The sequence below is a fragment of the Gorilla gorilla genome, chromosome 4 (assembly GCF_029281585.2).
Source record: "Gorilla gorilla gorilla isolate KB3781 chromosome 4, NHGRI_mGorGor1-v2.1_pri, whole genome shotgun sequence".
Taxonomy (NCBI): Eukaryota; Metazoa; Chordata; class Mammalia; order Primates; family Hominidae; genus Gorilla; species Gorilla gorilla.
This window is the reverse complement of record NC_073228.2, coordinates 35131933-35189362: the sequence shown is the minus strand read 5'-3', so window position 1 is coordinate 35189362 and position 57430 is coordinate 35131933. Positions and strand designations below refer to the sequence as shown.

Below are 57430 nucleotides of genomic sequence, written 5' to 3'. Positions count from 1 at the left end.
ACTGGAAAGCACTTAAACATCCTTGAAAGGACCAGCCTCTGTGAATAACACCTGTAATCTCAGAACTTTGGAGGCCAGAGTAGGGGAACTGCTTGAGCAGGAGTTCAAGACCAGCTAGACAATGTAACAAGACCCCATGTCTACAAAAAAAAATTTTTTTTCTAATTAGCTGGGCAGGGCTGGGTATGGAGGCTTACACCTGTAATCCCAGAATTGTGGGAGACCAAGGCAGGCGGATTGCTAGAGCTCAGGAGTTTGAGACCAGCCTAAGCAACATAATGAAACCCCATCTCTACCAAAAATACAAAAAATTAGCCAGGCGTGGTGGCACACACCTCTGGTCCCAGCTGCTCGGGAGGCTGATGTAGGAGGATCACTTGAGCCTGAGAGGCAGAGGTTGCAGCGAGCCGAGATTGCGCCACAGCACTCCATCCTGGGTGACAGACTGAGACCTCATCTCAAAAAAATACAAATTAGCTGGGTAGTGCTCACTACAGCAGCACATATACTAAAATTGGAACAATACAGAGAAGGTTAGCATGGCCCCTGAACAAGGATGACATGCAAATTCATGAAGTGTTCCATATTTTTACATATAAAAGCAAGCTGAATCCTGATCACCTTGAGTACATGTCATCAGGACCTCCTGAGGCTGTGTCCCGTGCCTATGCATGTCCTTAATCTTGGCAAAATAAACTTTCTAAATTGGAAAAAAAAAAAATTAGCTGAGTGTAGTGATGCACACCTGTAGTCCCAGCTACTCAGGAGACGGAGGTGGGAGGATCACTTTTGTCCAGGAGTTCCAGGCTACAGTGAGGTAGCATTGCACCACTGTACTCCTGCCTGGGTCAAAGAGCACGACACTGTCGCTCAAAAATAAATTTTAAAAATTACTGAGAAAATACAATGCACTGTGTTGGGTAAGCCATTGTGTATGGGTACCCACTGTGTATGGGTAAACACAATAACTACAAGAAGAATAATAGCAAAGGATTGAAAAATAACCCTGAGTAAAGATTCCCAGGAGCCAAGATTCAACCAACTGAATAAATCAAGGGAGGCAGTGCTAATGAGATGAAAACCTTGTGTTCTTTAGGAACTTTTACATTTTGGCCAACAATATCAAATATAACAAACACTTAATGTTTTGTTAACATAAAAACACCGTAAGCTCCTCCCTGCTGAGCAGCTGAAGTGTCAGTAACTCCCACTTTGGGGTACTGCTGAGGTGAAATTATTCATCTCATATTGTACTGCTTGAAGAAAATTCCTAAGTATCACTAAAACGTTTTTCAAGAGTTGCTGAAATACTAATAAGCAATTTTTTCAATTCAGAGGCTCCCAGCTGAGGAAAAAGAGCTCTTACAAAAGAATGAAATCTGTAACCCTTGTATGATTGGGTCTGGAGATGACTCAGGAGGCTCATTTCTGAGGGCTCACTTTATGTACAAGTGACCTGAGGTTCAGAATTTGACTAACATTTAGAGTCATCTGGTCATTTTAGGTAGGACATAGCCAAAACATTCTGATCATTTAGGTGGAAAAACCTTTATATATTTGTCATACAAGATGAACAATCCGGCTGGGCGTGGTGGCTCATACCTGTAATCCCAGCACTTTGGGAGGCCAAGGCGAGTGGATCACCTGAGGTTGTGAGTTTGAGACCAGCCTGGCCAATATGGTGAAACCCCGTCTCTACTAAAAATACAAAAAAATTAGCTGGGCATGGTGGCAGGTGCCTGTAATCCCAGCTACTTGGGAGGCTGAAGCAGGAGAAATCGCTTGAATTTGGGAGGCAGAGGTTTCAGTGAGCTGAGATCATGCCATTGCACTCCAAGCTGGGCAACAAGAGCAAAACTCCATCTCAAAAAAAAGAAAAAAAAAAAGATGAACGATCCATTATTATTGAGAGAAAGGTGCAAAGTGAATCTCATTATAAAGTGAATTGGTTAATGCTATGGTTTGCATGTATTCCCTTAAATTTCATGTATTTGAAACTTAATCCCCAAATTCACAAGTCGATTAGGGCCTTTGGGAGGTAATCAAGATTAAATAAGGTGGTCAGGGTGGGCCTCCCATTATCAGACTGGTGAAAGGAGCCATGACCTTCAATCTGATACTAAATCTTGACCATGATTTAGGTAATGGCAATGAACTCTGGACCAATAAAGCCCTCAGACAACTGGAGGGAGGGGGAGATAAGACAAATAAGAACCTATTATTTCTAAATAAGTGAGACATTATGTAAATGGGAACATATAAACAGAGCCGTATGGTCTGGAGTCAAGTAACATACATATTAGCAGGGCATATGATCATTTATAAAACAATTTTATATAAAGTATTCCCCATAGAAACCCAATGGAGGAGGCAGAGTAGATATAATTTTTCTAAATGAGTACATTGCGATTCAGAAAGGCTGATGACATGCCAGGGTTGCACAGAGCTAGGATACTGATCCAGTCTTGTGACTCCAAAATTTAGTGGAGTTTGTTGTTCCTTTATTTTTTTCCCCCACTAAGTTATGCCACCTTTTTCCTAGGTCAGGGGTTCCTAGCCTTTATTGTATCATAAGCCAACCTCTATAAGAAGTTGGCTATAGCTACAGACACTTCCTCCCTCCCTCCTACTCTAGCAGTTTGGCGCATACAGCAGAATTTTGCAGCCAAGTTCGAGGGCCTCCGAGACTCCAGTTAAGAACCTCTGAATCAAGGATACCAGTCCTAGCTGAGGTATCTCAGACATATTTAGTATAAACTGGCAATGAGCTTGTTCTGTCTGGTTATCTTCTGTCTCTGGCCATTTTCTATTCTGATTCATCCACAAGCCCACAGAGAAGTCAGTAACACACAGGTTCAGAAAAGCCAGTGGTGGAGAAATGTTTCCGGGAGAAAAAACAGTGGCACTAGGGTTGCGCCTCTAGGGAGGTGCCATTCGACATGTTCTGGGAACAACATGTTGGACAAGCTGGCAAGAAGAAAAGACTGATGCGTGGCCAGGCGCGGTTGCTCACGCCTGTAATCACAGCACTTTGGGAGGCCGAGGCGAGTGGATCACCTGAGGTCAGGAGTTCAAGACCAGCCTGGCCAACATGGTGAAACCCTGTCTCTACTAAAAATACAAAAAAATTAGCTGGGCGTGGTGGCGGGTGCCTGTTGTCCCAGCTACTTGGGAGGCTGAGACAGTAGAATTGCTTGAACTCGGGAGGAGGAGGTTTCAGTGAGCCAAGATCATGCCATTGCACTCCAGCCTGGGCAACAAGAGCAAAACTCCATCTCAAAAAAAAAAAACAGATGAACAATCCAGTATTATTGAGAGAAAGGTGTAAAGTGAATCCCATTATCCGCCAGTTGGGGGTGACATGAATGCCATAGCTATTCTTTGTCATATCTGCATTTGCACATTGCCACGTTGAATGGTTATGCTTTAAAATTGGAGAGTTGGAACCAAAAACAGGTCACTGTACTTGATAAAGTAACTCATGTATGTAATCAACAACTAAAGATGACTGTTTCCTCTTCAAATATGCCCCCAGTATTTATCCAATAAACAAAACTAGTTATTTTCTATAGTGGTACTATAGAGTCATTCCATTTGCTTCTAGAGTTTCCAGTGAACCAATGCCTAATTTCAGTGAGCTCTCTATGATATAGTTAAGGGTACTATGGTCATGTTCTGGTGTTATATCTGCATCATTATATAGAGTAGTTCAGTCTCCATAATCTATATCAAACCAAAGACTTTGATTACAGAGGGAGTCTGGACCACTGCTGAAATTAGTCCCAGTTTTTCTTTTCTCTCTCTCTTTTTTTTTTTTTTTTTTTTTTTGGGACAGAGTCTCAATCTGTTGCCCAGGCTGGAGTTAAGTGGAACAAACATGGCTCACTGCAGGCTCTCCCTCCAGGGCTTAAGTGATCCTCCCACCGCAGCCTCCCAAGTAGCTGGGACTACAGGCATGCATCACCATGCCTGGCTAATTTTTGTATTTTTAGTAGAGACAGGGTTTCACCATTTTGCCCAGGCTGGTCTTGAACTCCTGGGCTCAAGCAATCTGCCTGCCTTGGCCTCCCAAAGTGTTGGGATTACAGACATGAGCCAGAGCACCCAGCCCCATTGACGGATTTTTCTCTAGGCATAGAGAAAAATTACCAGTGATAAAATCAGTAGTAGTTATAGGCCATTCCTTTGCTTCTGTTGCTTCTTCCCAGTGCTATTTGTTGATCTGACCTACCTACCAAGGGAAGGATACTAAATCCTTTCATGAACGCAGTTTCCTGAATTACTCACTCAAGCATGTGTAGGAGCAGGTTCTAATATTAGTTGTGATTCTTCCCATTCATCTAGATAACTACATATCTAGCAATGCATTGGTTAATGCTATGGTTTGCATGTATTCCCTTAAATTTCATGTAGTTGAAACTTAATCCCCAAATTCACAAGTTGATTAGAGATACGGCCTTTGGGAGATAATCAGGATTAAATAAGGTGGTCAGGGTGGGCCTCCCATTATCAGACTGGTGAAAGGAGCCATGACTTTCAATCTGATACTAAATCTTGACCATGATTTAGGTAATGGCAATGGACTCTGGGCCAATGAAACCCTCAGACAACTGGAGGGAGGGGGAGAAAAGACAAGTAAGAACCTATTATTTCTAAACAAGTGAGACATTATGTAAATGGGAACACATAAACAGAGCCGTATGGTCTGGAGTCAAGTAACATACATATTAGCAGGGCATATGATCATTTATAAAATAATTTTATATAAAGTATTCCTCATAGAAACCCAATTGAGGAGGCAGAGTAGATATAATTTTTCTAAATGAGTACATTGCGATTCAGAAAGGCTGATGACATGCCAGGGTTGCACAGAGCTAGGATACTGATCCAGTCTTGTGACTCCAAAATTTAGTGGAGTTTGTTGCTCCTTTATTTTTTCTCCCACTAAGTTATGCCATCTTTTTCCTAGGTCAGGGGTTCCTAGCCTTTATTGTATCATAAGCCAACCTCTATAAGAAGTTGGCTATAGCTACAGACACTTCCTCTCTCCCTCTGACCCTAGCAGTTTGGCGCATACAGCAGAATTTTGCAGCCAACTTCAAGGGCCTCTGAGACTCCAGTTAAGAACCTCTGAACCAAGGATACCAGTCCTAGCTGAGGTATCTCAGACATATTTAGTATAAACTGGCAATGAGCTTGTTCTGTCTGGTTATCTTCTGTCTCTGGCCATTTTCTATTCTGATTCATCCACAAGCCCACAGATAAGTCAGTAACACACAGGTTCAGAAAAGCTAGTGGTGGAGAATGCTCGCTTTGGCGGCACATATACAGAAAAGTTAGTGGTGGAGAAACGTTTCTTGGAGAAAAAAAAGTGGCATTTAGGCTGTACCTCTAAAGAGATGCCATTCTGACATGTTCTGGGAACAACATGTTGGCAAGCTGGCAAGAAGAAAAGACTGATGCGTGGCCAGGTGCAGTTGCTCATGCCTGTAATCCTAGCACTTTGGGAGGCTGAAGTGGGCTGATCACCTGAGGTCAGGAGTTTGAGACTAGCCTGGCCAACATGACAAAACCCTGTCTCTATTAAAAACACAAAAATTAGCCGGGTATAGTGGCGGACATCTGCAGTCCCAGCTACTCAGGAGGCTGAGGCAGGAGAATCCCTTGAACCCGGGAGGCGGACGTTGCAGTGAGCTGAGATCGCACCATTGCATTCCAGCCTGGGTGACAAGAGCAAAACTCTCAAAAAAAAAAAAAAAAAAAAAAAGAACCTAAAGCATGCCATAAATCTGTGAACTATGAACTTTAGGGTGCCATGTACAAAAATGGCATTTTAAGATTATTCTGGGAGCAGTGTGGAAGATGAGTTGTAAGGGGGAAGGATTAGAAACAGGAAAGTTATTCGATAGAAGTAGAGGCAGAAATGAGAACATTCATGGAGGAAGAACTGACAGGCTAAGATGTAGGATACCTAGAGGAAAGGGGTAAGGGATCTCTCAAGATTTTCAGCCTTGGAAGAACGAATGTGTTCAATAACTATTTATTGTGTACACTCTGTTGATGATAGAAGTGTGGAGGTGCAGGGTGTCAAGGCCAAAGCCAAGTTCTGAGTCAACCAGTCAAGTTGCAAGGAGCTACTTTAAGATTTAGAGAGTTTATTACTTATGTAGACAGCAAAAAGAATAAATGTGCCAGCTTCCTGTGATCTTTGTCCTACATACCACGAAGTGTATGACACCAAATCAAAGACCCACATGACTGCAGTGTGAGTTGTGGGATACCCCGTTGCCGAAGTGCTAATCCTAGAAGCTCTATTCTGAGGAAGCCGGGACAGAAAGCCTCCACGTCACCAGAACCCCCAAGATATGAGAAACTGTCTCATGACAGCTTCCCAGGAGAGAAAAGGAGGCGAACAGAAGATCTCCTCACAATGGCTATGTACACAGGCCTCCCAGCCTCCCACATCCAGGAAGACCATGAGGCGTTCTGCCAAGACTCTGCCTAAGTGGATACATGCAAGGTCACCATGATGCGGTGGTGGAGCTGTTCCCCAACACAGGGGAGAGCTGGTTTTGAGGAACAAGAAATAAACATGGTTTTAAATACATAGACTGTAAAGTTACAGTCAGACATTCACATGGAATTGACCGGGGCTTTTGTTTTCATCAACTTTGTCTTGGCTGTTACACAGCAGTGGATAACCAGAGCACAGCTGTTGATTGATCACCCAACACCCACTTCCCTTCTCTATCCCTGCAGCAGACTGCCACCTCGGTCCAAATGACAGCCAAGTACTCAGAGAAGGTGACCCACCCCAACTCAGGAGTAACCAACATGCGAATCCCATTCTCTTTGCAGTTGGAGGTGGACGTGCAAGTTAACTCTAGCCAATGAGATGTGAGGGGGAGATCTGCAGGGTGCCTCCAGGAAAGGCTTCCTGGCTCTTAAAAAGACAGAGACAATGTCATGACTGGGTGCAATGCCTGCAGCATTGCAGCCATCTTCTGACCACGAGGGACTCAATGCTGAGGACAAAGCCAACAGGCCAAGAAAGGTGGTGTAGAAAGAAGGAAGGAGCCCTTGATGACAATGTTGAGACAACGTTGAGTCAACCAACCCCGCAGCTGCCCTAGCTGGGACTACTGGATATGTGAGATGAAATTTTTCTTTATCCATTTATTTATTTATTTATTTTGAGACATGGTTTTACTCTGTCACCCAGGTTGGAGAGCAGCGATCATAGCTCACTTCAGCCTTGAAGTCCTCGGCTCAAGTGATCCTCCCACCTCAGCCTCCCAAGTGACTGGGGCTACAGGAATGCTCCACCACACCTGGCCCTTATTTTTTTCAGTTGAGTTTTCTGCTCATTGCTACCAAAAGCAGCATCCTAACTGATACTTATGTAAAGTCCTGTACATTACCAGGAACATAGGAAGTTGAAATAAATGTCAGCTATTACATGATGATGATGAAGAAGATAGAAGAAGAAGAGGAAGAAGAAGAGGAAGAAGAAGAAGAGGAAGAGGAAGAGGAAGAAGAAGAGGAGGAAGAGGAAGAAGAAGAGGAGGAAGAGGAAGAAGAAGAAGAAGAGGAAGAAGAAGAAGAAGAAGAGGAAGAAGAAGAAGAAGAGGAAGAGGAAGAAGAAGAGGAGGAAGAGGAAGAAGAAGAGGAGGAAGAGGAAGAAGAAGAAGAAGAGGAAGAAGAAGAAGAAGAGGAAGAAGAAGAAGAAGAAGAGGAAGAGGAAGAAGAAGAGGAGGAAGAGGAAGAAGAAGAGGAGGAAGAGGAAGAAGAAGAAGAAGAGGAAGAAGAAGAAAAGCGGGTGGATTCTTGAAGGGCAAAATGCTAAGGTGAAAATAGCGGAGATCCTGGACCTTGGAGAACACTCACCTTTAGGGGAGACTGGACAGAGGATGAAATGACAAATAATCAGTAAAGGAAAGGGAAATGAAGTTTAATGCAAGCAAAGGGAATGAGAATAATACACAAGGAATACTAGTTCCATCACGTGCAATGCCACAGAGAGGACTCTTTCCCTTCCTCCCTTTGGGGGAGACCTCAAGGGGAACCAAATTTGATTCACAAAGGCTCACCTTTATGTACCAGTGGATGTCTTTTTTTTTTTTTTTTTTTTTTTGAGATGGAGTCTCGCTCTGTCACCCAGGCTGGAGTGCGGTGGAGCGATCTCGGCTCACTGCAACTTCCGCCTCCTGGGTTGAAGCGATTCTCCTGCCTCAGCCTCCCGAGTAGCTTGGATTACAGGTGCATGCCACCACTCCCGGCTACATTTTGTATTTTTAGTAGAGACCAGGTTTCACCATGTTGGCCAGGGTGGTCTTGAACTCCTGACCTCAAGTGATCTGCCCTCCTCGGCCTCCCAAAATGCTGGGATTACAGGCATGAGCCACCACACCCGGCACCAGTTGATGTCTTTTAAGGTGTCTTTCTAGGCCAGTGATTCTCAAAGTGCAGTTCCCAGACCACCAGCCTCAACAATACCTGAGAACTTGCTAGAAATGTGAATTTGTGAATTTTCAAGCTCCACCTTAAACCTGTTGAATCAGAAACTCTGGGAGTGGAGCTTGAGAATCTGGGGTTTTTTTAGTTACTTAATATATATATGGAGAGAGAGAGTGAGAGTGAGGCTGGTGGCCAGGCGCGGTGGCTCATGCCTGTAATCCCAGCACTTTGGGAGGGCAAGGCGGGCGGATCACGAGGTCAGGAGATCGAGACCATCCTGGCTAACACAGTGAAACCCCGTCTCTACTAAAAATACAAAAAATTAGCCGGGCGTGGTGGTGGGCATCTGTAGTCCCAGCTACTGGGGAGGCTGAGGCAGGAGAATGGCATGAACCCGGGAGGCGGAGCTTGCAGTGAGCGGAGATGGCGCCACTGCACTCCAGCCTGGGTGACAGAGTGAGACTCAATCTCAAAAAAAAGGAAAAAAGAAAAAAGAGAGTGAGGCTGGAATGCAGCTCACTGCAGACTCAACCTCCTGGTGCCAGACTAAATTTCTGTTCTTGTTGCTGAAACAAGGTCTCCCTCTGTTGCCCAGGCTGGAGTGCAGTGGTGCGATTTCAGCTCACTACAGACTCGACCTCCCAGGCTCAAGCAACTCTCCCACCACGGTGGTGGCATGGGACTACAGATGCACATCACCACACCGGCTGATTTTTGTATTTTTTTTAGACACAGGATCTCGCCATGTTGCCCAGGCTGGTCTCAAACTGTTGAGCTCAAGTTATCCACCCACCTCAGTCTCCCAAATTGCTGAGATTACAGGCGTGAGCCACCATGCCTGGCCTATTTTTTCTTTAGGACTCTGGGAACGGTTATATTTAGCGTGTGTGTGTGTGTGTGTGTGTATGTGTGTGTGTGTTTGGAGACAGAGTCTCGCTCTGTTGCCCGGGCTGGAGTGCAGTGGTACAGTCAAAGCTCACTGCAACCTCCACCTCCTGGGTTCAAGCAATTCTCATGTCTCGGCCTCCCGAGTAGCTAGGATTACAAGCGCCCACTACCATGCCCAGCTAATTTTTGTGTTTTTAGTAGAGACGGGGTTTCACCATTTGGACAGGCTGGTCTTGAATTCCTGGCCTCATGTGATCCACCCACTTGAGCCTCCCAAAGAGCTGGGATTCTAGGCATGAGCCACCATGCCCAACCTAGCATCGGGTTTTTAATTTTACTTTTTCTCCTCTGTTATAAATTCCTCTGGCTGACCCCAGACATACAGCACATCTCTCATGCACGCTGGGCTTGTGTTCACGATGCGCATTGACACATTAGACTAACATCTCTGGTGTGTCTCCTGTGTCCCAGGCATTGTTCTGAGTATTTAGGAAACAGCAACGAACAGAAGAGATGAAACTCCTGCACTCATGGAGCTCACTTTCTAATGGTAAGTGAAAGAGTAGGATGAAGGGAACTGTGCCCTTCCTTACATCACCCCACACTTAAAATAGAACCTAAAACCACACGCGGGGTTCTTCAAATACCAGGCACGCTGCTGCCCCAGGGCCTTCTCTCTCTCCTAGAGCTTTGCATGGTCTAACCCTCTCCCCACTTCATTCTGGACACTGAGCAAATGTTATCTCATCAGAGAGGGCTTTCCTGAATGCCTTAGCTAGACCAGCACACACATGTATCTATCATGCCATGCCCCTAACTGGCTTTGTTTTCTTTATGGCCCTTTTCCCTAGACTAATATGTTGTCTATTTCCTCTACTAGAATGTAGGCACCACGGAGGCAGGAATTTGGGTTTATTTTCTCACTGCTGTCTCCCCAATCTAGGGACAACGCCTGGCACCCAGTAGGCACTCAAGAAGTATTTACTGAATGAATCAGTCACCCCTTCACTGATGTCAGTTTGGCAACAGTAGTACTGACAGAGGGGATCATGGCTGGAGTTCCAGGCGGGGAACCACAGAGGCATACTTGAGGGGTAGGGGAAACGAAAAATTACCTGGAGGAGCAGCTGTCCTAAATATAGCAGCAGCAGATGACCCGTGACCAGGGAGGTCACTGTCCAACCACACCAGATTCTGCAAGTTGGCAGGGTCTTCATTGTATATATGAAATACATACAATTGTATATATGAAGTGTATATGAAATATATACAATTGTATATATGAAGTGTATATGAAATATATGCAATTGTATATATGAAATATATGCAATTGTATATATGAAATATATGCAATTGTATATGTGAAATATATGCAATTGTATATGTGAAATATATGCAATTGTATATGTGAAATATATGCAATTGTATATGTGAAATATGTGCAATTGTATATGTGAAATATATGCAATTGTATATGTGAAATATATGCAATTGTATATATGATGAAATATATGCTATTGTATATATGATGAAATATATGCAATTTCATATATATTTGTATATGTATATGTATTTGTATATGTATATGTATTTGTATATGTATATGTATTTGTATATGTATATGTGTATATATACATATGTATATGTATATATATTTATATATAATATATATATATAAAAGAGACAACTATGGAATAGAATTTCAGCATCTATGTTTTATTTTTATTTTTATTTTTATTTTTTTTTGAGACAGAGTTTCATTCTTTTGGCCAGGCTGGAGTGAAGTGGCACGATGTCAGCTCACTGCAACCTCCGCCCCCAGTTCAAGTGATTCTCCTGCCCCAGACTCCTGAGTAGCTGGGATTATAGGTGCCAACCACCACACCTGGCTAATTTTTGTATTTTTAGTAGAGACAGGGTTTTGCAATGTTGGCCAGGTTGGTCTTGAACTCCTGACCTCAGGTGATCCACCCGCCTCAGGTGATCCACCCGCCTCAGCCTTCCAAAGTGTTGAGATTACAGGCATGAGCTCCCACACCCAGCCTTGTTTTAACCTTCTTTTAGTCTCTGCCTTGCCATAAGGCCAGGAGTGGTGGCTTCTAGTACTCTCTCCTTTTCCCTGTCATAGAGACTACTGATTCCTAAAAGTGGACAGCAGTGCCCTGCTGAACCCAGTTACTGGTTGTCCTCCAGACAGGGGCCAGATGAAAAATCAATGTGTGCCATTGTTAGAATATGTTTTAAACAAATCTGACTTGAGGCATATTAAACAGTTGGACATAAAGGGGTAGTGTCTCATTATGAGCCATTAGGAATAGGCAAGAAAAAGCGAAACAGAAACTGCTCCACCTACCAGGTAGTGCTCCTGTTCATAGAACAAAGTGCTGCTCACAGAATAGTACAAAGTCATGCAACAACTGCATCCAGTACATAAATGCAGAAGCTTTTTAAATTTACACCTTGTATAATTTGTTAAGATTACATTGCTGGGCTGGGCAACATGGCTCGTGCCTATAATCTCAGCACTTTGGGAGGCTGAGGTGGGTGGATCACTTGAGTCCAAGAATTCAAGACAGCCTGGCCAACATGGTGAAACCATGTCTCTACCAAAAAATTACAAAAATTAGCTGGGTGTGGTGGCAGGCGCCTGTAGTCCCAGCTACTTGGGAGGCTGAGGCAGGAGAATCACTTGAACCCGGGAGGCAGAGGTTGCTGTGAGCCGAGATCGCACCACTGCACTCCAGCCTGGGCGACTCTGTCTCAAACAAACAAACAAACAAACAAAAAGATTACATTACTGGCATACATTTCTTTTCTTTTTAGAGATTGGGTCTCACGATGTTGCCCTGGGCTGGACTCAAACTTGTGGTCTCAAAGCAGTCCTCCCACCTCAGCCTCCAAGTAGTCGGAACCAGGCCTAGCTTTGCTGGCAACTAATGATAGTTTGTACTTCCTAAATCATTAGTAAATTTCAATTTCTATTTTTAAAAATAATTATCCAAAAAGGAAACACAGCACAAATTGCCTTCAGCCTTGTACAAATAAAGAGATAATCAGTGAGTAGTTTATAAAGTGAGAATGATAAGTTTCTGAGCTTTTTTTTAAAAAAAGGAAGTCATTTCTGTTAAAGAAGAATTGATTTAGTTGGGCACTTTAAGGACTTAGTTTCTGTGCTTTATACAGGTGACACTAACTCTGCGTTCCATTTCAAGGGTTGTGCATCTGGTGGTACCAGTAACATCAAAGGGTGATTAATAATCCAATATTATTAATGAATACATGGATATTGGTATTAGAGGTCAAATACTATCTTTGTCTGTGAATTTTTTTATGTAGAGAAGGGTGATGTAAAATTACAAACTGAGTGGTTTTTTTTTTCATATGAACATTCCCCTATCCTCAAGAGTAGGACAATAGTAAATTCACAGAACAATTGTAAATTAACATAGGGGCTGGCCAATCTGAAACCAGTATATTAAGTGTTCAAGGGGAATCAGGCTGGGCTCAGTGGCTCACGCCTGTAATCCCAGCACTTTGGGAGGCCGAGGCAGGTGGATCCCGAGGTCAGGAGATCGAGACCATCCTGGCCAACATGGTGAAACCCCGTCTCTACTAAAAATACAAAAATTAGCTGGGTGTGGTGGCGTGTGCCTGTAGTCCTAGCTACACGGGAGGCTGAGGCAGAAGAATCACTTGAACCCAGGAGGCAGAGGTTGCAGTGAGCCGAGATTGCGCTATTGCACTCCAGCCTGAGTGACAAGAGTGAGACTCTGACTCAAAAAAAAGAAAAAAAAAGTGTTCAAGGAGAATGAAGAGACTGAGGGAGTTGGGCAGATTTTATTTTTTCAAAGCTGGCCACAGCACTATTTGCCATCCTATGTTAACTTGCTAAAAAGCCCAATAGTTCTCACATTGTGTGCCCACAGAACACTGACTGACATTGCTTTTTAAGGGAATTAGCATTAATGTAGCACTTCCTATTTATTACTGTCTTTAAGCTGCCTAGACTATGATTATTATAACAACCACCACTAGCATTGAGCATTTACTGTGTCAACTGCTTACTGTGTCTCGTTTAGTTGTGTCATAACACTAAGATGTCATTACACTCATTCTGTTGGTGAGGAAATAGAGAAATACAGTAACTTGCCAAGGTCACAGAAATGGTGAAGCTGGGCTTTTCCTCACATACCACACTGCTTTGTCCCAATATTACAATGGTGATCTGTCTCCAATTCACAGGAAAATAATTTAAAATAGCCAATAGAATGCTCTTAAGTTGGAAACGTTCTTCTATCCATTTTTTTGACCTTTCGCATTTCTTTTTTTTTTTTTGACTCTGAGAGAGTATTTATCTATGCACCCTGGAAGCCAGCCTCTAAATTTAAATATCCAGCATGGGACCTTGGCCCTCCTGGCCGTGGGTGGGTGTAGGAATGGGTCCTGGAGCCCTTCCCTGAGAGTGGAACCCAGAGCCTGGAAGTGGGATGCCCCTGAGCCAGCAGCTGCCAATAGCCACAAAAGGGGAGAAGGAGATGGGAGCCAGGCACTCATCCCAATCCCAGAGACTCCAAGGGGAAGGGAAGATGCTTTGGGCCTCACAGCCAGGCTGAGGGTTGGCCAAGCTGGAGGTGCACATATGTGGAAGAAATGGAGGCCCAGTGCCATGGGCAGAGACTATACCCTAGGTGCCCGCCCCAGTGCCAGCCAACCCAAGACAGGAGAAAGGGGTTGGCAGTTTTGCGTCTGAGAGATACAAGTGGTGCCTGGCCCTCCTGTGAGGTGAGGCAGTATGGGGGAAGGCACAAGCACTGCAGTCTAAGGGCCTATGGAAGGGGGAGTCTCTGAGCCTTTTGCATGGGTGCATGCCCATCCGCCCCCCAGCTCTTCACAGGCTGATGTGGAAGGCATCCTGCAGCCACTGGTCACAGGCACTGTGCGTCCGGGGCACAGTGAGGAGTGGCGGGTCGGGGGGCAGGCTGGCATTGGGAGGCTCATCATCATCAGACAGGCCAGCATCAGGTGGGTAGGAGCTGTCTAAATGCAGGGAGGATAGCACGTCCTGGATGAGCTCATGACCTTTCACATTTCTAGAGAGCAAGTGCCAGCAGATGACAGAACGAATGAACAAGTAGCAGATATACATTCATGGAAAAGGTCAGAGCAGCTGGTTTTGCTTGATTCACTCATTTGATTGTGGGTGTGGATGTGCTGTGTGTGCTTTGGGGCAGGCAATGTGGCAGCTGCTCCTAGTTGTGAATATATTGCATGCCCATGACACTGTTTCCATGTTTGCTGAGTTGTTCTTTGTTTCTATGATGAAATTAAATATACCTTTTCATGGGACTACACAAAGATCATCAATCATTCTGTGGCAGCAGCTTTTCATGAATCCCCTAAAACTGTGCAAAGCTGCGTTCTGTGTATGTGTATGCATGTGTTGTTCTGGTGAGGGAGTTCTGAAGTCAATGCTATAGTTAGATTACCAAAGACGTCTGTGATTCCAGAAGGATTAAAAACCACTGACCATCTATCATTCTACCTATCTGCCATCTCTCCATCATGTTTATAACATCATCTATGCATGCATTTATCTATTTATCCACTAAGAGACGTATTTCTTTCCAGATGGTAGCATTTGAGATGATTTGTTTGTAATTTTCTGTCCTGCTTTACTCCTTCATAATGACCATTGTATTAGTCCGTTTTCACACTGCTATAAAGAGCTGCCCGAGAGTGGGTAATTAATAAACGAAAGAGGTTTAATTGACTCACAGTTCAGCATGGCTGGGGAGGCCTCAGGAAAGTTACAATTATGCCAGAAGTCAAAGGGAAAGCAAGGCATCTTTTTCACAAGGCAGCAGGAAGGAGAGGTGCTGAGCCAAGCAGGAAGAGCCCTTTACAAAACCATCAGATCTTGTGAAAACTCACTCACTATCGCGAGAACAGCATGGGGGAACCACTCCCATTATTTAGTTACCTCCACCTGCTCTCTCCCTTGACAAGCAGAGATTACGGGGATTACAATTCAAGATGAGATGTGGGTGGGGACACAAAGCCTACCCATATCAACCATGTATCATTCTTAGAAAAATAATGAAGTGATTAAGAGAAAAGGACAGCTGATCCGGGTGCCCCACCACGTGTCCAACTTATCTTTATACCTCCATTGATGGGAAACTCAACCAGCTCTCTAGGTGGCCTAGTCTGTCTGTTTACCTCAAAGTATTAACATTTCTTCCACATGCTGAATTCATGGCTAGGCAATGAACAAATCAATGAAGAAGGCTGGGCACGGTGGCTCACGCCTGTAATCTCAGCACTTTGGGAGGCCAAGGGGCAGATCACTTGAGGCCAGGAGTTCGAGACTAGCCTGACCAACATGGTGAAACCCCATCTCTATTAAAAATACAAAAAATAGCTGGGCGTGGTGGTACATGCCTGTAATCTCAGCTACTCAGGAGGCTGAGGTAGGAGAATCACTTGAGCCCAGGAGGCGGAGGTTGCAGTGAGCCAAAATCAGGCCACTGCACTCCAGCCTGGGTGATAGAGCTAGAGTCTCAGAAAATAAATAAATAACAAACAAATCGATGAAGCTCCAGGGGGCAGATAGAACAGAAGTGAGTCTTGGGGTGGGAGACAGGGAGAGGCATCTGTGGCTGGATCCCTAGAAGCCATCTGAGAACACCTGCCTGCTTTGCCATCCCAGATCAGGGACAGGGTGCCAAGGACAGCAAACAGGGCTCAGCACAGCCTGGGCATGCAAATGGCTTGTCTGTGGTTCACGGAACAAGCTCAGGAAGCTGGCAGGGAGGAAGGGGATATAGTGAGGCAGAAAGGAGAAGAACAAAGTTCAAATACACAAGGGAAGGGAGTAGGTGGGGCTCACCTAATGTCAGCAGCCCTTGGGTGCAGGAACTCTGTGGAGAATGTGACCCCGAGAAGGGAGTGGTGGCAATGCCAACATGCCTTGGTTAAGAGAAAAGGCCCTTTGGCTATAATGCTGTGTCCTAGTTCCCAAGGCAGCCCCCAACTGGATTTCCCTCAAAATGCAGGTGTGTATATGGGTATGTAGAGAAGGTAGAGTAATCACATGCACCATATTTTAAATGTCGACCTATTTTTACCTCAAAAATTTCATCTGGTCCTCATGGAACCTTTAATGCAGACAAAGTTAAGACTCAGAAAGGAGATGTGCCTGGAATAAGGACATACAGCTCAATAAGGCAGCAGAGGCATCAGCAAAAGGACCCATTTTGTGTGTGCATTTATTCCAAATTGCCCCCTTTAAAATAGGCTTTTTAAATGTATCATTTCCCCTTCACTCTTTGATTTGCTTTTTTAGAGTCTTCCTGTATTTTATGTATTGGAATTGATCTACAATAAAATACAGGTAGACTGCAACTCCAAGGTCAATAACGGTTGGAGATCCTTCGGTTATTCATGATGCTATGGCATTTCAAGACCGCCTGGGAACTGATGAGAAAACAGATGTAAAACCTATGAGCAAGTCCAAACTTAGCCCATGGGTCACCCCAGCAGACCACAAATAACTTAAAAACCACACACGCGTGCACACACACACACACACACACACACGCACTCCCAGCTTGCCTTTAGTAAGGAGTCACAAATTACCATCCTGAACTTTTTATTGGAAAAAAGTGTCCCCGGACAGTTGAAGAGTCATCTCTGAATAGAAAGACAAGTCTATCACTGGCATACTGAGTATTTTTATGGTTACAGTGACAGTGAGGAAGAAAAAACTACAAGAGGGGTTGGAGATGAGCGAGAACAAAACTTAGGACAGTAAACAAAGGGGACTTCACACAGGTGAGAAGAAACTTGGGAGGCTCCCATGAAGAGCAGTGTGTTTTGTTCCAACAGGCTGGTCGAGAAGGGCTAACTCAAGGTGTGCAGATCCCACCGCCTCTGTTCTGACACCACCTGGTGTACCGCACCACAATTCTAACAATGACCAGCAGAGTTAGATCAGATGCCACCGGCGAAGGGACATAGTCCCCAACAGGGCTGCCCTCACTTCAGACACCAGCCCCATGTGGGTCACAAGGCCACCGGCGCTTGTGACCAACTGGCTACAATCCCAGGAGGGTACCATGATCTTCCTCAGGTTCAATGATTCACTAAAAATCACAGAACTCAGGACTATACTTATGATTAGTTTTATTATAAAGGATACAAATCAGCTCCACAAGCCAAGGAAGACACAGGGAAAGGTCTGGAAGGGTCTCGAGCACAGTGCTCCCATGCCCCCTCTTCGTGGAATTAGGGCACACTGCCCTGCCGGCATAGCCACAGCTTCACCACCCAGGAAGCTATGCTGAGCTTTTGTGTCCAGAGTTTTTATTAGGGTTTCATGAGGTACTGATTAAAGCACTGGCCAGATGATTAAACTCAGCCTCCAGTCCCCCGCCCCATAGGTCAAGCTGACTCAAAGCCTCAACCCTCTAATCACATGGTCAGTCTGTCTGGTGAACAGCCCCAGATCTGAGTCATCCCACCTTTTAGCATAAGCTCAGGTGTGATCCCATGGCCTCATGAATAACAAAGACACTCCTATTACCCTGGAAATGTCAAGGACTGAAAGTCTCCCTCCCAGGAAGCAGGGACAAAGGCCAGTTCAATTCTTTAGACAACCTCCAATCCACACCTCCTGGAACTCCTACCCCAGTCAAAACAAGGATAAAATCCACTGAACATGGAGGGCCTATTGCTGGCCTGAACTATTTTTGTTTCTTTTTTTTTAAAGCTTTTTATTATAGACATTTTCAAACACATACAACAGTAAAATGAATAATATAATGAACCCTCACACCTCCATCCCTAGTAACTGATTATCCGTGTGTAGCTTACTCTTTGATCGATACTCTCCCGCTTTCCCCTAGCCCCCACAGTTAGACTGTCCCGCAGCAAAGCCCAGACAGACATCCTATCGGTCTGAGAATTCCTTATCAAAAGCTTCCCGAAGAGGAACTCTATCTAGGGCAGGACTAAGTGTGCTGGCTATAGGTCTGCAGAAATCTCAACCCTTGGGAGCCCTTGGGTGGGGCCTGGGCAGGTCCCTGGGCAGTAGCCGTCTGTAGTGGGCGGCTCATCTGCTGACAACAGTGTGACGAACAAATAGCATTTTGTACCCGCACTACAATGCAGGAGAACGCCAAATACCGCTTTATTGCATTCAAACCTTCTAAGGCACGTCAGCCAGCCCTGGCCTTGTCTACAGCCATGATTATCTCCTTAAAGAGTTAACTCTAAAAAAATATTAAGCTCAAGAAATAACAGTTCAAATACTCCTAACTAATTAAAATCAATAGTGAGAGGCAGAATATGGTAAAAGATAACATATTAGTATTATTGATCGCAGATTGATTTCAGAGTACTTAAAACAGGAATAATCAGCTACCACATCTTGAAAAATACAAAGACTTGATCCTAACCTTTTATTTATCATGCCACACTGACTGAGACAGTCCCCAGTACCTGGGTCTAGGAGAGTTATTTTATGTTTGTGTTTCTGGGAATTTCTGATACTTCCCAGTGTATCAGAGTGTTCCCCTCACACATGCTAGCAGGCATCTCCCCCCTAATGGAATAGCAAGAGTGGTGAACAGAGCGATCCTCTACTTTCTCATCATATTCTGCAAAATGAGAAGTCAGATGGATACAAAGGTTCCTCCAACTCTAGGACTCCAGGGTTGTGTGGCGGCCCTGCAAGGCTAGGTTATGTAAGGTCTCACCACTGCAAACAGAATGGTTCAAGACAGCAAGGATGCACTCCTCAATTTACAACTCCAAAGCACCTTGCACAGAGCTTGGCTTTGGTTACCTACTTGACTCTCTTTTAAACAGAGGGTCTCATGCTTCCCTATCCTGAGCTGCACATTTGCCAGGGAAGTGGCCTCACTGTTGCCCTCATTTCTGCAGAAGAGAGCCAGAGCAGGAGCCATGGATTTATCTCTGGCATTCTACTCCTCCAAGCCCAGCTGTTTCCCAAGTATTAATTGGTTTCAGACAAGGCTTTCGTTTCAGAAAATCAATGAAGATGCTTTTGATCATCTTCAAAAGCAGAGAAGAATCACCAAAGAACTTTTCTTCCAAGTAGTAAAGGAAGAAAACTTCTAAGGACCACATATCACCTATTGCAGGGATGTCTTTCCTACAAAGATTATTGCTCTCCCGAGGAACTGAAAATCCTTGTTAGGAGATGACACCGATCAGGTATGTACCTGCATGTCAGGTGTGTAGCTGTCAGGAATATCAAGTGTTCTGAGCCTGCCTAGAGTGCCCTAGAGTTCCAGCACGAGGCCTGAGATGCATTACATTCTCAAATATCCATATGAAAAGGTCTGGGGTCTCTACTTCCCCAATGGTGACTTCTTTTCATATTATAGGAAGCCTGATGGGAGCTCTCCTCTAAGCAAAGCCCAGAGTTGGACTCATTTCACTGTAAGAGGCTAAATTCCTCATACTCACATCCTGACAACATTAGGCTATAAGGAGCTTGGGGAAAATCCAGCCATCCATTCACTCCCGCCCCTTAGTGGACTGGGTTATTTTCACCGCACAGAAACACTGCAGGGAAAATAGCCACTTGTGTGACCCTCTTTAGCTCTTTCCCTCCCTCCCTGATCAATGTGAGCTTATATAATTGGCTTAAATGAGGAAGTCAGTAGAAGGGGCTAGGGCCAGCCCCAGGCTCTGACTCACGCAAGGGCCAGTGCTGGGTCTGCAGCCTGCGGCCAGGGATGAACAGGAATGTTCCTGTTCCCCATGAGGTTTGCTAAAAGACCCTTTTGGTGGTAGGTTGACACCCCAGCAAGTGGCCTAGTGTGGTCCCTGAGGCAGCCGCATAGCCTGTCTGCATGATAGCAGGCTTCAGGGATCCAGCTTAGCTGGCGGCTTGACTGTGCTAGCCTCAGTGGTACCTGCACTGTCATTCCATATGTCACAATCCAGGGAAGAGAGGCTATCACCGAGGAGAGTTGTCAGTAAGAAGGCAGGACACTCTAACACGAGCAAACCCACCAGGCTTCTGTTGACCCAGGGCAGCATCCCCCTCGCCTGGCAGAGTTCCTTGCCCCGCAGCCAAGGCTATGGGAAGCAAGGCCTCCAGCAAAGCTCATGGCTGCCACCAAAGCATCTCTGCCAAGATGCTTCTTATGATACTTAGGAAGGATTTCCACTCAAACTGGATCAGGGTCACCGTGACCCTGAATCACAAATCCAACACAGGCTGATTCCAATCATGGTTTGAAGGCTTAGCTGAAAAGTTTCCTGTTTGAAAACCATCAATGTGGGGGCGATGGGTGTGCAGGGTAGGAAGGGAATGCACTATTTTCCAGTGGAGGAAGAGGGCATGCCTCTTTAGGAAACTGTTCTGGGTAGAGACTCCTGTGGGTGTTTCCTCAAGCACAGATAATAACCAGGAGATCAAGCCCCAACATGCGGGTAATGGAGTTTATGTAACATTGAAATTCAATGACTTTGGAATTTTAAAAACATCTATAGTAAGTAATCAAAACACCAAGATCTGAAGGCTACCCCAGAGAGCAAAGGGGCGGCCTTCAGATCCAAGTGGCCCAAGACAGAACCTACAGTAGCTATGGATTTTCTTTAAGAGGAATCGGGCACTCATGACTTCACTTCCCAGAGCTCTGCCCAGCTGCCCAGCAGCCTGGAGATTTCCAGAACAATGGGGAGTAGGTCACCCTGCCCTGATAGGCACCAGGGGGTGGAAACGCCTCCTCGCCCACAACACAATCACTCTCACCCCTTTCCTGGCTAAATCCCACCTCCCACCCTCCCGCCAGCTCCCCTCCCATGCTCCCAATCCTTGGGACCTCTTGGGGAATTATCCAAGGAGAGTTCTGCCTGCTGTATTTTCACTAGGGTCTTGGGACTTCTGCAGGCAGTCAGCCCAAGTGTCTACAGCCTGCCTACTTGGGGGAGCAGATGGAGAGTGTGGCACCAGCAGAAAATACCCAGAAAGCTGGGTACAAAGCCTCAGTAAAGTCCACCCTGAACTTATACATCAGGTGGACCTTGTCGGCAACAGCGAAGAAGATGACAAAGCCGTGGTCGCAGTTGAGAAGCACGCCCACCCGCGTGGCCTTGGTGGAGGGCAGGGTTTTCTCCACGTTATTGTGCCAGGCGGAGATCTTGGTGTTGAACCACTCCACGCACCAGGAGGCGCTGTTGCGGCCGAGCCTGCTCTCTGGGCCCTGTCGGTTCATGCTTCCGTAGCAGATGCCTACCCCACAGAAGTTGTTCTTCTGCAGCTCCACCTCCCAGTAGTGGATCCCCTTCTTGTAGCAGTGCAGGCCCAGCACCTGAGAGCAGTATGTGAACCTCTGGGGATGCGGCCGGTAGTTCTGAGGCATCTCAGCCACAGAAGCTACTGTATAGCACTCTGACAGAGCCACTTTGTTGTGGGCGGTGTTGTAGTCCAGGATGACTTTAATGTAATCTGAGAAAACATCACCCCAAGGAATTAATTACAAGGGGCCCAAAGTGCTCTTTTAGACCTTTGCCAAAGTGGTACTATTTATTCACTAGTTTTATCCATCCATGCACTCATCTACCCATTGGTCCATCCATCCACTCATCTATCCATCTGTCTGTCTATTCATCCATCTACCTGTCTATCCATGTATCCATCAATCCATCCATGTATCCATCCATCCATCTATCCATCTACCCATGTATCCATATACCCATCTATCTACCTATCTATCCATTCTTCCATTCATCCATCTATCCACTTATTTATCCATCCTTCTGCCTTTCCATTTATCCATTCATTCATTCATTAATCTATCCACTCATCTATCCATCTGTCCATTTATCCATCCACCCATCTATCCACCCATCCGTTATTCATCAGCTCATCTATCCATCCATTCATCCATCCATTCTGTCCAGCCAGCCAGCCATCTATCATCTATCAGTCATCCATATGTCTGTCCATTCATCCATCCAAAACCATTTACCAGGCACCTGACTGACACCAGATTCTGGCACAAGATGCACAACCATGAACCAGAGAGACAAGGTGCCTGGCCTCATGGAGTTCACACTCCAACAAGCAAGGCAAGTCCATCAGTAACAACACCATGAGACTCACACTCTGCCAAAAGGGTAGGCACACACTGTAGGGACACAGAGACAAGGCAACTGATGCTACAGTTGGGGAACATTTCACTGGCAGGCTGGAATTGGAGCCAAGTAACAGAAGATGAGAACTAGACAGAGGAGAACAGAGAGAGAAAAGCTGTTCCAGACAGAGGGAACAGTGAGAGTGAAGCCACGGAGTGCCAAGAGGGTTGGCATGTGCTGGGATCGGGGAAGCTGGGTGGCTGGGAACACAGATGCAGCGGGAGAAGGGAAACATGTTGGGGCTAGAAAGGGAAGGGCTCAGGAGGCTAGACTTTAACTGGTGGGCAGCAGGGAGCCAAGCGAGGTCTGTAAGCACAGACATGGCCTGACTATATTCTTGGTTTGACACTAGCATGCCCTCCCCACCTTTCCTGCCATTTACAAGCAGTTCCAGGACATCTGAGGATTAAGCTCCCCTTAGTGTTGTCCCCATACTCAATCTCCTCTGCCTCCGCCCTCATAAGCGATCCTGGACCCATGGGAGACAGCTTACAGGGCAGCAAGGCAGACAGGGACAAACCCTAGCTTGGGAACTTGGGAACCAAGAGACTTGGGCTTTCACCCTAGTCTCTTTTGTCCCTACTCACTTGCTAGGTGGCTCAGGGCATGACACTTTTCACTGGAGCCCGAGTTTCCCCCCAGGCAAAATGAATAAGCTGGGGGTGGAAAAGGCCCTAAGTTGATAGAATTTTACTTTCCCTGTTTATGCGGCTGCCACAGAGTGCACAGCAGCTCCTGAAAGACGTGGCTCAGTACCGCCGCTAGCAGCTTGGGCAAGAGTTAGCTGCAGCCCAGGGCTGGTCTGGGCCTCTCTTGGGGGGCAGGGACAGCGGAGGGCTACAAGAAGGCCAGCCCTGAAAAAGCAAGGGACCACAGATCCCCACCAAGCCTGCTGCAGCTGCTTATGATAAAGGAAGGGCTATATTTTTCAGTGATTGGCTTTGGCCTCCACATGGAAGTGGGTACCACTGGCAGGTGCTGCCTGGAGTGTTGCACGTGGGTGCAGAGGAAACAAGAAGACAGAAAGTGGGAGGGCCCTAGGCCTGGCCTTGACAACGGAACTCCACCCACTTCCAGGTTGGACGAGCTTGCAAAGGAGGGGTGGGTGGAAACCCAGGGGGTTATAGCAGCTCAAGCGGCAAGGGGAGAGAGTGTCAGAAGGAGGAGGAATGCCACTGACAGGTGAAGCTAAATAAAAGCTGAAAGGCGTCCCTTGGATTTTGTGACACGGAGTACACTGATGACCTCAGAGCTGCCTGGGTCAAGGGCAGGACAGAGGTCAGAATGCAGTGGCACGAGGATTAGACTTTAGGCTCCCACCTCGGCCCCACATTGCAACCCTGGGCAGCCAAACACCAAGATTCTGAATGAGCCAGTCTGGGGGACAGCCTGGGCATCGGGGATTTTAAAAAGCTCCCCAGGATTCCAACACGCAGCCACAGTTGAGAGCCACCAATGCAGAAAATCTGCAGAGCTGCTTTTCCCCAACTGTCCTCAAAAGGATCATGGAGGAAATGAGCTAAACATACAGCTTTCCGTGCTTGCCTGAGTCTGATCTTGTAGGGCTAGAACAGGGCCCAGGAATTTGTTTTTTGGGGTTTTTTGTTTGTTTGTTTGTTTTTTAAGACAGAGTCTCGCTCTGTTGCCCCGACTGGAGTGCAGTGGCACAATCTCGGCTCACTGCAACCTCCACCTCCCAAGTTCAAGTGATTCTTGTGCCTCAGCCTCCCAAGTAGCTGGGATTATAGGCATGTGCCACCAAGCCTGGCTAATTTTTTGTATTTTTAGTAGAGATGGGGTTTTGCCATGTTGGCCAGGCTGGTCTTGAACTCCTGACCTCAGGTGATCCACCTGCCTTGGGCTCCCAAAGTGCTGGGATTACAGGCATGAGCCACCGCACCCAGCTAGTAATTTGTATTTTTAACAAGCATTCGGGTGAAAGGGAGGCAGGAAACAGAGCTGCAGCTGAGACAGTTTTGCTGGGTTTGTTTTTGTGATTTGGAGAGATGTAAACGTGCTACAGATAGGCAAGCCTAGGTAGAGATGCTGAGGGTGAAGAGATGGGAATGGAAAGGCCTAAGAGAGGGCAGAAGATTCCAGAGAGCGTGTGGGGAGCAGACTCCAGAGCCCAGGGCCAGGGGGTTTTGGGAAAGGGGCCAGGAGGCGAGGAAGGGGGCACAGTAGATGCAGATGCGATGGCAATAACAGAGCAGGGGGAGCCCCTTCTACAGTGTCTGTCTTTTCCGTGAAGCAGAAGGTGGGCGGGACAGGGAGAAGGATGGAGCTATGGCCAGTGGGAAGTCTTGGGAATGGTGGCTCTGGAGAGTGGTGGGGAGAAGACAGGAGATGCAGGGCAGGCGTGCCGGCAACTGGACGCCCGGTGAAGGCCGGTGACCGCAATCGCCCTGCCTTTTCTGCAGAGGACATGCAGGCGCCGACCCACAGAGAAAGGTGAGCTCAATTGGGCCAGGCTAGACGGCAAGAGGGAGAGTCAAAGGACCGATTGTGAAATCTGAGCTGGTTAGGAAAAGTAAAGAAAGGCACTGATGACTGGGAGAAAATAAGGGAGCAACAAAGTAGAGGACAAGTGAAGGGGAGTGGCTGATTAGCCGGCCAGCTGGCCTCACAGAAAGCTGCACAGAGCGGCGCAGGAGAGACAGAACCAGCGGAACCGCGCACCAGCCCCGAAGCTACTCACACTCCAGGAGCTCGGGTCTGGACTTGGCCAGGAAGGTCTCCAGCACCTTGGCCTTGAGAGATGTTGAGTTCGGATGTGAGCTGGTGGCTTTGGCTGCAGCTGGGAGAGGAAACAGAGAGTGATTTGCAGAACAAACTCAGAGTGGACACCCCAAAGCTCCTTGCCCATGATAACTTACCCTCCAAGGCAGCTTGTTTTAAATCCACTAACTGTTCCGGGGCTCCAAATGTGGGAAGCTTGCTGGGTAAGGCAGGGACAGGGGCTAGGGGTAAGGAAAGGGAAACATGATACAGAGCAACGGGATGGCCTCTACTCCCTTCTACACTGATTAAGAGCCACTTCTACAAACACACGGCTGAACAGCAGGGCAACACAGGGGACAACAGACAAGGCTAAAGTCACCTTATTCATCTCACTTATGCTTGTCCTCCCCTCCAGCCTCAGGCCTGCTGCCATTACAGAATGGAATCATATAGAACCCATCACAGAACCCTGATGAGAGAGGTCGACTCTCACTACCAGCATTTAGTTCTGTGCTCGGGCAGTCTCAAGAAACGAACAGTTGCAGAAATGCATAACTTACGAGGTTTCTTGGATTTCTTTTCCTCTTCTGCAAAAGAAAGTTTTCAGAATTAATTTCTTTTAAGGCACAACACAATGACATTTTCAAAATAATAATATTCATGTGCATGAATTTGACCCAGACAAATAAAAGGATGTTTTAATTTGAAAAACAGAAGGAGTCAGCAGGCAAAATGAATCTATAGTGATAGAAACCAGCATGAGTGGTCGTGGGGGCGGGGACTGACTAATAAGGAGCATGAAGGAATTTTCTGGAGAAAGGGAAATTCTTTATCTTGATTTGAACAATGGTAACACATGTATGCATTTGTCAAAATAGATCTAACTGCACATTTAAGATTTACTGCAGGGAAAAAAGAGATTTACTGCAGGTAAATTATATTTCCATAAAGGAAAAAACACAAAAACCAAAGAGGGAATCAGAAAAAAAAAAAAAAAAATGCTTGCCAAGGGCTGGGCTCACGGTGGCTCATGCCTGGAATCCCAGCACTTTGGGAGGCCGAGGTGCAGGAATCACTTGATCTCAAGTGTTAGAAACTAGCATGGGCAACATGGGGAAACCCCATCTCTACAAAATTACAAAAAAAAAAAAAAAAAAGAAAAAACTAGCCAGGCCTAGTGGCACACACCTGTAGTCCCAGCTACTTGGGAGCTGAGGCAGAAGAATTGCTTGAGCCCAGGAGGATGAGGCTGCAGTGAGCTGTGTTCTTGCCACTGCACTCCAGCCTCAGCAACAAAATGAGACCCTGTCTCAAAAAAAAAAAAAAAAAAAAAAAAAAATGCTTGCCAAGTCTTTTAAAAATATCTGGAGTGTCTACCTACAGGAACTGAGTTTGGCTAAAATAGTCGTTCTCAAAGTCTGGTGCCCAAGCCAGCTGCAGTGACATCACCAGAGAACCCCTAAGAAATGCAAATTATTGGTCAGGCACTGTAGCTTACAGCAATTTGGGAGGCTGAGGTAGGAGGATTGCTTGAGGCCAGGAGTTCAAGATCAGCCTGGACAACATATCAATATCCTGTCTCTACAAAAAAAAAAAAAAATTGTTTTAATTAGCCTGGCTTGGTGGCACATGCCTACAGTCCTAACTACTCAAGAGGCTAAGGCAGGAGGATCACTTGAGCCCAGGAGTTCGAGGCTGCAATGAGTTCTGTTCGCACCACTGCACTCCAGCCTAGGCAAAAGAGCGAGACTCTGTCTCTTAAAAAATAGTAAATGCAAATTCTTGGGCCCCAAGCCAGAGCCACTGAATCATAAAGGCTGGGGGTGAGACCCAGCAATCTGTGGTGTACAAGCCCTCCAGATGAGTCCAAAGTCCACTCAAGTGGGCTAGAAGATCCCAGCTTCCTTCTTTGCCACCTTCCACAACACTGGAACAAAAAGGGGCGTTTTTGAAATCATATCCCTGCCCACCTGCAGGACACCTGACATTACAGATAAGCCCCGCTCTCTCCTATTACCCTCTCCCTCCCCCAGACCCCCGTCACACCACAAAGCCCCCTTGCTACCGCTTCTCCTACTTCGAAGTCACATCACTCACAGTCGCTCACTCTCCCATTTCCTCCCCTTCTGCCACTTTCCCACCCACTCCCTGTGGACCAGCATCTTGGGAGGCCCAGGCTGTGACATCAGTCTAGGGCACAGGCACCTCCCTCATCACCTACCCTTAGACATCTCTCTGCACTGGGACTAGTCCATACCCCCTCCCCTATTTCCCCATTTCAGCCTAGAGGAGCCTTGATTCGTTCCCAAACTTTATTCTCCAGGGTGTCATTCTGCTGTGACAGGAGGACCTCACCTCACTGGGGAACACACCTGCCTGCTGGCCGGCATCCCCACCTCATTCATACTAAGGGAGGAGCTTTCAGAGGAAGCTGACTGGGGAAGGACACAGGTCAACAGTATTTTCCCACTTCCTCTTTCTCTTCTCTTTTCACACAAAGTACCCTTCGAGGTTTTCCGGCCCAGCTAAGGGCTCCCTCCTCCATCTGCACCAGGCATCCCAGCCCTGACTCTGTTCCATTCGGGGACCGATACCACACTCTGCCTGCTACAGGTGACCTGAACACTAAGCACAAGCAACAACAACAAAGAGCAAGCCCTGGCTCTCTCATCCCCCCAACACCAGCAGTGTGCAGCCAGCCCTCCTGGGTTCACACCGACTTTTCAGGGAAGCAATGACAGCTAACATTTCAGTGGTATATGGACATGTCAGTGGTATATGAACATGTCAGCAGTATATGGGCATGTCAGCAGTATATGGACATCTCAGCGATATATGAACACGTCAGCGGTATATGGACACGTCAGCGGTATATGGACACATCAGCGGTATATGGACACGTCAGCGGTATATGGACACGTCAGCGGTATATGGACATCTCAGTGGTATATGGACATCTCAGCGGTATATGGACATCTCAGCGGTATATGGACATCTCAGCGGTATATGGGCATGTCAGCGGTATATGGGCATGTCAGCGGTATATGGACATCTCAGCGGTATATGGACATCTCAGCGGTATAGGGACATCTCAGCGGTATAGGGACATCTCAGCGGTATAGGGACATCTCAGCGGTATATGGACATCTCAGGGGTATATGGACATCTCAGGGGTATATGGACATCTCAGTGGTATATGGCTCATAAAGAGCTCTCACAATCAGTGTCCCCTCATCACTCAGAATCATCCCGTGGCCTCGATATCACTATTGTCCACATTTGCAGAACAGGACCAGTCTTCTCCTCAACCCCCATGTCAATGGCAGGTGTCTGCCCAATGAGGGGGATAGTACCCCTAGGAGGGCAAAAATGGATCCTTGGGGGAGGGGGAGTAAAAAAGATTACTCTTTTTATGTGTAAAAGCACAAACATAAACAGTTATGCAGAAGATGGGTGGTATTAAAATTTCATGGGTTGTAATTAGGAAAAAAATGTTCTCAAATGGTTCTGGGGATGAGCAGGAGGAGGGTAACAGTGAGAAACCAAAAAAAAAAAAAAGGTTGAAAAACATGGTAATAGCAGAAGCCCATTACAACCCAGAGACTGAACACTGCTGAGATGCCAAGGAGGTTTAGCCTCCACCCTTCCCGGACCGCCATCAGTCTCCTCACCCAAGACTCTGCCCAAGGACTTGGGTATAGTAAATATTTCTCAAAACAAGCCAGCCTCAGGCATCTTGCTGTTCCAGGCAGCCCAAACGTGCAATGCTGATGGACAGGGGAGCTTCTGCCACAGCCCTACAGCCCCCCGTGGTGGGGACTGCCGCCAACTTCTTTCCCACTGAGGTCCAGGCCCCACAGTGACTCGGGATGGGCCGGAAGTGACTTGGCCAGAGCCTGGGGAGGCCACAGCCATGCTGTTGCCATGGAGACAGGGGTGGGGCTACTTACTGGAGACCTTCTTCACAGGGCGTGTGGATTTGTGTGTGGACGCTGGGTCATGCTCTCCAGGGTCACCTGTGTCAGAGAAGAAGGGCTCAGTGTGTGCGGCTCCTCTCACTGACCCTAGCAGCCAGCTTTGCCATGGGTCGGTGGGCAGGCAGAGGGTTTACACAGACAGCCATTTCCTCCGACCTTCCCCATCCCATCGTTTACAAGAGCTACAAACAAGGTGATCTAAGAACCAGTTTGGTGTATTCCCTTTTTTCTCTGACTTTTTAAAATGTAGCGAGGGCCAAGTCTTTTTTCCACCAGCACCCAGCTCTGTGGCCTCTGAGACTTCTCTGAGCTTTGGTTTCTTCGAGCACACAATGGGGATGACTTCACCTTGCTCATGGTTGATGTGACTCCTGAATGAGATCAAGGTCATGTAGCGGAGGCTGCGTCAACACTTGTTCCTTTCCCACTATTCTTTCTCTCCCCTCCTCCCACATACCAGCCACCTATAGCTTTGCCCCCACGCAGCACTTCCACAATGGGGCTGCACCGCCACCGATTTCAGAAGCCCTTCTGCAAGGACACTCGGCAGGCCAAGCTGAGATTCAAGCCCAATCTTGGACTACACAACAGAGATTTACTATGGGCCAGGCTCTGTGCTAGGCACTAGGGAAATAGCGTTGAAGAAAAATCAGACAGGCCAGGCACAGTGGCTCAAGCCTGTAATCCCAATGATTTGGGAGGCCAAGGCAGGAGCATCGCTTGAAGCCAGGAGTTCAAGATCAGTCTGGACAACTTAGCGAGACCCTGGCTCTACAAAAAAAATTTTTTAGGCTGGGCCCGGTGGCTCACGCCTGTAATCCCAGCATTTTGGGAGGCTGAGGCAGGCAGATTACTTGAGGTCGAGAGTTCGAGACTAGCCTGACCAAAGTAGTGAAACCATGTCTCTATTAAAAATACAAAAATTAGCCAGGTGTGGTGGCACATGCCTGTAATCCCAGCTACTCAGGAGGCTGAGGCAGGAGAAATGCTTGAACCTGGGTGGCAGAGGTTGCAGTGAGCAGAGATTGGGCCATTGCACTCCAGCCTGGGTGACAGAGCGAGACTCCGTCTCAAAAAAAAAAAAATTTTTTTTTAATTAGCCGGGCATGATGGTGTGTATCTATAGTCCTAGCTAGTCAGGAGGCTGAGGCAGAGGGATCGCTTAATCCCAAGAGTTTGAGGTTACAGTGAACTATAATCACGCCATTGCATTCCGGCCTGGGCGACAGAGCAAGATCCTGAATAAATAAATAAATAAGCCACAGCCCCTGACCTCATAGAGATCACAACCTAATGAGGGAGATATACAGGGATCCCGAGGAAGAATGCGATACTATCCATGCAAGAGTCCCAAGAGGATGACAAGGACCCTGGGCCCAGTCTGAGGAGTGGGAGCAGTGGCAGGGGAGGCTGGCTATAAATGTAATGTTTTGCTGATCTTTGAAGGGTGAGAGGAGTTAATTAGTGAAGACAGTGGAGTTCAAGCCTTCTGGAGAGTGGGGAAGAGCAAACACAAAGGCACTGTAGCAGGAAGTTTTGCATATTTGAGGAACTGAATGCAGAGAGATGCACCAGAGGAGAGTGGGGGGCACCTTGGGGCTGGAGAGAGACCAACAGGGCTTGACCTGGCATCTAGACCAGGGTCAAGGGTTTGGTCTGCATCAGGGAGTAATGGGAAGCCTAGTGAGAGGGCAAAGCAGAATAGGTCCCAGGACATGAGCTCTGCATCATGAAAATCCCTCTCTGGCTGCAGTGGCAGATGCAGAGGGTTTAGGAAGCTGCTACAGTCATGGGGCGACAGGTGATGGCAATGGAGAACAGGCAAGCAGTGCTAGGATCAGCAGACTGAGTCAGGAGATTGAAAGAAGTGAAATTTGGCAATGGATTGGATATGGGGTGATGAAAAGGGGGTGTCAAAGAGGAATTCTAGATTTCTCCCCCAAACGAGCCATTCCCTCACCAAACACAATAACAAGCCCTAGCTTATTCAAAACCCATCCAAGTTGGCCTCAAGATCACAGGCCAAAAGAGCCTATCTGTCCAGAAAGTCCAAGCATTAACATCAAGTCCCCAAAAATGCTTTAGGAAAGATCCTAAAATGTCAGGATGAAGCAGACTCGCCACCGGCCTCCAGACAGAGGGCGGATGTTTCAGGAGCCCTGAAACTCAGGCCCCAGTGCTCGGGATCACGCCCCAATCTCCCATCCCAAAACATTGAGGGGACCCATCGGGTTGCAGGGTTCCACAGGGGGCAGCATAGGGGGCTGCTAAGGTCACCTGAACTGGGGGTGAGCTCCTGGAGCCGCCCGATGCACTGCTTCAGCTCGTTTTTGAGGTCTATGGTGCTCTGGCGGATGCCTTTTATCAGCTTGTGGTTCAGTTCCACCTCGGGGATGTAGACTGGCTTTGTTGAGATTCCTCGCAGTTTTGATGCTTTCTGGAACATGCCAGGGGGTTAGTGCAGGCAGCTCTGGTGAAACAGGGACCTGGGCTCAGTCCTCACCAACCCCAGGAGGCTCTCCCCTATGCCCATGAGTGCTAAGTCCAATTGGCCTTCTCAAGTTACAGGCCAGAGGTCACCAGGAGTTTAAATGACACTTGAAGACACAGTAATCTGGAGCTGGAAGGGACCCCAGAGGTCACTCATCTTACAGATGGGGAAACTGAGGTCTACACATGGCAGGAACTCCACCAGCTAGGGGCACAGACACAGCTGGGACTGAGATCTTCCGATCCCCCAGGACAATGTTCTTTCCACTTTTCCAGCTAAGGGTGGAAAAGCACAGGAAACTCAGGACCACCCCAATCCTAGGGGAACAGCTCTAATCACACATTCTGGTAACAGACAGGGACATCTCAAGGGATGTGGACTGCAGCCAGGGAATATCTTATGGGAAGGGAGGGTCTTCCTGCAAGTCCCAAACTTTGAGAAAAATAGGGTTATACAGTATCAAGAAGCCTAGATATGCACTCAGATCCTTCGAGAGCTCGGGGAAGCTGCTCCAACAGACAGGAATGAACACTTGGGATGAAACTTAACGCCATCCAGACTAGGCATGCATCAGGCCTCAGTGCACAGAGACAAGGTTCCCATTCACTCCTGCACTGTCTCCCCACCCCCTGATCTGAACAAGGAATCTGGGTCTTTCAGGTATAGCTGCAGGTCACTCAATCAATGGGCCACACCACTATATGCCAAGCACTCTGCTATGTGCTGGTCAGATTGGCAGGAGGATGAATGGGGGTAATAAGAGATGGGCTTACAGTCAAAACAGCCATGAAAAAATGCACGTCTGAAACAACATCACCCAATGTTACTGTAGAAACAGTGTGGCATGCTTGGGAACACCGATACGGCATGGCAATGGGATCCAAGGCCCCGGAAGGATACGACTCACTAGGCAAGAATGCCCAGCATGGCATCCCACCCACACCCACTGTGTCTGGGGAACAGTGAGTGCATAGGGCATGAGCCAGGGATGGATGATAAGAGATGAGACTGCTGGCACAGGCAGGGCCCAGTCACCTAGGACCCTGCAGGCCATGCTAAGGGACATGAGGCCAGAAACAGCAGGGGGCCCATGCTTTAGACAGATACTTTGATACAGTCTGGATGTTTGTCCCCTCCAAATCTCATGTTGGAATGTGATTCCCAATGTTGGAGGTGGCGCAGAGTGGGAGGTGTTCGTGTCATGGGGGTGGATTCCCCATGCACCGCTTGGTGCCCTCCCCATGGTAACAGGCGAGTTCTTGCACAAACTGGTTGTTTAACGGAGGCTGGCACTTACTCCTCTGTCTCTTGCTCCCTCTCTAACCCTGTGACATGCCTGCTCCCAGCTTCACCTTCTGCCATGAGTAAAAGCTTCCTTCCTCACCAGAGGCCTCACTAAAAGCCAAACAGATGCTGGTGCCATGCTTGTACAACCTGTAGAACTGTGAGCCAAATAAACCTCTTTTCTTTATAAATTACTCAGTCTGGTTGGGCGCAGTGGCTCACACCTGTAATCTCAGCACTTTGGGAGGCCGAGGTGGGTGGATCACCTGAGGTCAGGAGTTCGAGACCAGCCTGGCCAACATGGTGAAATCCCATCTCTACTAAAAATACAAAATTAGCTGGGCATGGTGGCGTGCGCCTGTAATCCCAGCTACTCGGGAGGCTGAGGCAGGAGAATCGCTTGAACCTGGGGGCAGAGGTTTCAGTGAGCAAGATCACACCACTGCACTCCAGCCTGAGCAACAAGAGTGAAACTCCATCTCAAAATAAATACATTAAATAAATAAATAACTCAGTCTTAGGTACTCCTTTATAGCAATGCAAAAGGGACTACTAACACACACTTCCAGGAGCTGCTGGAGGAAGGATGGGAGGAAGAGGTGGAGTGTGAGTGGTAGGCAACATTCTAAGATGGCCCTCAAGCCCCCGACCCCGACTGATGTACATACCCTATACTATGCCCTCCCCTTCAGTATCGGTAGGACGGTGAATGAAATAGGATATCACTCCTGTGATTAGGTTATGTCATGTGGCAAAGGGGGTGGAATATTGCTGGTGTAATTAGCATCTCAAATCAATTGATTTTGAGTTCATCAAAAGGGCAGTTATCTGGGGTAGGCCTGACTTAATCAGGTAAAAGACCTTAAAAGAGGGATTGCATCTTTCTAGAGGAGAAATTCTCATGCTGGCCTTGAAGAAGTCAGCTATCAATCTGAGAGACAACCAGCAGGAAATTGCGGGGGGCCTCAGTCCTACAACCATAAGGAACTAAATTCTGCCAACAACCACATGAGCTTGGAAGACAACCCTGAGCTCCAAAGGAAACAGCCTGGCCATCCCTCGCAGACTGTAGCCTGGTGAGACCCTATGCAGGCCACCCATAAAGCCATGTCCAGATTCCTGAGCCAGAGAAACTCTGAGAGAATAAATATGTGTTTTTTGAAGCCCCTACATTTGTGGTAAGTTGTTGCCCAGCTCAGAAAACTAATACAGCATGTGTCTCAGGGATGCTTCCAGTGACCTCTTCCAGTCTCCAGCTCCTTGAGGGCCCTATCATCAACAGCATGACATCAGGCAAAAAAAAAAAAAAACCATTCGACAATGCCTCGTGGCGACCTACCTCCAGAAACTCGAACTCATCCCTCTTGGTCAGGCTCTGTTCAATCTCCTCCTTCAGGGTCTGGATCTCACTCTTCTTCTTGAGGAGAATCTGATAAATGGTGTCAAACTTGCTGTTGACCCTCTTCTCCTCTTCCTTTATCTTCCTTGTCCAGGTGGTCTCTGAGGCGTCCAAGAGAGCCTTCATTTCCGTGTATTCTTGTTGTAGCTGCTCCACCTTTCTGTTTGCAGTCATCTGAGAGGGCCAAGGTAAGAGGACGCCCGTCACAGGGGCAAAAATGCTAAGGCTGCAGCCCCAAGCGTGGGTGAGATGTGGAGTTCCAGGAACTCTTACCTGTACTTTGTGGCAGAACAAACCACTGTGGGAAGCAACTTGGCAATATCTAATAAATTTGGAGGTGCTCATAGGCTATGACTCGGCAACTCCAGTCCTAGGAATATGTGCTACAAAAAATTGCAGCCACCTGCCCCTGAGACAGGCATAAGAATGTTCACAGGCAGCATTGTCTGAAGTAGCAAAAACCTGGAATCAACCTGAACATCCATCAGAAGAAGACTTGATGCAAAGACTGGGAGCTATTCATAGGATGGAATATTAAACAGTTATGAAAATTAATAAACTGGAGCTATGCCTGGATAAATCTCCATGAGAGAAAAACAACTTGCAGAAGAAGATCCACCATATGATGCTCTTTCAATAAAGCTTAGAAACAAACAGAATGGCTAAATGCATAAAGAAACGCATGGGAATGAATAAATAAATTCAGGAGAGTGGTTACTTCTGGAAGAGAGGAAGAGGGATAGAATAAGGGAGAAACAGATGGGAGGGGCTGCATCGATGATATTTTATTTCTTAAGCTAAAGGTGGTTCATGGGCAATTTTTAAAAATAAAAGTCAGCAAGAGATCAAGACCATTCTGGCCAACATGGTGAAACCCCATTTCCACTAAAAATACAAAAATTAGCTGGTTGTGGCAGCACGCACCTGTAGTCCCAGCTACTCAGGAGGCTGAGGGAGGAGAATCGCTTGAACCCAGGAGGCAGAGGTTACAGTGAGCTGAGATCGTGCCACTGCACTCCAGCCTGGGAGACACAGCGAGACGCTATCTCAAAAAAAATAAAATAAAAAATAAAATAAAATAAAACAAAACAAAAAATCAGGATGCAGCTCTGGAAAATTTCTAGAGAATATCATGCTCTAGGATTGTACTTTCCAATAACATAGCCACTTGCTACATGTGGCTACTGAGCACTTGAAATGTGGTTAGTCCAAACTGAGACTTGCCATGAGTGTAAAATACATACTGGCTTTCAAGGGTTTCACACCAAAAAAAGGAATGTAAAATATCTTAAAACTTTTAAATTGATGATATGTTGAAAGAATAATATTTAAGATATACCAAATTAAATAAACTATAATATTAAAATTAATCTCAGTCAAGTGCAGTGATTCATGCTCATAATCCCAGCACCTTGGGAGACCGAGGCAGGAGGATCGCTTGAGGCCAGGAGTTCAAGACCAGCCTGGGCAACATAGAGAGACTGTTTCTCTACAAAAAAAAAAAAAAAAAAAAAAAATTAGATGGACTGTATTCCTGGAGAGTGGGGGTGGTGAAGGGGAGTAGGCTCAGTCAGGAAGATTACTTGAGCCCAGGAGTTCAAAGCTGCAGTGAGCTGATTGTTCCACTGCACTCCAGCCTGGGTGATAGAGTGAGACCTGTCCTAAAAAAGATAGATAAATAAAATACAATAAATCTCATGTACTATTCAAATTAACTTAAAATGACATCTGCACTCCTACTGTATTTCTGCTGGACAGCACTGCTTTAGTAGCTGCAATTTTGTTTCACATCTTGGGTAGCCTCAATAGCTGCTATGGTTTGAATGTCTCCTCCAAAGCTCATGCTGAGATTTAATTGCCACTGAGGTGATTAGATCACGAGGGCTCTGCCCTCATGAATGGATTCATATTCTTATCACAGGGGTTTGACCTCCTTTTTCCTGTCCCGCTCTCCTGCCTTCCATCCTTCCGCTATGGATGATCCTCACCAGATGCCGGAAGCATGCTCTTGGACCTCTCAGCCTCCAGAACTTTGAGCCAAATAAACTTCTCTTCTTTGCAAATACCTAGTCTGTGGTATTCCGTTATAGCAGCAGAAAACAGACTAAGACAATAGCTCAGAATCAAACATAACAAAGAGAAAAACACACAAGAAGGACAGTAGACTGGAAAAGAGGAATTCAAGTATTTCTTCGCCAATATTTTTTTTTTTTGAGATGAAGTTTCACTCTTGTCACCCAGGCTGAAGTGCAATGACATGACCTCGGCTCACTGCAACCTCTGCCTCCCGGGTTCAAGTAATTGTCCTACCTCAGCCTCCTGAGTAGCTGGAACTATAGGCATGCACCACCACGCCCGGCTAATTTTTTGTATTTTTAGTAGAGATGGGGTTTCGTCATGTTGGCCAGGCTGGTCTTGAACTCCTGACCTCAGGTGATCCATGCGCCTCGGCCTCCCAAAGTGCTGGGATTACAGGCGTGAGCCATTGCGCCCAGGCTTCTTTGCCAATCTTTCACTGTGCAACTTCTAATGTGACTACAAGTGTCCCCCAGTGTTCATTTTCCCTTTTTTCCTTTTGGTAAGAGAACATCCCTGGAGTTTCATCTGGGCGTGTGGCTACTCAGACTACATTTCCCAGCCTCCCCTGCAGCTAGACTAGGCGATGTGACAAAACTCCTTCCAGTGACCCATGCCCAGGAGTGATATGTGCAACACTGTGTCACTTGTGTAAAGGAAAATTGCTTGTTGTCCTCCACCTCCTCTTTGTCCCTTTGTCACAGGCTAGAACAAAGATGTAATGGTAACCCAGCTTCAACCAAAGAGGTTGGGACAATACCTTGTGGAATAGTAGGGTAATAAGAAGGGAGAACCCTTAATCCCTGAATGATCACATGAACCCTTAGTCTGGGTTACTCATGTGTGGGTTTGGACTGTCAGTTGGTAAAATAAACTTCGATCATATTTAAGCCTCTGAATTCTAGTGTATCTTTGTTACAGCAGTATAGCCTGCCCTCTAACAAATACAGGTACTTTCAAGTGCATTCTTTCATTTGTCTCACAGTCATCTTCAGAAAGAACTTGTGATTCCATTGTGCAAATTGGGAAACGAAGGTTCAAAGATCTGTCAACATGACCAAAGCGACATAAACTAGTATGTGACAGAGCTGGTATTCTAACCTAGATCTCATCTAATGAAACCATAACTGCTGCAATAAAACTGGTGCTGCAGCTCTGAAAAAGGGTAAAAATCTGATCTTTCCATTTAAAAGCAATTTAAACGTATTGAAAATCTGAAAAACAGGGGGAACAAAACCATTCCTAATTTACCACTCCAACACTTCCACTATGATCCTTCTATAATATTCCCTTTCAGTTTCTTTCCATGCTCTCTCTGATGGGTTGAATGCTGGGCCCCCAAAAGACATGTCCATATACCAGAACCTGTGACTGTAATCTTACTTAGGAAAGAGGTCTTTGCAGATGCAATTAAAAATCTTGAGATTCGAACATCGTAGATTACCTAGGTGCTCCCTAAATCCAATGACAAGGGTTCTTATTGGAGAGGGAAGACACTAAGGGAAGAAGAGACAGGTATGTGAAGACAGAGGCAGAGATCAGAGTGATGCAGTCAAAAGCCAAGGAATGCCTGAGCCACCAGAAACTGTAAGAAGCAAAGAATGGTTCTCCCCTAGAGACTTCGGGAGTGTGGCCACGCCAACATCTTGATTTTGGACTTCTGGCCTCCAGAACTCTGCCAGAATACATTTCTGTTGTTGTAAGCCACCAAGTTTCTGGCAATTTGTCACAGTAGCCCTATGAAACTAATATACTTCCTTTTTGTAAATAGATGCAACCCTATGAGGTATATACTTTTGCTTCCTCTTTTTCTCCCCCTTTATATCATAACCATTTTTCTCAATTACTACTTTTTAATCCTAATTTATAATGATTTCCCCCACAGTTGGGCTTATAGGTAATTTTTGGTTTGGGTTTGCAAAGGATCTCTCTCAGACACACAGCTGTCTGCATGCTTTGCAAGGTTGATGTTTCATCCTGACGCTGTGAGTGCACCCAACACCAGCCTTGTCATGGTCAGAGCCACGCCCGTCCCGCGTGGAAGCCGAGCGAAGCCACAGGGCAGGGCTGGCCTTGGAGAGCCCTGCCACTCACCCGCACATCCTGCTGCCTGTTTCTCACATCATCCAGTGCTCTCGACGCCCCGTTGATCTGACTGTACATGACAGTTAGTTTGTGCCTCAGGGTGGCCTGCAGGGAAAACAAATGAGGTTGAGAATGCACCTCTTCAGCCCAGCCCCACCAGAAGCCATCCCTGGATCTATCCCACAGGATAGATTCCTTCCTCTTCCACTCCACCCAAGTCTTGCCACCCCAAGTCCTGTCACCCGAGTCTTGCCTGCTTGGAGCTTTTTGAAGCATTCTAATACTTACTACCTCCCTTCATCGTTTTCAGAGGACAGTACAGACCAGGGTTCCAGTCCCAACTCCCAGCTGTGCAACTGTGTCCTTCACCTCAGTTTTCTTGGACACAAAATAGATGCAACTGTCCCCAGCTCACAGGGCTATTGGGAGGATTAATTGAAACAATGTAAGTACTCAGCCCAATGCCTGGATCTTAGGAAAAACATACTAAATGCCAGCTTATATTATTATGAGTTTTTCTCTAATTACCCATTTTACAGCCAATGAAACTCAAGCAAGGAGGACAGAAAGGTGGCTAAGCTCACACAGGAACAGAACGAGCTGGGACAGCTGCTTCGGTAATGGCAGGTGGGGCCACTCAGACCAATCCTCCCACTGCAAACAGCCAGGAAAGCAGTCCAAATAGTGGGGCAGCGGGGAGATCTGCTAAAAGATGCTGGAGAGCCAATCAAGCAGAGGATTAAGAAGTCAAGGTCCAGGAGAAGGGGGAAGGGGGCCCAGAGAGATAAGCCTGATATCTAGGATGTTCTCTCCAGAGGCATCTGCCAATCCCAGAACAAGGCTGGGAGCCTTTGTCAGCCTCACAGGGCAGGGAGACATAAATCAGAGTCCAAGGCTCACTGCAGACTGGGACCACCAAGGGCTGGGAATAAGATGAATCAGCCAGCCAGGCGCAGTGGCTCATGCCTGTAATCCTAGCACTTTAGGAGGCCCAGGCAGGTGGATCATTTGCACTCAGGAGTTCGAGACCAGCTTGAGCAACATGGCAAAACCCTGTCTCTACTAAAAATACAAAAATTAGCCAGGTGTGGTGGTGCACACCTGTAGTCCCAGCTACTTAGGGGGCTGAGGCAGGAGGATCCCTTGAATCCGGGAGGTTGAGCCTGCAGTGAGCCGAGATGGCATCACTGCACTCCAGCCTGGGTGACAAAGTGAGACCCTGTCTCAAAAAAAAAAAAAAAAAAAAAAAAAGATGAAGTAGCTCACAGGGGCTGAAGCCCAGCTGCAAATCTGCTCAGTCCTAGCCACCTCCAGAAACAAAGGCAAACTGTATATGAAGGAAGCTAATATCTTCATCTGATTTCAATTAATTTTCATAATCAATATCTGAGTCTCCTACCTCCCTGCTCAGATGAAATACTGGGGCATAGAAATGGGAAGGAAAATCACCACCACCGTAACAGCAGCAGCTAGTATTTATTATGCACTTACTGTATGCCAGGCACTGTTCTAGTGCTTTACCTGTATTAACTTACTTAAAGCTAAGAACAACACTATGAGGTAGGAATTACCCAGCCTTTACAGACAAGGACACTGAGGCACGGAACAATTAAGTGACTTGCCCCAGCTACACTACTAGTAACTGGCACAGCTAAGATCCCGATATTAAAATCATAGACACATGCCCAAACTGAGCATGCTGGAGATTTCTAGAAAAAAAAAACATTTCCTTCCCGTAACTAGCAGGCTCAACATACTCTGGCCCTCTCTTCCACTTCCCAGACTCTTCAACTCCACCCAAGATATTCTGGGCGGAACCTGATCTTGAATCTGGATTTGAACAACCCAGTGACAGTCACATGTAGGGGTTGGAGGCAGGGACCAAGGCCACGCTAACTCAATCCGAAAAGCCCAAGCTGCTCATGATGTTTCAAACTTGACCTCTGTGACACTGCCCTTTGATCTGGCCTCTAACAGTGGCCAAGATAAGGTGTGGGCCAAAGACCAGGCCTACATACATCCGGCCTTGCTGGCCTCAGAGCAGGAAGAGACCTCAGAACACCCTAAGGCTGCCGACTGCTTCACTTTCAAGAGCTGCTCATAGCACTACACCCTGAGCCCTATATTTTGAAAGATTTGATACACCATTAATCAAACACATGTGGCAGTACCCTCATCATGAATGGTGCCCACACGACTCCAGACCAAAGGAAAGTGACCCAAAAACTTTGGTAGCAGCAATAATCCCCTAATCAAAGGTAAAGGACTTTTTGAAATCCTGAGGATCCCTTCACAGACTGGAGACTTGGGTCTTCCACATGGGAGGCACCAGAGTCTCAAGTCCGCCCACACCAGTGGCCAAGGCAACCCAGCCCCTGAGGCTAAGGGCATTGCCCAGCTGAGACTGGCTCTGCCAACAGTGATGAGCAGCAGTAGCAGGGCTCAAAAAGCAGACCTGTTATAGGACTCAGCAAGTCAGGACAGGGGGGTAGGTGTTGGCAGAGGAAGGCCTATTGTTAGGATTAAACAGCAGAGTTTAGGCCAGGCTCCTGGCTCACGCCTGTAATCCCAGCACTTCAGGAGGCTGAAGTGGGAGGATCCCTTGAGGTTGGGAGTTCAAGACCAGCCTGGACAACATAGTGAGATCCCGTCTCTACAAAAAATGTTTTAAAATATTAGCTGGGTGTGGTGGTGCGTGCTTGTAGTCCTAGCTACTCAGGAGTCTGAGGCAGGAGGATCACCTGAGTCCAGGGTTTAAGGTTATAGTGAGCTATGATCATGCTACTGTACTCCAGCCTGGGTGACTGAGTGAAAACCTGTCTCTAAAAGAAAAGATTAAAAAATATATATATATGGGTCGGGCGTGGTGGCTCACGCTTGTAATCCCAGCACTTTGGGAGGCCGAGGCGGGTGGATCACAAGGGCAGGAATTCGAGACCAGCCTGGCCAATATGGTGAAACTCAGTCTCTACTAAAAATACAAAAATTAGCTGGGCACGGTGGCGCACGCCTGTAGTCCCAGCTGCTCGGGAGGTTGAGGCAGGAGAATCGCTTGAACTCGAGAGGTGGAGGTTGCAGTGAGCCGAGACCGCACCACTGCACTCCAGCCTGGCGACAGAGCAAGACTCCAACTCAAAAAAAAAAAAATCTGATTTTATAGCCAGGCCCCGTGGTAGCACACCTGTAGTTCCAGCTACTCAGGAGGCTAAGATGGGAGAAGGATTGAGGCCAGGAGTTCAAGACCAGCCTGAGCAACATAGTGAGATCCCGTCTTTACAAAAGAATTTTTTAAAACTTAGCCAGGTGTGGTGGCTCACATTTGTAGTACTACCTACTCAGGAGGCTGAGGCAAGTGGATCACCTGAGCCCAGGAGTTTGAGATTACAGTGAGCTATGATCACCCCACTGTACGCCAGCCTGGGTGACAGAGTAAGATCCTGTCTCTAAAAGAAGAAAAAAAAGAGCCAAGTTTAGAGCCAGGCACGGTGGCACACCTGTAGTCCCAGGTGTACTCAGGAGGCTGAGATGGGAGGATCCCTTGAGGCCGGAAGTTCAAGAGCATCCTAGGCAACATAGCAAGACCCTGTCTCTAAAAGAAAAGAAAAAAAAAGCCAAGTTTATATGCTACACAAAGCTGGATGCAGACCCCCAACTCTGACTTTGCTCAGGCTACTGTCTCCTCTGACAACACGAAGATGGGTCTTGTTCTCCCTGAAGGTGCTGTGAGAATGAAATGAAATCAGGCCATGCTTTGGATCTTAGGCTGATGTTAACAAAAGGTGGTTTGATTTCAGCCTCTGCTTTGAGTCCACAAGGGGAAGGTATGATCCCCAAACCACCTAAAAACATCGCAGACCTGAAAGGCCCTTAGGAATCCACCTAGTCCCACAGCCTCACTATACTGGTGAGGACCCAGGTCCAGGGGCCAAACCCCATGCTCAAAGTCACACGGCCAGGACGGAGGACACTATGGTGCAAGAGTGTTGGCTCTCCCTGTGGCTCTGATCCAGTGATTACTGGGACGCTGCCCACCCTCCCTCTTAGGCCTCTAATAACAACCCTTCCTGATCACAGGAACTCTCCGGCCCACCAAAGGCTTTTGCTTACATGACCTCAAGCTTCCTGGACTGTTTGGTGCTCCGGACTCTACGGACCTGGATACGAGGCTGGTCCATGGGGAGAAATGCAAACTACGAAATTGAACCAACCCGGGTCACAATGCCTGCGTGGCTATTTACTGCATTAGGTCAGGCTAAGTTCATTTCTCTGGACCTCAGTATCCTCAACAGTAAAATGAAACTAAATCATATCCACCTCCTGGGTGCCACCAGGACTTCGTGAGGGAACAGAGGTAACCTCCAACGTTCATAGTTGACATTCAAAACCCTCTAGTAAACACCATCAGATGGTGGGGCGCAGTGGTGCACGCCTTTAAGCCTAGCACTTTAGGAGGTCGAGGTGGGCAGATCGCTTGAGCTCAGGAATTCGAGACCAGCCTGGGCAACATGGCGAAACCTCATCTCTACAAAAAATTAGCGAGCCTGTGGTCCCAGCTACTCGGGAGGCTGTGGTCCCAGCTACTCTTGAGGCTGAGGTAGGAGGATCCCTTAAGCCCGGGAAGTCGAGGCAGCAGTGAGCTGTGATTCCGCCACTGCACTCCAGCTTGGGTGAGAGGGACGAGACCCTGTCTCAAAAAAATAAAAATAAACACCATCAGACAATGACAGGATTATGGCAAGCAACCTAACCTGTCTTCATGGATGATGGGAAGGGACTATATAATCTCCCAGCCCCTTTCTACTCTGACATTGGAGATGCCCCGGCCTCGAATTCAGGCCCATCTCCCCAGGGCGTCCAGAGTGTGGCAGAGAGGCCCCCGGTGGCCCCTCTGCACCACCCAGCAGGCCAGGCTGCCCTCTGCACCCAGCAGGCCATTCCCTACCTCCAGGTCGGCGCTGGCCTGGCTCAGGGACGCGGGAGAGCAGGCCTTATGCTCCACCAGGCAGATGTGGCAGATGCACTCGCTGTGCTCGGGGCAGAAAAATTCCCGCAGCCGATTGTGCTGGGAACATTTGCGGCGCAACAGGTCGCGAACGGGCGGCTGCAGCGGGTGGTCCTGGAAGGCGGGGCTGTCGAAGTGCGGCTGCAGGTGCTCCTGACAGAAGGAGGCCATGCACACCAAGCACGTCTTCACGGCGGCCTCCTTCAGGCAGTGGTCGCAGGCCACCTGGGCATCCGGGCTGGGTGCAGAGGCGCGGGCGGGCGGCGTCCAGCCGTCGGCGGGTGGCTCCCGGGCCAGGTCGGCCTGCAGGAACTGCTCCACCACGTTGCACAGCACCGTGTTCTTGTGCAGCTGCGGTCGCGCCTGGTAGACGGCGCGGCACTGCGGGCACAGGTATGGCGCGCCCTGGACTGCCCACGTCTCATTCAGGCACGACCCGCAGAAGTTGTGGCCGCACGGAGTGGTGACCGGCTCCTTGAAGGGCTCCAGGCAGATGGAGCATGACAGCTCCTCGGCCAGGGGGCACAGCTCTGCCATGGCGCTCCCAGGGGTCGGGACGCAACTGCTGCACCCGCGCTCCGAGGCCGCCGAGGAAACGAAACCCAGCTCGAGAGGAGCAGTCCCTGAAGCCGTCAGGAAGTCACGTGGGGTGCGGGGGGGCGGGCGGCGAGGACTGGGCGGGCCTCGCGAGGTACTCCCGGGAGCCTGCGGGCACCGCAGTCCCAGTCGCCCATGAGCTGGCGAAGGTCGGCCGCGCTCCGATCCCCGAGAGCTCCCGCGGGCTGGGCGCAGGACGCCGGGCTCGGCCTTAGCCCCCGGGATTTAGAGCATCCTCGCGACCACCCGGAGGCTTCTGGGGGCCACTCTGCGGATGAGGAAGCTGACGCCTGGGTGCAGAACCCCGGACCCCCGGATTCAGAGCCCAGGTCCAGCCGCGCTTCCGCACAAACTTGCGCTGGGAGCAAGTCCCCTCCTTCCCAGCACTCATCTGAGACCAGAGGTGTCCCCACCGTCCCCGCTAGCAGCGCTGGTTATATTGTGGGCCAACCTTTAAAAAAAAAAAAAAGGAACTGTTAAACCACAGTGCTTTTTTTCTTCTTCTTCTTTCCTTTTTTAATCCTTCCTCTTTCCTCTTCCCGGACTCGGACATGCGGACATACAATCCCGGAAGACTGGAGGCCGTAGTCACACACTCAAATTTAAACCTGGTGATTTCTTTCCATTCTACTGATATATCATGCTTTTATAAAAATTCCCATTTCTACTTTCCTGGGATTTGGAGTTACCCAATTTAACAAAGGCTTTCTCTCTCCTCTCTCTGTCTCTCTCGCTCGCTCGCTCGCTCTCTGTCGCGCGCGCGCACACTCACACACACACACAATATTGGAACTTAAATATTTTTCTCAAAGTTATTGATTTAAACTTATTTCCTTTAATATTTTCTTTTGCTCTGTTTTCCCTCCTCTGGCTTGACTGCAGGACATATGGGTGGACAGGAGAGAAGAAGTGTTCAAAAGAGGGGGGATGGTGGCAAAGAGAAGGATGGTGTTTTGGAAGGAGTTAGTTGGAGTTTGCTTTGGGGACAGAGTGAGTAGCAAAATGAGGAAAAGGTAAATGTCTTAGATTACCTTGTAATAGCCACTATTTATGGGGGATACCTTCTGTGTGCTAGATAAGTCACATGGTTATCTCTTATAATCCTTATAAACCCCTGCAAGACTGCCAGTCCATTTTAGGAATGAGAGTCTCAATTTATGCAAAGCAGGACTGGGACTGTAGCTCAGGATCGCTGACCTCCCCATTGTCACTCACTCCTGGTTCCCCTAATTCTTGTTCTGCAGACTCCTTTTCCCCTAAAACCTTTTACCATTTACCTTTTATGTATTCCCTTTCTTTCTTTTCTTTTCTTTTCTCTTCTCTTTTCTTTTTCTTTCTCTCTTTCTTTTTCTTGACAAGGTTTTGCTCTGTTGCCTAGGGTGCGGCACTCCTCCCAAGTAGCTGGGAATACAAGCACGTGCCACCACACCCAGCTAATTTTTGAAAACATTGTTTTGTAGAGACAAGGTCTCTGTATGTTGCCTGGGCTCATTTTGAACTTCTGACCTCAAGCAACCCTCCCACCTCAGCCTCCCAAAGTGCCAAAATTACAGGCGTGAGCCACCATGGGCCTGTCCCACATCTTGTTTGCACAGAGAGGAGGAAGACAGAAGGATGAGGGGATAGGAAATGAAGGCTATGCATAGAATCTCATTTCACCAAAAAAAAAAAAAAAAAAAAGTTACGGATGAGAAAACTGAGGCTTAGAGAAACTAAATAACGTGTCTAAGAATGGACATTGGCACACAGCCCATCTGCTTTCCAAAGCCAGGAGTTTCCTACCATAAAATGCTGCCTCCAAAGGGAGGAGTGGAGCAGTTTCCGGGAAACACTGTGAAATCCCCTCTGACCTATTTATCATGGGTGAGGTGGCCTGGTGAGTCATGCCAGAATGTGGAATTCACTTTCCAGGCTGGTTGGTTTAGAAGGGCTTGTTAGACCAATGAGGATGAATAGGAGGGCCATACTTTATCAAATTCCATGCAGTAGATATTTACTAAGACCTACTGTGCAATAGGCATGCAACAGACTGAGTGCTAAATGAGTAAGATGTGAGTCAAACACGGGCCTGCCTTCTAAAACAGGAAGAAGACAACAGCATAAAGCAGTAAAGAGAAATATGGGGAGACGTCAGGTCCTGCTAGGGATATGGATTCCTCATCTGGACAGTAAGAATCCCAACAATACCTTCTTCATGGGATGTTGTAGAATAAAAATGTAACACATGAGCCCGTCACGGTGGCTTACATCTGTAATCCCAGCACTTTGGGAGGATGAGGCAGGTGCATCACTTGAGGTCAGGAATTTGAGACCAGCCTGGTCAACATGGTGAAAACTCTGTCTCTACTAAAAATACAAAAATTAGCTAGGCATGGCGGCGGGTGCCTGTAATCCCAGCTACTTGGGAGGCTGAGGCAGGAAAGCAGGAGAATCACTTGAACCCGGGAGGCGGAGGTTCTAGTGAGCAGAGATCGTGGCACTGCACTCCAGCCTCAGCAACAGAGTGAGACTCCACCGAAAAGAGAGAGAGAGGAAGGAAAGAAGGAAGGAAGGAAGGAAGGAAGGAAGGAAGGAAGGAAGGAAGGAAGGACACACGTAAATTCCAGCGATTTTATTTAATTTTGAGACGGAGTCTCACTCTGTCTTGCCCAGGCTGGAGTGCGGTGGTGCCATCTCGGCTCACTGCAACCTCCACCTCCTGGGCTCAAGCGATTCTCCTGCCTCAGCATCCCGAGTAGCTGGGATTATAGGCACGCACCACCACGCCCGGCTAATTTTTATATTTTTAGTAGAGATGGGGTTTCATCATGTTGGCCAGGCTGATCTCGAACTCCTGACCTCAGGACCCGCCCACCTTGGCCTCCCAAAGTGCTGGGATTACAGGCATGAGCCGCCGTGCTGGGTGGTGCCCGGCCTTGTTTCTTTTGTGTTTTTTGTTTTGTTTTGTTTTGTTTTGTTTTGTTTAAACACACATAAATTACAGTAATATAGGCAGGATTGGGGCATCATGAGTGTTAATCCTTAAATGGGCTTTGGAGGTCCAGGGACTGTCCCCAGGGCTGGAGGGTGTGTTTATCATCAGTAACCACAGTAGAACAATGTTGTCAAGTCAAATATGACCCAGCTAGTTAAAACGGAGCTATATGGCCTAATCCAGCAGATGGCTGGCTATCTTAATCAGATTCTCACTCTGCATCTGTAGGCTAGGAAAATTAGGTGGAGTAATAAACTTTATTTGTCTGCAAATATAATCTGCCAATTATTTCTACCAATGACAATTCATAGAATTTAAGGTCAGATTGTGGGTGTGGTTCTAACACCCAGTGCTCCAGTCCTCAACACTTTATGAAGGACATCTGTTCCTTTTCTCATTTGAAAGATGACCAGAGAAGTCTAAATGACCTACAATCACACAAACGGCTAGAGACAAAGTCCTAGGATTATCATTCCTGAGATATGGAAAAGACTATGGTGCCCATGCCCCCACATGATGAAATTTTAAAACAAGCAAGCAAACAAAAATCTATTCTTAACCAGAAATTAAGTGTAAAGAGTTCTAACAAAGTTTCTATCTTTTCCATAATAACTATGATCATTTTGTTGTTGAGGTACTCTCCTTTATTTTATCAATACTTTTCTAAACAACATTAATCATAGTTTTTTTTCTTTCTTGATTTGGCCAATATGGTGAATTATACAAATGAAACATCAAACCAACCATGCATTCCTGAAATAAACCCCCTTGGTCATGATGCATTATTGTTTTATAAATTGCTGGATTTGATTTGTTGGTGTTTTGTTAAGGGTGTTTACATCTGTGTGCATGAGGGATGGTAGTCTAAAATTTTCTTGTAATATCTTTGTCAGGATTTGCTATCAAGGTCATGCTGTATTCATCAAAATGAATTGAGAACTGTTCTTTCCTATATTTTCTGAGCTTGTGTAAAATTGGCATTATTTCTTAAATGTTTGATAGAATTCATGGATTCTGAACCTCTTGAACTGGTCTTCTTTGTCTTTTTGCTCTGCCTTCTAGGAAATTTCCTTAACTTTCTCTTCTATTAAAGCTATCCCGGGGCACATGACGTCAGGACCTCCTGAGGCTGAGTCACAGTCATGTGTCCTTAAAAAAAAAAACAAAAAAAAAACTATCTTGGCCTGGAATTTTCTTCATAAGAAGGTTTTAAATTACTAATTCAGTTTTTTTAACTGTTATAGGAATATTCAGAATTTTTGTTTCTTCTTTTGTTTATTTTTACTTATTTTTTACCTTCCTGGCTTTTATTTCTTCTTGTGTCAGTTTTTGGTAAGTTGTCTTTTTCAAGGAATTTGTTCATTTTCTTTAATGAATTTATGGCCAAAAGATTGTAATATTGCCATATTATTATTATTCCTTTATTATTATTTTTTTAACCTGGCTCATTACTGACAGACCTTTCCCATTATTTTGTATTTTACATTATATTTTGTATTGAGATATAATCCATATATGATAAAATTCATATTTTTAAGTGTACAATTTAATGTGTTTTGTATGTTCAAAAGGTTGTACAACCATCACCACTATCTAATTCCAAAATATTTTCATTATTCCAAAAGAAATTCTATACCCATTTAGTAGTTATTCTCCATTCACCTTGTATCCCAGCCCCTGGCAATGACTAATCTACTTTCTGTCTATATGGATTTGCCTATTCTGGACATTTCATATAAATGGAATCAAACATTATGTTCTGTTACGCCTGGCTTCTTTCACTGAGCACGTTTCAATGTTCATCCATATTGTAACCTGTATCAGTAATTTGTCCCTTTTATGGCTACCTAATATTTGGCCCTTTTACGGCTACAATCATAGATATATCACATATTTTGTTTATCCACCCATCCATTGATGGACATTTGGGTTGTTTGCACTTTTTGACTATTATAAAGAATGCTGCTATGAACATTTCTGGTTTTGTATGAACATGTGTTCTCCATTCTCATGGGGACATATACCTAAGTGGAAATGCTGTGTCATGTGGTAATTGTGTGTGTAACATTTCCAGGAACTGCCAACTGTTTTCCAAAGCCAGTGTACCATTTTATAATCTCACTAGCAGTATATGAGGGCTCCGGTTTTGCAACATTTGTTATTGTCCATCTTTTTTAGTATAGTTCTCCTAGTGGGTGTGAAGTGTTACATCATTATGGTTATGATTAGCATTTCCCAACGACAATGACTAATGATGTTTAGCAACCTTTCATGTGTATGTTGGGCATTTGTATATCTTCTTTGGAAAAAATATCTATTGGAATCCTGTACCTTTTTTTTTTTTTTTTTTTTTTTTTTTTGAGACAAGGTCTTGCTCTGTTGCCCAGGCTGGAGTGCAGTGGTGTGATCACAGCTCACTACAGCCTCAACCTCCTGGGCTCAACCTCCCAAGTAGCTGGGACCACAAGTACTTACCAACACATCCATCTAATGTTTTAGTTTTTTATAGAGACAGGGTCTCACTATGTTGCCCAGGCTGGTCTCAAACTCCTGGCTCAAGCAATCCTCCTGCCTCAGCCTCCCAAAGTGTTGGGATTACAGGCATGAGCCACCACACCTGGCCTCTTCTATAAGATTTATAGTTTAGCTCTTCCATTTAGGTCTTTGATCCATTTTGAATTAATTTTTATATATGGTGTGGGGTAGGGGTCCAATTTCATTCTTTTACATCTAGTTATACAAACACCATTTGTTGAAAAGGCTATACTCTCCCCAGTCGAAATATCTTGGCAACCTGGCTGAAACCAATTCTCCCTAAATGGACTCTCATTTCTATTCTGTCTATGTCTCTCCTTATGCCAGCACCACAGTCTTGATTACTATATCTTTGTGATAAATTTCGCAATCAGGAAATGTGAGTCTTTCAATTGTGCTCTTCTCTCTCAAGATTGTTTTAGCTATTCTGGGTCTCTTGAATTTTAACATCAGCTCTTCAATATCTGCTAAAATTCCAACTCAGATTTTAATGGGGATTGTGTTGAATATGCAGATCAATTTGAGGAGTCATTTGGAGTATTGCCATCTTAACAATATTAAGTCTTCAGAGTTATGTACATGCGATGTCTTCCCATTTATTTAGTTCTTTCATTTCTTTCAATAAGTTTTTTTAATTTGCGGTGTACAATTCTTGCACTTAGTTTGTTAAATTTATTCCTAAGTATTATATTCTTTTTGATTCTGTTGTAAATAGAATTGTTTTGTTTTTTGTTTGTTTGTTGGTTTGAGATGGAGTTTCACTCTTGTTGCCCAGGCTGGAGTGCAATGGCGCAATCTTGGCTCACCACAACCTCCACCTCCTGGGTTCAAGTGATTCTCCTGCCTCAACCTTCCTGAGTAGCCAGGATTACAGGCATGCGCCACCACGTCTGGCTAATTTTGTATTTTTTTTTTTTAGTAGAGATGGGGTTTCTCCACGTTGGTCAGGTTGGTCTCAAACTCCTGATCTCAGATGATACACCTGCCTCAGCCTCCCAAAGTGCTGGGATTACAGGCATGGGCCACCGCCCCTGGCCAGAATTGTTTTCTTAATTCATTTTCAGATTGTTCACTGCTATTGCATAGAAATAGAATTGATTTTTGTATATTGATATTGTGTCCTGCAACTTTGCTGGACTAGTTTATTACTTATAATAGTTGTTATGTGTTAATTTGTTAGGATTTTGTATATAAAAGATTATGTCATCTGTAAGTAGAAATAGTTTTACTTCATCCTCTCCAATATTTTATTTTTTAATTTATTTGTATCTTGTAATTTTTATTTTTATTTCCTTTTTGGTCAGTTGTTCTGGCTAGAATCTCCAGTACAATGCTGAACATAAATGGCAATAGGAAACATCCTTGTCTTGTTCTTCACCTTAGGGAAAAATTTTTTAGTCTTTCACCACTGAGTATGAGGTTAGCTATGGGTTTTTTATAGATGCCCTTTATTAGGTTGAAGAAATTTCCTGCTCCTAAATTGCAGAGTATATTTATCATTAAAGTGTGTTGGATTTTGTCAAATGCTTCTTCTGAATCTATTTAGATAACTATGAGTTTTTACTCTTTTATTAATATGGTGTAATTGTACTGATTTTCATATGTTGAAAAAACTTCGCACTCCTGAGGTAAATCCCACTTGGTCATAGTGTATAATGGTGTATTTTATGGAAAAAAAATGCTTTTTATACATTGCTGAATTTGGTTTGCTAGTATTTTGTAGAGAATTTTTGTGTCTATATTCATAAGGGATATGATTCTGTAATTTTTTCTTGTGATGTCTTTGGCTAACACTGGCCTCAAAGAATGAATTGGGAAATGTTCTCTATCCTTTTATTTCTTGGAAGAGTTTGTGATGGATTGATGTTAATTCTCTTTAAATATCTAATTAATTCACCAGTGAAGCTACCTGGTCCTGGGCTTTTCTTTCAGGGAAGAATTTTGATTACTAATTCAATCTCTTTGCCTGTTATAGGCCTATTTGAGTTTTCTATTTCTTCTTAAGTTGGTTTTGGTAATTTGAGTTTCTAGGAATGTGTCCATTTAATCTAGGTTATCTAATTTCTTGGTATGCAATTATTCACAGTATTCCTTTATAATATTTTTTTTCCTTCTGTAAGGTCAGTAGTAATATCCTGACTTTTATTTCTTTTTTTTTTTTTTTTTTTCGAGACAGAGTTTTGCTCTTGTTGCCCAGGCTGGAGTGCAATGGCACGATCTCGGCTCACTGCAACCTCTGCCTCCTGGGTTCAAACGATTCTGCCTCAGCCTCCCAAGTAGCTGGGACTACAGGCGTGCGCCACCACACCCAGCTAATTTTTGTATTTTTAGTAGAGACAGGGTTTCACCATCTTGGACAGGCTTGTCTCGAACTCCTGACCTTGTGATCCACCCGCCTCGGCCTCCCAAAGTGCTGGGATTACAGGCATGAGCCACCACACCTGGCCACGACTTTTATTTCTGATTTTAGTAATCTGAGTCTTCTTTTTTATTCTCGTTCTATCTAGCTAAAGTTCTGTCAATTTTATCAATCTTTTCAAAGAACCAACTTTCGACACTATTGAGTTTCTCTATTGTTTTTCTATTATCTATTTCCTTTCTTTCCACCATAATCTTTATGATTTCCTTCCTTTTGTTTCTCTGAGTTTAGTTTGTTCTTCTTTTCTACATGCCCTTTATTAAGTTGAGAAAGTCTTTTTTCCTGATTTTATAGAGTGTTTTAGTCATGAAAGGGTATTGGATTTTATCGACAAAATTGGTGATTTGAGGTTATTGATTTGAGATCTTTCTTTTTTTCTTTCCTCTTTTTTTGTAATATAGGTATGTATAGTGATAAGTTTCCTTCTAAGCATGTTTTTGACTGCATTTCAAGAGTTTTGGTATGGAATATTCTCATTTTCATTCATCTCAAACTATTTTCTAATTTCCCTTGTGATTTCTTATTTAATCCATTGGCTACTTAGGAGTATGTTGTTTAATTTCCACATATTGTTCTACTTTCCCAAATTTCCTTGTGTTACTATATTCATGGTGGTTGTGCTAAGGATGATAATATGCATCTCTAACTTAGCACAGTCTATTTACAGTTACCATGGTACAATGAGGCCGAGGTTGGGAGGATTGCTTGGGGCCGGGAGTTCAAGACCAGCCTGGGAAATATAGCAAGACCTTATTTCTAATAAATAAATCAATAAATCAAATTGTACTATTTCATATAAAAGATGATAACCTTATTACATTAAAATTGCACTTACCCTCTCTTTTGCTGTTCTTGTCCATTTACTGTGGTTGTATTTAACATCTGCCTATATAGTAACCCCACAGTATTATATTATTATATTTGTTTTAAACAGTCATTAAACCTTGTTTCTTTTTTTTTTTTTTTTTTTTTTTTTTGAGACAGAAACTTGCTTTGACACCCAGGCTGGAGTGCAGTGGCATGATCTTGGCTCACTACAACCTCCGACTCCTGGGTTCAAGCCATCCTCCTACCTCAGCCTCCTGAGTAGCTGGGACCACTGGCGTACACCAGCACATCCAGCTAATTTTTGTATTTTTTGTAGAGACAGGGTTTTGCCATGTTGCCTAGGCTTTCTCAAACTTCTGACCTCAAGGAATCCTCCCACCTCAGCCTCTTGCAGTGCTGGGCTTACAGGCATGAGCTACCACGCCCAGCCAACATCAGAGTCTTTCAAAACTTTGTGTTTCTCATGGCTTTTATTCCCCTTTCTACTGATGCCCTAAACTTAGATCATATCCACCATTTGGTTAATCCAGCACTACCCTGTCTCCAATTACTTTTTTTTTTTTTTTTGAGATGGAATCTTGCTCTATCGCCAGGCTGGAGTGCAGTGGCGTGATCTCGGCTTACTGCATCCTCTGCCTCCCCGGTTCAAGTGATTCTCCTGCCTCAGCCTCCCAAGTAGCTGGGACTACAGGCACGCACTACCACGCCCAGCTAATTTTTGTATTTTTAGTAGAGATGGGGTTTCACCATGTTGGCCCGGATGATCTTGATCTCTTGACCTCGTGATCCACCCGCCTCAGCTTCCCAAAGTGCTGGGATAACAGGCATGAGCCACCGCTCCTGGCCACTTTTTTTTTTTTTTTTTTTAAGACGGGGTCTCGCTCTGTCACCCAGGTTGGAGTGCAGTGGTGTGATTTTGGCTCATTGCAACCTCTGCCTCCCAGGTTCAAGCAATTTTCCTGCCTCAGCCTCCCAAGTAGCTGGGATTACAGGTGCTCACCACCCTGCCCGGCTAATTTTTGTATTTTTAGTAGAGATGGGGTTTCACCATATTGGCCAGGCTGGTCACAAACGCCTGACCTCAAGTGATCTGCCCACCGTGGCCTCCCAAAATGTTGGGATTACAGGTGTGAGCCACCACGCCCAGCTTCCATTTACATTTTTTAAAATTTTGTTCATTCTGTCTCCTAAAGCTAAAAATGTGTTAGGATCAAGAGAATGAGAAGACAAGCCACTGACTTGGAGAAAGTATTTATATAAGACGTATCTAATAAAGGACTTTTATCCAGGAAAAAAATTGCAAAAAGTTAGCTTTGAGATCTACGGTCCCCATCTCAGAAATCCTCCAATTAGCTTCCTCAGTCTTTTATAACTGAGACCAGAATAAGAACAGGGACAGGGAGAAGAAGAAACGGAAAGACAAGAGGCACGCTCAATTATTAGCTGCTTTACAAGTCTGCCAGTCACTCTAGGCTGCCCTGAGAATACCCTCCCAGCTAATCGCTATCTGTGCGGAAAGCCAGGCTGCTGGAGGACAAAGTGCCCCAATGGGCCAAATGGGAAAAAGCCCACATGGCCTGACCCCTGTGCCAAAAGCTCAGCCACTAAAAAAGGGACTGTCCCAAGAGCCAAAAGTCCCCCGCAGACCCCGATCCAATAATGGCTTTGAGCAGAATGGCTTTCTGCTCTGACTGGCTCTCAGATCTAACATCATCATCAAAGGGACAGAGACAAGGGCAACCTTAAATGTAGCAGGTAGGACAGTGAATTTTTTATTGGATTTGGGAGCAGCCTGCTCTGTGTTTACCTCCCCTGGGTAACTTTCCCCTAAATCCTGTGAGGTAATAGGGGTAAATGGCACCCCTCTCATCAGAAATTTTACACCTGCTTTATGTTGTCTGTGGGACCAATTACTCTTTTCCCATCAGTTCCTGGCAATGTCTGAATGTCCCACACCCCTTTTGGGCAGAGATATACTCTCTATCTGATAAAGGACTTTTATCCAACATATACAAAGAACTCTTAAGCTGGGCATAGTGGCTCCCGCCTGTAGTCCCAGCTACTCAGGAGGCTGAGGTGGGAGTATTGCTTAAACCCAGGAGTTCAAGGCTGCAGTGAGCTAGGATTGCACCACTGCACTCCAGCCTGGGTGATAGAGCAAGATCCCCATCTCAAAAAACAAAAACAAAAACCTCTTAAAACTCTACAATAAAACAACCATTTAAAAAATGGGCAAGAGGTCTGAACAGACACCTCACTAAAGAAGATATCCAGATGGCAAATAAACATATGAAAAGATGCTCAACATCATATCATATGTCATTGGGATGGGACATATTAAGACAACGATGAGATACCACTACACACTGTGAAAGGAAAATATCTTGGGGCCGGCCCAAAAATCACTAAGCTAAAGGGAAAAGTCAGGTTGGGAACTGCTTAAGGCAAACCTGCTTCCCATTCTATTCAGACACCCCTCTGCTCACTGAGATAATGCGTATCTGATTGCCTCCTTTGAAGGGGCTAATCAGAAATTGAAAAGAATGCTACCATTTGTCTCTTACCTACCTATGACTTGGAAGTTCCCTCCCCACCTAGAGTTGTCCCACCTTTCCAGACTGAAGCAATATTCATCTTACATATGTTGATTGATGTCTTCTGTCTCCCTAAAATGTGTAAAACCAAACTGTGCTCTGACCACATTGGGCATACATAGTCAAGACCACCTGAGGCCATGTCACAGGCGTGCATCCTCAACCTTGGCAAAATAAACTTTCTTTTTTTTTTTTTTTAGATGGAGTCTCACTCTGTCACCCAGGCTGGAGTGCAGTGGCGCGCTCTCGGCTCACTGCAAGCTCCGCCTCCCGGGTTCACGCCATTCTCCTGCCTCAGCCTCCCTAGTAGCTGGGACTACAGGCGCCCGCCACCACGCCCGGCTAATTTTTTGTATTTTTAGTAGAGACAGGGTTTCTCCGTGTTAGCCAGGATGGTCTCGATCTCTTGACCTCATGATCAGCCCGCCTCGGCCTCCCAAAGTGCTGGGATTACAGGCGTGAGCCACCGCGCCCGACCAAAACTTTCTAAATTAACTGAGACCTGTCTCAGATTTTCGAAGTTCACATTTTGGTAACCACAGAGGGATTCTACGTGGAGGTGCCCCTGACCTTTGACAAATCTCCTATTGGTGCTTGGCACCAGCTTGAGCTATCTTTATGGCTCAAACCAATAGGACAATTTGCTGAGGCCTGGAAGCACCCCCTCCAGAGAATCTCTGATTTCCCAATATTTGATTGAGATCTAAAGTTCATTTTGCTGTGCAACTCTTTTTTGGAGTTTTACTTGCTTCCAACACAAGGAAGGCAAGTTTTTCCTGCTTCCATGACGATGGAAAGCAGGTAACTCCTTTATGGAGTTTCAGCTCACTTACAACAGGGAAGATGAGGTTATTTTTTTCCTGCTTCTAGGATGGTAGAGAGCTGTCTTCAGCCTGAGACCCATCCCTAGGTAAGTAACTGAATTGGGGTTTCTCTTGGCTAAATTTAAGATTAACAACCAGCTGGTGTGGTGAGGGGAGAAAAACAGCCAGCAGAAGAAAAAAAAAAGTGGAAAAATTTTGACTACTAAGGGGCTTTATTTACATAACAAGGCCACCTTTTTGCTAGCCAGGCTGAACTGAAAGAGCAATGGCTGTACTTCTGAAATAGCAGCAATTGTCCTCGCTGAAATATGGTAATAAGATTTAAAAAGATTTTTTTAAAGGAGCTCAATAGTTAAAAGTCACCATTAATTTAAAGCTAACATCCAAGATGTGTGTGTATCTGTGCATATGTGTGTTTATATTTCAAAGGCCTTCATATTTTTGTTTTGTTTTTCTTCTAGGACTTTGTCTCTTTTTTGAACAAAAGTTTTTTCTTCTCAGTTGACTGAATTCTTCATTTACTTCTGCTATCTCTCCTTTCTCTTGCACTCTCTGCTGTATGAGGGACCTAAAATAGCTTATAATAGCCTGGAGTTCCTTAAAGCAAACGGAGAAGGCACCTTTTCCTTATGGAATCCCAACAGTGTAAACAGACAAGTTTGTCTAAGCTCTTAAACTGCTTGCTTTTGTATGGTGTTACCTGATTTATTGACTAAAATAGTTATTGCAACAGAGGCTACTCTTGGGTTTTTAAAGAAGCATGGGGTGTAGACACTTAAAAATGTCTTTGTTACAAAAAAAAAATTTTTAAGTCCCCTGTAAAAACATCACGTGGTTTAGCCTAATAATTCTCCCTTTTTGGAGACCCAGGATTCAGTGTGGGCTCTGCCCAGAGATCCAGGTAAAAGACAGGTAATACCTATCTAAATAAAATTGGTTTCCTTGTACAATCCTATGATACGTTTTTATAATTTTATGTTTGATCTGGCATCCATCTTTAATCTTCCTCTAGCACATCAGACTTTTTCTCTCCATACCTTATGATGTAAATTTTGCTATTTGATTTTCAACTGAGTTGTTTCCTTTAATATGCAAATTTAAGG

General features: G+C 45.9%; 1 protein-coding gene and 1 non-coding gene across 2 annotated transcripts; one reads left to right on the top strand and one right to left on the bottom strand.

Moving 5' to 3' along the window:
• Window positions 1-484: 484 nt before the first annotated feature.
• On the top strand, window positions 485-591 carry LOC115934718 (U6 spliceosomal RNA). The gene has a single exon (XR_004070482.1). It is a non-coding gene; the product is annotated as a U6 spliceosomal RNA (small nuclear RNA).
• Window positions 592-17512: 16921 nt separating this feature from the next.
• TRIM25 (tripartite motif containing 25) lies at window positions 17513-44897 on the bottom strand. The gene is made up of 9 exons (XM_004041305.5): window positions 43497-44897; window positions 38564-38659; window positions 34334-34567; window positions 31497-31656; window positions 29193-29258; window positions 25803-25829; window positions 25398-25481; window positions 25220-25318; window positions 17513-21832 (listed from the first exon to the last, which is right to left on the bottom strand). The coding sequence occupies exons 1-9, from the start codon at window positions 44091-44093 to the stop codon at window positions 21303-21305; spliced, it is 1893 nt and encodes a 630-aa protein (XP_004041353.3). The 5' UTR covers window positions 44094-44897; the 3' UTR covers window positions 17513-21302.
• Between the last annotated feature and the right edge of the window lie 12533 nt (window positions 44898-57430).

Bases quoted from the DNA above. Each gene is read 5' to 3' on its own strand.
- TRIM25 (XM_004041305.5), bottom strand. From the start codon at position 44,093: ATGGCAGAGCTGTGCCCCCTGGCCGAGGAGCTGTCATGCTCCATCTGC. The intron at 31,657-34,333 runs GTAGGTCGCCAC...GGCATGTTCCAG, and splicing joins ATGAGTTCGAGTTTCTGGAG to AAAGCATCAAAACTGCGAGG. The intron at 29,259-31,496 runs GTGACCTTAGCA...TCTCTGACACAG, and splicing joins GGAGCTCACCCCCAGTTCAG to GTGACCCTGGAGAGCATGAC.